Source organism: Silene latifolia, chromosome 6 (assembly GCF_048544455.1).
Source record: "Silene latifolia isolate original U9 population chromosome 6, ASM4854445v1, whole genome shotgun sequence".
NCBI lineage: Eukaryota > Viridiplantae > Streptophyta > Magnoliopsida > Caryophyllales > Caryophyllaceae > Silene > Silene latifolia.
Window position 1 is genome coordinate 2,267,007 of NC_133531.1, and position 70,743 is coordinate 2,337,749.

General features: G+C 40.9%; 5 protein-coding genes across 5 annotated transcripts; 4 read left to right on the plus strand and 1 right to left on the minus strand.

Annotated features, from left to right (window-relative positions):
- Positions 1-2,445: 2,445 nt before the first annotated feature.
- On the plus strand, positions 2,446-12,118 carry LOC141585943 (NAD-dependent malic enzyme, mitochondrial-like). The gene is made up of 19 exons (XM_074407023.1): positions 2,446-2,839; positions 4,599-4,695; positions 5,083-5,201; positions 6,114-6,281; positions 6,617-6,745; positions 7,451-7,511; positions 8,117-8,220; positions 8,324-8,407; positions 8,758-8,864; positions 8,979-9,090; positions 9,306-9,419; positions 9,735-9,800; positions 10,172-10,244; positions 10,388-10,474; positions 10,782-10,836; positions 10,930-11,001; positions 11,243-11,305; positions 11,376-11,490; positions 11,697-12,118. The coding sequence occupies exons 1-19, from the start codon at positions 2,657-2,659 to the stop codon at positions 11,769-11,771; spliced, it is 1,884 nt and encodes a 627-aa protein (XP_074263124.1). The 5' UTR covers positions 2,446-2,656; the 3' UTR covers positions 11,772-12,118.
- Positions 12,119-21,008: 8,890 nt separating this feature from the next.
- On the plus strand, positions 21,009-27,815 carry LOC141585944 (phragmoplastin DRP1E-like). Its single transcript, XM_074407024.1, has 15 exons — positions 21,009-21,321; positions 21,525-21,588; positions 22,271-22,378; positions 23,376-23,477; positions 23,584-23,634; positions 23,733-23,794; positions 23,915-24,005; positions 24,097-24,161; positions 24,357-24,551; positions 24,639-24,758; positions 24,838-24,908; positions 25,069-25,294; positions 25,999-26,049; positions 26,679-27,047; positions 27,412-27,815. The coding sequence occupies exons 1-15, from the start codon at positions 21,181-21,183 to the stop codon at positions 27,538-27,540; spliced, it is 1,845 nt and encodes a 614-aa protein (XP_074263125.1). The 5' UTR covers positions 21,009-21,180; the 3' UTR covers positions 27,541-27,815.
- An 858-nt stretch (positions 27,816-28,673) lies between these two features.
- On the plus strand, positions 28,674-32,271 carry LOC141585945 (signal recognition particle 9 kDa protein-like). Its single transcript, XM_074407025.1, has 4 exons — positions 28,674-28,863; positions 28,995-29,063; positions 31,475-31,568; positions 31,982-32,271. The coding sequence occupies exons 1-4, from the start codon at positions 28,792-28,794 to the stop codon at positions 32,059-32,061; spliced, it is 315 nt and encodes a 104-aa protein (XP_074263126.1). The 5' UTR covers positions 28,674-28,791; the 3' UTR covers positions 32,062-32,271.
- Positions 32,272-32,514: 243 nt separating this feature from the next.
- Positions 32,515-35,209, minus strand: LOC141585946 (uncharacterized). Its single transcript, XM_074407026.1, has 3 exons — positions 35,096-35,209; positions 34,053-34,222; positions 32,515-32,982 (listed from the first exon to the last, which is right to left on the minus strand). The coding sequence occupies exons 2-3, from the start codon at positions 34,206-34,208 to the stop codon at positions 32,584-32,586; spliced, it is 555 nt and encodes a 184-aa protein (XP_074263127.1). The 5' UTR covers positions 34,209-34,222; positions 35,096-35,209; the 3' UTR covers positions 32,515-32,583.
- A 703-nt stretch (positions 35,210-35,912) lies between these two features.
- LOC141585947 (acyl carrier protein 1, mitochondrial) lies at positions 35,913-40,335 on the plus strand. Its single transcript, XM_074407027.1, has 2 exons — positions 35,913-36,252; positions 39,741-40,335. Exons 1-2 carry the CDS (start codon positions 36,034-36,036, stop codon positions 39,915-39,917), a joined length of 396 nt encoding a protein of 131 aa, XP_074263128.1. The 5' UTR covers positions 35,913-36,033; the 3' UTR covers positions 39,918-40,335.
- The last annotated feature ends 30,408 nt before the right edge of the window (positions 40,336-70,743 follow it).

The following is a 70,743-nucleotide window of genomic DNA, read 5'->3' on the forward strand; positions in this document are numbered from 1 at the left end:
CTAGTCAACTGATTTATATTCCGACTGATATGCTTTTTACCTACCGCCTAATCGGTGGGTAACTATATTAATTTACCGACCGCTATAAGTCGGTGGGTAAATTACATTTACCGTCCATATTTACCGACCGATATTTGTCGGCCGTAAATACTCATTAGGCGGTGGGTAATGCTATTTACCGACCGATTAAAAGCTTTTCCGACCGCTTGGAACGGACGGTAAAAGACCTGTTTCTTGTAGTGCGCCGAACATTGGTCTGCTGCACTCACTGTGGTTCGCTATCTAAAAAATTCTCCGGGACAAGGAATTTTACTCCGCTCCGACAGCGATTTGCGCCTCAATGCGTACTGTGACGCCGACTATGACTCGTGTCCTCTGAGTCGCCGCTCTCTTTCTGCCTATATAGTCTTCCTGGGGTCATCACCCATCTCGTGGAAAACGAAAAAAACAGGCCATCGTGTCCAAGTCCTCTGCCGAATCCGAATACAGAGCCATGGCATTTACCGTTTGTGAACTTAAATGGCTTAAAGGACTGCTTCAATCTCTCAGCATTCCTCATCCTCAGGCTATTCAACTCCGCTGTGACAACAAGTCCGCCCTTCACATTGCTAAAAATCCGGTATTTCACGAGCGAACAAAACATATCGAGATCGATTGTCACTTTATCCGCGACGAGATACAAAAAGGAGTTATCGCTCCTAGCTATGTACATACAAAGGCTCAACTCGCGGACATTCTAACCAAAGCTCTCGGCCGCGCTTCGTTTGATGATCTCCTCTCCAAGTTGGGTGTCTCGACCCTCCACACTCCAACTTGCGCGGGGGTAATATAAGGCAACTTAGAGCCGTTGCAGCAAGGCTCCTTCCAACCGTTGGCTATGATCACAGCCAATATCTCCTTTGTTCTACTTTGGCAATTTACCTTATTTGGTTTATTTGTTCCTGTAATTAGCCCATACTTTTATATATATATATTAGCTAGAAGAACATGTAAAGCATACAATTTGGCAATATACAATAATCATTCAAATGCTATCTCAGTCTACGTTTCAATAGTTTGTTTAGATGAAATTTTAACTATACTACTTTTTTATCTTACAACTAAGCATTTTTTGGATTTGAGAAATGAAGAAAATTTTCATAAGGAGATACCTTACGGACAACGTTATGACAATGGATCATCTTCATTACTTATCAATGGATATGATTTAATTTCGAGAAAAAAATAGACGGTCTAGATTAACTTGCAATATGATAAAATTGAGGTGGAGATTAAAATGTCTGGAATGTACTTGATCCCTCCATTTTGACCGCAAACGAAATCCTGACTATTTGTACTTTATAAGGACCGTAACATTGGTGTTAAGATTTGATAAGTAATAAAGAGGGATAGGTAATGGAGAGAATTCTCTAAATAGAAATATTTTGTTATTTTCTAAAATAATAGTCTCACTATAGATGGATATATCCGTTTATAATGAAAGACGGGTCAAATATGCTTAAAGTAGTGACATTTTTAGACCCCACCATGCAACTTATTATGTGTCTTATGCTTAAAGTGAGTGGATATTTATAGACGGATATCTTACATCTATAACGAGAATTTGTGCAAATAAAATGAAAATGGATTGAAGGGGCGTTTGGTTAGAGAAAGGGAAAAAAAATTAGATAGGGTAAGAAGGGGAAAGGTAAGAGATTACCTAAAATATAACTAGTTGTTTGGTTACATCAAGAAAATGAAGTGGGTGGGTTGTGGTTTGTTTTGGTGTGCGGGTGGTGGTTGTGGTGATGGCAGTGGCGGTGGAGTGGTGGTGGTTGTGATTGTGGTGATGGTGGCGTCATGGTGGTTGTGGCGGCGGTGTGGTAGTGGTGGTTTATGTGGGGTGATTGTGGTGGTAGTTTTGGTGGTGGTGGTGGTGGTGGTGGCGGCAATGACGTCTTGATGGTGACTGGTGTGGTGGGAGTTGTAAGCGTGGTGGTAAGTGAATAAGGTAGTTGAAGGGTAACAAAAGAATTGAAATCTCATACCTTGAGGGGGTAAGGAAGAGAATTTCATTCATTCTCTTTGTTTGTATGAAACAAAAACCAACAAAGAAAAATCAATAACTTTGTTTCCTTTTTTCTTTCCTATATACCTCTAACCAAACGTCCATGAGTATTTTCTGAAAAAAAAAAAAAAAAAAAAAAACACAAATTCTCATTGAAAGACATTTACATATCCGTCACATGGTCAAGACGGATACCATTTTTACCTCACAATGTACCCACTTTTTCTCTCTCTGCAACACTATTCATGTGGTCCCCTTTCTCCACTAACCCATTTTGTTACCATTTTATCTCACAAAATATCCGTCACAAATGGTAACCCGTCACAAGGGAGACCAATTGAAAAAAAAAACCACCTAGATGGGGTCCATTTCCAAAACCCATGGACCATTTCTAAATAGATGATCTACTCAAAACAGCCAAATTTCCAAAAACAGGAGGGAAATATTCTTCTCAAACTCCATTGGTTTCTTTTACCCATTCTTCCTCTTATTTCCCTTATTCTTCTCATTCCTTCTTATTCTCTTCACCTCCTTCTTCACAAAAGTCCACTTTACCAAACACTAATCACCGCAACACCGTAATTCAACCGTCAACGTGCACCGATAGTCATGTCGTCGATTTTCTACAATCGGACGAATATACAGTCGCATGTTATCCGACGACTAATGCGTGAGTTTACGGCGTTTTCCGCTGTCGGAAATCGACGAGTTTTTACTACTTCCGAAGGTCATCGTCCTGCTATTGTTAATAAGCGTAGTCTTGATATTCTTCATGATCCTTGGTTTAATAAGGTAGTCTTTTTGTTTGAATTGAAATTGTCGAGTTTTGTTGATTTTGATTTTGAATTAATGTACATTGTTGTTACGGAATCGAATTTTAGGTTTTACTGTATTGTTGAATGTGTTTGTGACGAGTACTGTTCATAATGTTGCCGATTTTCGGTGCGTTTGAGTAATTGAGTTTAATCGGTTTGCCTTATTCTACTGAAGATAGTGTGTTTGGTGAAATTTGCGCCGATTTTGTTTGCTGATTGATTGCGAGTTTGCGACTTAATGTGCATTGTTGTTATTAATCGAATGTTAGGTTTTACTGTAATGTTGAATATATTCCTAACAATTACGATTCATAATGTTATCAGTTTTCGTGTTTAAGTTTTAATTGAAGAAATTGTGTTTAGTGAAATGCATAGTGGTGTTTGATTGTCAGCTTTAGCTTAACCTTGCGATTTGCTTTATTGTTGAGCAATGCGCCAATGCTGATGTTGTAAGGTTGAGAGTGATGTAGTTTTAGAGCTCAAACTTAATTTTTTGAAACTGTCAAGAAAATGAGGGCAGGAGGTAGAAGGTGAGATTGTGGAAGAGCGTATGTAATTAGGAAAATGATGTAATTTGATGTTTGCACGGCTTTATGTGTTATATTGCGCTTTAAAGAGGATTTAGCGCAATGTGACAATATCACAAGGTTGATGGTAGTATACATTTGTGTATTCTATTAGTGTAGTCTAGTTTAGTTTTGCGAGAGGTGAGATCTTAGAGGATTTACGGAAGTGTCTGTTGTAAATAACATTGTTGGTGGTTGATCTGTTTCGTTGTTTGCATTTTCTTGCATTTGTTGTTCTACACAATCAAAGAATAAAGCTAATTTCAAGTTCATAGGGGTATTAAAAGGAATGTGAAATAGTAGATGTTTGAGAATCCACCATGTATGCCTACTTAGGATTTAGGAATCTTAACTTGCACTTCTTGAAGCCTCTGGCTAACGCCATAAGGTTTATCATGTTTTTTGTTTAGTTTGTAGTCTAGTTTAGCTTAGGTAAACGGTGTGACATTTGGAGTTGAAGCAGCGTATACGTTTGATAGTTAGCATGTCCTTACATTGCCCTTTATCTAGAACTAGGCTAATGCCATGAGGTTGATAGTGATTTTCCTGAAGTATTATCTTTACTGCAGCTGAAAAGTGAGATATTTGATAATTACGAATTGTGGTTTGAATTATATTGGCTAATCAATTTTGTGTTTTTTTTCTCCTGAAAAACAAACTACTCCCTCCTATTCTTCTTTTTCTTCCCCTTTGGATGGGGCACAAGATTTAAGGAAGTGAATAAAATATGAATTGTGAATTGGGTGGGGTTTGGTGATAGGAGAGAGGAATGAATAAAATAAGGAATTGTGAGTTGGGTGAGGTTTGGTGATAGGAGAGAGAAATGAATAATTATGAATTAAATAAGAAATTGTGAGTTGGGTGGGGTTTGGTGATAGGAGAGAGGAATGAATAAAATAAGATTAAAAGTTTCCAAAAAAGGAAAGGGGAAGAAAACCTGAATAATCCGTTTTAGGAAATAGGGAAGAAAATAGAGAATAGGAGGGAGTATTTTACATTTCATATGTTTAGGAAATATGTAAGCATCAATTTTGTGTGTGTTTTTTCTCCTGAAAAACAAACTATTTTAAATTTTCAGATGCTTACTCAAACCTGTTATCGATTTTTTTGCAATGTTTTTCTCTGAGCTATTAGTAGAGTTTCGTTTCTGATATGACTGTTTAATAGTAGGGCACAGCATTTACCATCACGGAGCGTGACAGGCTTGATCTTCGTGGACTTCTTCCTCCAAATGTCATGAATAGTGAACAACAGATAGATCGATTCAGTTAGTTTCCTTATCTTCACAATTTTTTCACTTCTGCTCTTGTCCTCCGTTTGTCCACCGTCCACGTTCTTTTCCTTTCTCATTATATTTTGTATCAGTAGCGGAATGAGATGATAAATTTTATCTTTTCTCCACCCTGCTGCGTTTGTCGATCATTATCCTGTTCATTGTGAATCAATTAAGCTTTCCTATTGTTTGTTGTGGTCAAAAGACCAGCATTACACTTGACGATGCCAATATTTGATGATACAAATGATGCAAGTCATGATAGAATCATTCAGGGAATGTTTATTGTAACGAAGATAAACCCCTGTCTGTACTTTGTTTTTTAGTGTCCCAAAAGGGAATTTTTTGTATAGTAACAGTTATAATTTGATTTCTTTATAGTGGCTGATATAACGAGACTAGAAAAGAATGTAAAGGATGGGCCGGCTGATCCATATGGTTTGGCGAAGTGGAGGATACTCAACAGATTGCATGACAGAAATGAGACAATGTATTACAAGGTAAGTTTGGTTTCTGTTTCATGTAGATTAGTTTTTGATTGTACTCTATGGTTCTGAAGTTGTGACAAAGTTTACTATAATACTGTAAGCTGGTGCGTGAGTATGAATGTAAGTAACATAACTTTTACCTGGTTAACTGAGATTCTAAGAGCTATGACTCTATGAGTATATCTGTTAAAATGCTCTTTAGTCTTGCTGTGGAGCTTCTAACATGATAACAATTCACAACCCATCATTCATCTTATGATCTTAAATCTTCCAGCGTAATGTGAGTTATTTACTTGTTTTAAGCTGGCTTATACACTGGAATTACTTGATGCTGTGAAGTGTGAAGTTTATGTACCAATTGCCACAAATCGCTATAAATATCTCTCTACTGTCTACTGACAAGTGACATATAGTATCTACATAGCTTCACTTGTTCCTCATGGCTAGTAGCTGCCGTTTGTTTGGAAGTCGGAGAAAACTGTTTTTAATGCCTAGATAAAGAGATCCAGTTTCCTGTTTGTTCTAGCTGATCCCAGGAACCATGTTTTTTCCCCTTGTGGTGTAGTGGAGGCTGTCTCTATCGGCAGTTTTGTCCTTTTTCTGTAAACAGAACACTTTTAATTGCTATTAAAAGAATATTGAAGCTGTTTGTGTGGAAATATTACTCGCCCACTCGCTCCAAATAAAATTAGAAAAACAAAATGTTGAAACTTGGAAATATAGATTTGTTTCCCATATCCTACTTGGATATCAAAGCTGTGATATTCACATCTCTAATTTTTTTTTTTTGTGTGTGAACATATCTTTACTTTCAACACTGCACGAGCTTGTGAAGCTATCAAGAGCTGTATGAAAATATAAAACCTAAAGGAAGTACAGCTTTGTTTTTTTTTGTCCAGCTTGAAAATGTATTTGTTTATACAGGTATTGATTGCAAATATTGAAGAGTATGCTCCTATTGTGTACACTCCTACAGTTGGTCTTGTTTGCCAGAACTATTGTGGCTTATATAGAAGGCCACGAGGAATGTATTTTTGCTCGGCTGATCGTGGTGAGATGATGTCTATGGTTTATAATTGGCCTGCTGAACAGGTATGTCCTTCCGAGTTAAATTCATTGATGTTCTTAAATTGAGTATTAATGGCGAGCCTTAGTTAGTTTATGTAAGTAAAGGAGTATCATTTTTAGATTAGTTTGAAGTGTATAGATGTAGAATTTTGCATGATGGTTTAAGCAAGATGTTAAAAATCTGAAGTTTTCCGTAGTATATATCAGAATTGAGCAGTGGTAAGATCATTGCAGTATTTTCTTATTCTTCTGGAAGTTTTGCTCATTTCGACTGACATCATACAACTTCCCAAGAAATAGTTTGTTGTTCCTTCCATTGCACTCGTTGTATAATGCTAATAGAACTTCTTCTTTTGTAGGTTGATATGATAGTCGTGACAGATGGTAGTAGAATTTTGGGTCTTGGAGATCAAGGAGTTCAGGGAATAGGTATAGCAATTGGGAAACTCGATATATATGTTGCCGCAGCAGGGATTAATCCACAAAGAGTAAATTCTTGACTTACGATAATTGTATCTCACTAAATGTTTTTCTGTCAATGTGTCTTGCTTGTCACATATATGGAGTTGGTCTTTTGTTTTGCCTTATGTGCCATTGACCCCTCCCGAATATCCATAATAAGAACCTTTATCTGTATTGAGTGGAAATGATACAATTGATACAATTGTATAACACAAAAATATTAGATGGCATATAAGTCATCAGGTTTTGATGCTATTATGCGGGTAAATATCGTATTATTATTGTTTCTGTTGCTGTTTTTTAATTATTTTCCACATCAAAGTCATGGCTCCATATGTCGGTTTAGTAATAGAATGTTTGGGATAGAAGATACTGCGGCAGTTTTTAATGAAGCTTGGTCATTCTGCCAGTTTTTAATTAGCAATTTCAATCTGCAGTGAAGGTAAAACCAAACAAATCACCTTGCTGTATAGAGGATTTTAGTTTTTTTTCCTTGCTCCAAAACAACTGACGAAAATATTAAAAAAATTAACAAACTACTTGTTTCCATTTGCAATGGAGCCGTAGTTTCATTATTTTTGACTCTCAATTATAAATTAATGAATGTATGGTATTACCTGTTTCATCAAAGTTCTACGTGAAAATTGGTACGAAGTATATGGTATACACTATAAAAGTAGTATAAAGAATCTGGCTCCTGACATTGTTAATGCTCTTTCCTTGGCAAACAGATCTTACCTGTAATGATTGATGTTGGAACCAACAATGAAAAGCTTCTTAAGGACCATCTGTGTAAGAATATTCTTCATGTCTAAGAGTTGACTTTGGTTACATCTGGCTTTATTTGCAATTTTAATACGGAGTATTATATTTCGTGTTATTTTATCATGTTGCTTGCTTATAAAAGGTTCTACTATATTTCTTGACACCGGATTTATTATGGCAGCTCATGTGGAGTTATGTTTCTTGATGGAGTTGCTTGCAGTTCCACGTAAACTTGTTTGAATGGATTTACAAATTACAATTAACCTAACCACGTTTGCTTTTTAGATCAGGCATTGTTATTAGTATATGTCACCCAAAACAGGCCTTTTTCTAACTGAAGTTATTTAACTGGAAACCGTAGTGACCTTGGTGGGTTTTGACCTTTTGATACGATAGGTTGGTGAACATTTGTTGCGTAGTAAAATAAGCAGTAGTTACTTATCCATGTTGGCTGATCAACTGAGAAGAATGTTTTTTTACTCTGGATGATAAAAGAAATTGTTGTGCCAAGACAATTTGTTCGTACTTCTAAGTTTGTAAAAGCTCCATTTTTGTATGTGAATGTAACCTTCCTATATTTTAATTTTTAAATTTGTGTTTGAAGTTTTAACCTTTTAATACGTTTATTTCAGATTTGGGATTGCAAGAGCGCCGTCTTGAAGGTGAGGAATATCTTGCAGTTATTGATGAATTTATGGAGGCTGTTTTTACTCGTTGGCCTCATGTAATTGTCCAGGTGGGTCTTGCTTCTTGATGCTACTACTTCGTCTGCTATAGGGCATTAAAAATTTCGTTCTTTTCCTATGACATTTCCAACCCCACATATTTTGTTTACGCAGTTTGAGGATTTCCAAACCAAGTGGGCTTTTACGCTATTGCAGCGCTATAGACATAACTACAGAATGTTCAATGATGATGTGCAGGTATCAGTACATGCTTAACATTTGCTCTGGTGCTGACAAATACTTGTTTCCTTAGATTATAGGAAAAGGCCCCTCTGGGCCTAAGTAAGGACTGTTTAATGTTTATTTATATTTGTTTAAATTCAGTGAAGCCAAAAAGGTATCGGTCAGTTGAATTTGTCGTCTTTCAATCATTGGTGAATGGCTTAAATCACTTAACAATAAGCAACCAACTACACAGTACAGACCTTTTGAAGTATCAGTTTGTGTGAGACTGTGAGACAGCACTAGAATTTTCGACTGCTTGACTTAACATTTTGTTTATTCTTTTTCGTTGAAGTACCTGTTGTTTCTGAATTTGTTTTAAACAGGGAACAGCTGGTGTTGCAATTGCTGGGCTTTTGGGAGCTGTGAGGGCCCAAGGAAGGCCAATGATTGACTTCCCTAAACAGAAGATTGTTGTCGCAGGAGCGGGAAGGTTATTAGTCTTATTTTTATATGAGCTCGTGATAGGTTCTTAGCTGTATATTACAATAAATGGACGCATGAGAATTTTCAGTATCTAATATTTAGGTTATTTTGGATATTACAGTGCAGGAGTAGGTGTTCTTAATGCTGCTCGGAAGACGATGGCAAGGATGCTAGGAAACAATCAATCTGCCTTCGAAAGTGCAAGCCGCCAATTTTGGGTCGTCGATGCCAAGGTGAGAGTAAATTGTGATGTATTCTCCTGGTGTACTCTACCTTTGATAAGACAACTTGAACTTGTTTGACAATTGAATTGGTTGCTTTGCTTTTTGCTGTTTAGATCGTAGCTAAAATTTGGAGCTTTTGGGTTTTATAGCCGTACTACTGTATACCAAAAAGTTCTAGTTTGATAGAATGGTTAGTAAATGAGCCTGTCTACTTCACATTTCAGGGATTGGTTACTGAAGATCGTGAAGATATTGATCCAGAAGTAATACCATTTGCAAGGAAGACGAATGAAATTAATCGCCAAGGGTTAAAGGAAGGGGCAAGCCTGGTGGAGGTGGTAAGTGGCCTACATGTTCAATTTTCAAACTTTGCAGTGCTTCCAAATGATATGGCCCTTACGACTCTTCATTTCATGTCAAACATTCATGTTACCTCTACCCATCATTTAGATTAAATCTGGCCTCTTCATTCCCACTTTTAAGTTAAAGAGCCCTTACAAATTTCAGTTTCTACAATCTTCACAGTGATGACAAGTGACAATCATACAGCACAAGGCTCGGCCTTTCCCTCAGTTCACAGTTTACATGATTAGTTAGATACTCGTATATATATTGATATGCTAATTTTGTCTTTCTGGTTATATGCCATACAGGTTCAGGAAGTAAAGCCTGATGTGCTTCTTGGATTGTCTGCTGTTGGTGGATTGTTCTCGAGAGAGGTTTGTTTAAACTTAGTTCCCTCTAGCAAATTACTCTCGTGTCCTGCCCCTTTCCCCATGGAAAAACTTAGCTGAAAATTTATGTGATGTACTACTATGCTTTGGTATATATAATGATCTATAATGCGACTCTACTCTCTCTGGTTCTTTTTTCATGAAGTAGCAAATGACCACTATAAAATGAAATGCGTACTAAATCCGAAAAAATAACATATGACTAGTTTTTCTCGACTCTTTTTGTCTGGGTTTGCTATTTTTTCTTTTGAAACAATGGTTTTATTAATCATCTTTGTAATGTAGCCTATCAAGTTAGTGTCAACTTTCTGATGGGAACGTTTTTTTTTCCTTTGGTTTTTTTTTACTCTGGTTAGGTTCTAGAAGCTCTCAAAAGCTCAACATCAACAAGACCTGCTATCTTTGCAATGTCAAATCCTACTAAAAATGGTTTACTTTCTCATCCTTCATGCAGTTGTTTATAGACTCTGTGAAATTCCCATACTTAAAGATGATACACTTGCTCACAAACTTCATGTCATTTACGATTTCTGTCAAGTTTGGTCCTTTTATTATTCCGCTCTCTGTGACAGCTGAATGCACCCCTGAGGAAGCGTTCTCCATAGTAGGTGATCACATTATATATGCAAGTGGCAGCCCGTTCAAAAATGTTGATCTTGGTATGTGTTGGCTTATTAGTAATTAAATATTTACTTAGATGGTGAACAAAACATGATTTAAGATTGTGGTGCAATTGTATTCAACTGTACATGTTTACAAACATTGTCCGCGTTGTGTTTGTCTACGTGTGATGATATTTGAGTTTTGATACCTTTAGAAAACGATACCTTTTACATCAACTCATCACATTGACGGATTGACCTGCAATAACTTATAAGTTTGATATCAGTTCATGGGTTTTCCTTAGATTTTCTGAAGCCATATGCTATTATGTATGGCGTTTCTAATATGAACTTTTCGTCACAGGAAATGGTAAAATTGGTCACTGCAACCAAGGAAATAACATGTACCTTTTCCCAGGGTCAGTATGCACTTCAGCTTATAAACCCTATAAAATATCCTGCTAGTTCCCTTTATTTTTCCGGTTGATATTGTAGTTGTGTTGATCATTCAGGATTGGACTTGGTGCTCTTCTCTCTGGCGCTAGGACGATCTCAGATGGCATGTTACAGGCTGCTGCCGAGCGGTAAGATTTAACTCATTCACGAGATCGATAGTGGGAACAAGTACTCCGAGGCATGAATTTTGATTAATCAAATTTTTGTTCATCATATTCACATCTTGATATTCCCTCTTATGTGTTTTTAGCATATTTATCATAATCCATCTAAATCTTACTCCGTAAAATGATAATCATAGAGATTGTATTGATAGGAAATCGCAATGCAATAATATATTTCATTCTGATTTTATTCTTTGGTCTACAGTTTAGCAGGGTACATGACTGAAGATGAAGTACTCCACGGCGTTATCTACCCATCAACATCAAGGTTTTCATTGATTAACTTTCTTTTCAAATTTCATTTTAATATCCTTTTCTGCTAACACTTTATTTTACAGAATACGCGACATCACAAAGCAAATAGCCGTAGCTGTAATCAAAGAAGCATTAGAAGAGGACCTAGCAGAACGCTATCGTGACATGGATCCTAGGGAGCTTCAGAGACTAAACGAGGTAAAAATACCAACTATGTGTTGATTCAGTTTGGCACAAATTCTCATATGAGATGGTCAGACGACAATATTAGGTTGAGATTGAACCATATTTTCAAATATATAAATTAATAATTTTCTCAGGTTGGTGGATAATGAATAGGTCTCGCGTAATATCTGAATGATATCCATCTTTTAGGATTTGAGCTCTTAACATTGACCTTACAGGAGGAACTTCTAAAATACGTTGAGAACAACATGTGGTCTCCGGAATACCCTACATTGGTCTACCGGAAGCATTGAAGCCAAAGCTCGAGAAGGTGAAGAAACAGATATCAACAAGTTCCGCTTTTAGAGGTAAAGAAGCACCCTCTGCATTTTTTTGCTATGTTCTAAGTTGGACCAGCAGCTGAACCGCTGCTTTGGCGGAAAGAAGATGACTGCGGTTTCGAGTGCTTTATTCATTTGTTCCTTTTATTGGTCAAAACATTCAAACAAATTGACAACTACCTCACATTTTAGCTGAGGAATGATTAACCATGGCATTGCTTGTGTACCAACCAATTTGGTCTTGGACTTTTGCACCTATTGTAGTCATGTGAATATATGATTTCCACGGCTTGAACTTCCAAAGTCCCTCAACTATTTGCCATTTTATGATGCTTTTTTTTGTTGTCTAATATAATCCAAAACTTCATCCATAGAAGTTGAGAATTTAGGCTGATTTTAAAAATTATAGAACCACTCGTGCTATATCTTGTTGATTGAATGTATCAACTCAGACGTGCTCAGGAAGCTCTTTTGTAAGCTATGTTATTTGTTGCTGTCAAAAAAAAAAAAAAAACTCGAATTATTATTGACGGAAAAAATTATTATTGACGGAAAATTAATATACTCCATAAAAGAGTACTTAATTCGAGCAACCTTCACTACATAAAAGACGTAATATTTAGATTAGCACAAAATCTCGAATTCAACCCAAAAAATCATATTTATATGTTTTTTTTTTTTTTGCGGGAAAAACGTGGAGCAACTTATATTAAATCCAACTCCGCCAAACAAAGGACGGAGGGAGGAAAATCAACTACATGAACCAGTTCGTCACCCTCAACCGAACAAAGCCTAGCGGTCAAGTGTGCAACTGTATTACCCCCTCGCTTTACGTGACCAACTCCTCGACACTCAAAGGATTTTGCTAACTCACAAATATCCTTAATACATAAATCAAACATACTTCTACCAATACCCTCTTTCCTCACTGCGCGGACCACACTAAGAGCATCTGTTTCCACGACAATACTCGACAATTCCAGCCTCTTTGCGACTTCCAATCCGAAAAGCATAGCCTTCGCCTCAGCCATTTCCACTGTCCACCGTGCTCGACACCGTTTGCTAGCCACCAGCACCACCTCCCCATTCGAATCCCTTCCTACCACGCCCAACCCAACCTCTGTGTCACCGATAATTGCAGCGTCAGAGTTCAGTTTGATCACCCCAACTTCCGGCGGTACCCATACACTCCCTCCAACCACCTCTCCCATCCTGTCTGTTGCAGCAACCAGGCCAGCTTCCACATACCCCTGGTAATCCGACACCAAGCGAGAGAACCCCATCACCACAACTTCAGGGCAAACCCTATCCTCCTCGAAGACGTACGCATTCCTAACGGACCACATGGCCCATAGCAGGGCCAGGAATCTCCCCCACTCCGCCTTGTCCAAATTCTGCAGCGCCCATCTCAGCCACTCGCCAAAAGATACCCATGGCACCTCCACAATCAACTCATCAAAACCACTAGCTTCCCAAAATCTCCTTGTCCATTGGCATTCCAAGAGAGCGTGCATTTCCGTCTCTTCCCCCACCCCACATAACTCACACACCGCATTCCCGCAGCAATGGCGCCTAAACAGGTTTGATTTTACCGCTAGCATTCCGGTGCAAGCCCTCCACACAAAATGGGTGAGTTTAGGCGGCACTTTTAGACCCCATACAACTTTCCACCATCCTTCCCCTGTTCCGTTAGCAGCCTGCTCCTCTCCATTCCCCGACAAACCCATACCCAACCAATACCCCGATCGAACTGTATACTCACCATTCTTCGACGGCCACCAGTACAACAAATCATTAGGCATCCTCTTGCTTAGTGGGATTTTAAGCACCATCCTTACCTCTTCTTCGAGGAGCAGCGAATTGAGGACATCCTCTTTCCACGACCCCCTATCAGCATCAATAAGTTCCATGACCATCATTGCCGGATCCGCTTCGAGGTTTGGTGATGGCACACGTCCCCCTCTCTCCCCTGGTAGCCATAAGTCCTCCCACACCCTTACACATTGGCCGTTCCCAATCCTCCATCTCAATCCCTCCAGAAGCAAAGACTTCGACCCCCATAAGCTTCTCCAAGCAAAGCTTGGATCGTGTCCTCTCCGCGCCTCCAGAATAGAGCTATGCTTGAAGTACCTTGCTTTCAACACTCGTCCAGCCAGAGACCCGAGATTCGTGAGAAGGCGCCACACCTGTTTTGCTAGTAACGCCTGGTTAAAGACCCGCAGATCCCTAAACCCCATCCCTCCCATAGCTTTCGGCTTGCATAGCCGTTCCCATCGCCACCAATGAATTTTCCTCTTGCTCTCCGTTGAACCCCACCAGAACCGTGCCATCATAGCGTGTAACTCATCAATAATCCCATCCGGAATAGCAAAGAGGCTCATCATGTACGTTGGTATGGCCTGCACAACGGCTTTTAATAGGACTTCCTTCCCGGGTTTCGATAGCAGTCTCTCCTTCCACCCCTGTACTTTCTTCCACACCCTTTCCTTGAGGCAAGCAAAGATGTCTTTCTTAGATCGCCCTATGATTGTGGGCAAACCCAAGTATTTCTCGTGTCTTTCGACACTACGGACTCCCAAAGCAGCTATCAAATTTTCCCTCACCGATGGTAATACCTTCTTGCTAAAGACCACCTCCGATTTAGAGTAATTAATTTTCTGTCCAGACGCTCTTTCATATTTACTGATAATATCAGCGATTAACGAGCATTCTCTCATATTTGCCCTAGCAAAAAGGATACTATCGTCAGCAAAGAAAAGGTGTGAAATCCGCGGAGCACCTCTGCATATTCTCGCCCCGTGTAAATTCCCCATCGCCGCTGCCTCCTTTATTTGATACGAGAAAGCATCCGCGCACAAAAGAAACAAGTACGGGGAGATGGGATCTCCCTGCCGGAGCCCTCTGCTCGGTCTCACCACTCCAGTCGGCTTGCCATTAACAAGAAAAGAATGCGCGACCGAGGAGACACACGTCATCACCTTATTCCTCCACCTATCAGAGAACCCCATCTTCCTCATGACCTCCTCCAGAAAAACCCATTCCACCCTGTCATATGCTTTACTCATATCCAACTTCAGCGCAATACTACCACATTTCCCCTCTCCACCCCGTTTCATTGCATGGAAGATTTCGAATGCGATAAGTGCGTTATCCGTGATAAGTCTTCCGGGAGTAAAGGCGCTTTGGTTCTCCGAAATTATCCCATTCAAGAGAGGTTTGAGACGATTTGCCAAGGTCTTAGAAATGAGCTTATACACAACATTGCAAAGGCTAATAGGGCGGTACTCCGTAATTTTCGTAGGTGAGCTGCATTTAGGAATTAATACCACATTTGTCCTATTAATTTGATGAATATCCCCTCCACCATCCCACCAATTTCTGACAAAATTACATAAATCCGTCCCCACAACATCCCAATATTTCTGATAAAATAAAGCATGCATACCGTCAGGTCCCGGCGCTTTATGTGGGTGCATACTGAATAGTGCAGCTCGGATTTCATCGTCTTGGATAGGTCTGTCGAGGGCTTCATTCATCACTTCCGTCACGACCCTCGGCACACTGCTCAACACATCATCAAAATGCGACGGATTACTCGAACAGAATAGCTCATTAAAGTAGCCCTCAATAACCTTCGCAATCTCCTCTTCACCCGTACACCAGTTCCCCCTCTCATCTTCAATCCCCACAATGGTGTTCCTTTTCTTGCGCTGCTTAGCTTTATGATGGAAGTAACTTGTGTTTTTATCCCCGTCGCGCAATTCACATTTACGAGCTCTTGTATACCAATAAGTCTCATTTTGTCGTCTCAACTCATCCACCTCCTTCACAATCTCCCTACACATGCCAAGCATATCAGCTGACGGAGGTTGCCGCTGCCAGAAATCCAGTTCGGCCTCCCTCTCCCTTATCCTTCTCTTCACATCACCAAATCGCCTCTTCGCCCATTCTGCTAACTTCACCGCGCATGTACTCACTTTGGCCGGAACGTCCTCACCAAAACCCTCCTCCCACGCCTCCTTGACGATGTCTCTACACTGTTCATCCGTCACCCAGAAGGGCTCGAATTTAAAACCTCTGCTACCCCGGTTTCTAGTCTGCCCAATCTCTTCCTTTATAATAATAGCAGCGTGATCCGACGAATAGATGGGATAATGCTGCACAAAAGCATTCGGAAAAAGATAACTCCATTCCGTAGAAGCTAACGCTCTGTCCAGTCTCTCCCGCACCATCGTTTCCACCTCCCTTCCCCGCTGCCATGTAAAAATATTTCCCCTAAACCCCAAGTCATGTAGTGCACAATCGTCAATGGCTTCCCTAAAAGCGTCCATTTGCCTCTCGCTCCTAATCGCGCCTCCTTCCTTCTCTTGGGCACTCAAAATTTCATTAAAGTCTCCAAATAAGATAATAGGTACACTGCTCTGATTACATATACTCCTCATAAGGTCCCAAGTTTTGTATTTATTGCTTGTTTCCGGCCATCCATACACCCCCACAGCACGCCACACCGGAGCTTTATTAGCATCAAGGACCTCCACAAGGATGTGATTTTTATTGTACGAAATTAAGTTAACATCCACATCCTTCCACCACAAACCTAAACCCCCCGACCTCCCCCTGCTATTAACACAAATGCCTGAATTAAAGCCACAACTATTCCGAATTCTCTCCAAATCTCTCGCACTAATCATTGTCTCCATGACGAAGACAATGTTTGGGCTCTCCCTCCAACACCAATCCCGGAGGGAGCTCACTGTCAAGGGATTGCCCAACCCTTGACAGTTCCAGCTTAGGATTTTCATTGCTGTTCGCGGTGCTGGTCCTCGCCAGTCACCGCTACTTTCAAATAAACGTCATCGCTTCCCTGTTCCACTCGACACTTCTTCCCCACCCCTCCTCCATCCTCCATCACAGCTTCTGTCTCTTCACCCTGCTCCCAGCTCTTTCTCTTCCCCCCAACATTTCCATTGCTCCTAATAACCTCCTGCTTCCTCCCAGTCTGCCCAACACCTCCCCTTTTAACCCTAATTACTCGCCTAGCTGCATCTCCTCCCCTAGTGGTCTCCTCCCCCTCTTTACCACTCCGAACTACTTGCACCTTTGAGTTACTCGTGCCCGTGGATGAGGTAGAAGATGCATCCCCCTCCTCCTTTCTTCCATTCCCCGAACCCCTCCATTTCTCCATCTTCCTGGCACCATCCTCAGATATATCCACCCCACGAAGAAGTTCAACCATTCTACTCAGCTCTTTATCCTCCAATCCTTCCGCATCCCCGTCTTCAAAGTTTAGTTTTCTGCCCCCCCTTCCTTCACTGTCCTCCTTATCCCACCTCCTAGAAATTCTCCAAGGTGAGGCCTTCAGCCATTCTCCATATCTCCTCCCTGCTCCCACAGGTCCTTGTCTATCCCGACAATCCTTTTCCCCGTGACCAGCTCGTCCACAAACGAAACAAAACAACGGCAGGTTCTCATAGCTCACCCGGACCTTCCACTGTTTACCCCCTTTGAGCTTCATGGTAATGGAATCCACCAATGCTTTGCGAACATCCACCACAACACGAATTCTCATCGATCTATTAATTGAGGGGTTCACTGAGTTATCAACCTCCACAAACGTTCCAATAGCATTCCCAATATTCACCGCATTCTCCATATTCTGCCGCCCTAGAATCGGAAGGTCATAAACCCTAGCCCATAAAGGAGAGAAAAAAAGGGGTACCTCTGATGGAATAGCTTCACCTTGCAATTCTGAAAGAATCAGCAAATGCCTCTCAAAATGCCAAGGTTGTTCTGCCAAAACCCGTTGCTTATCCACTTCACTTTTAAATTCAAACGTGAAAATTTTCTTCTGCTTATCCACCACCTCGCCAATCACCCCCTCCTTCGTTTTCCATGCCGCAGTCATTGTGTCGATCAACGCTTTAAGGTTAATGTGACGTTCCGTCCATAGACGGCCAACCACACACAGGCTAGCGTTGTTCGATTCCTCCTCCCCTCCAATATCCCATTCAACCTCTACCACCGCATTTGCCTCAGTATCATCAACCTCCGTATTCTCGTGCATACTATTCAGATCGATGCTTGGACGTGTTTCACGAGACCCCATTTTCTCTACCACCACGGAACCCTAGCCTTGTGAAAAGTAACAGAAAGAGAACGAGCGCGAAAAACGAAGCAAAATAAAGAAACAAGGAAAAAGATTCTTGCAGAAAGCAAGGTTTTGATCCTAGGTAAAACCCTAGGGGCGCACACCCTCCCAAGAGAAAAACCCTAGAGGGGCTTTATCATATTTATATGTTGCTACTTGTATATCTACCATATTCAATTTGTGTCAACATGGGTTGACCCTAATGGTAAAGAGTCCACTTTCTAACCATGAAGCCAGAGGTTTGATTCCTGTTGAGTTAAAAAATAGCTTTGTTGATAGGTGATCTGTAAACACCACTTTAAACCCTCTAAGAGACCGGTAATCTGCCTTGACCTTAAAATGGGTATGGCCTACCGCCTACCCTTAACCTAAATTTTTACTTACAAAGAAAAAACAATATTCAATTTGTCAAAGGGGTTAGCAAATACCCAAAAATGAGAGAAAATTTACTCCGTAAAAACAAAGAGGTTAACCAAAGTGGCTTGAGTGTAGTGGAGCGCGGGAGTGCCTTAAAACGTTACAAATTGGCAACGAATTGAGAGGTCCCGGGTTCAACTCCCTGCGGTTATCTGTCATCCTAAAGGATGTCTTACCTGACACACGTGATTTGCAGGGTATTGCATGTGCTCGAGGGGATTATAATTTATAACCCTCGTCATCAAAAAAAAAATGTTCTCTAATATGTGTAATTGTGCATTTTTAGGGCACATGTTAATTAATTAATAAAGTAACTAAAGAAAGATTGTTGTGAATATACGATCATAATACACCTGGTGGATTTGGTCCTGTTCTTTTGAACTTAATTTTAATTCATTTCAGTTCAGTTCACTTCGGTTTCATTTAGTTCAATTCAGCTCATTTCCTTACAAATTAGCTCTTACTCCGTTTCAGTCCAGTTAAGCTCAATTCAGTTCTGTTCAATTCACCTCCACTCCATTAAATCTTTTTCAGCTATTTTCAGTCCCAAAAAAAAAAAAACAGAATCTAAAAATAAAACACACTTGTTCAATAAAATAAAATGCAGTCCGTCTCATTAAAGACGGTCATTATCCGTCACAAGCTGAAAACGGAGAGTGACCCTCACACAAAATGCAAGTGGAGTACCAAGTTGAGGTATCCATTCCCCCCTCCCCCCAACTTTCACAATCCATTTACATTTGTGAGAGAGATACTATCCGTCTTCAGCTTGTGACGGATAGTATCCGTCTTCAATAAGAATTTGTGAATAAATCCTTCCCAGCGGTCTCCTAATTTGGTTGGTTGGCATAAAGTTTGTTTACCAAAGTCGGTTGGTGGTTTAGGAATTAAATCTTCTGAAGCAGCTAATAAAACTCTTCAAATGAAACTTTTATGGAAAATTCTTATGGATAAGGAAAATATATGGGTCAAAGTGGTATCGAAAAAATACTTGAGAAATTGTTCACTCTTTGATCATAAGCCTAATTCAGCCTCTTCTTGGCAATGGCGTAAATTAATGAGTCTTCGGAATCTTTTTAGAAAAGGACTGAGATGGCAGGTAGGTAATGGTAGCAACATTAAGTTTTGGTCTGATAATTGGGTTTTTTCACACGCACTTACAAGCAGTATGGTTGATGATGATAGTAACCGTGATCTTAATCTTTTGGTTAAAGATTTCATAACCTCGGACAAGCAATGAGATGTTTGTAAATTATCCAATTTAGTGAATAGCGATATTGTTAATCAGATTACTAACATTCCAGTGCCACATAATGATATTCCAGATACCCTCATTTGGGGGTTGTCCGTAGATGGAGATTTCTCTACCAAAACAGCAACTTGGTTAGCGCAAGGTTTGTTCGATCAAGCTTTTGACAAATGTGAATTTCAGTGGATTTGGAAATTGAATATTCCTCCTAAGTTGAAATTTTTTCTTTGGAAAGCCTGTGTTGACGGCCTTCCAACGAAAAGTAGACTTCTCAAGAGTCATATTGATGTCTCACCTCATTGTGTTCTGTGCAACAATCCTATTGAAAACAAAGATCATTTCTTTTACGAATGTCCCTTGATTGGGTCTGTCATCCAAGACCTGAACATTATTAGTTTCAACGAGTTTTTGTCAAATTATGATAATATTACAAGTCAAAGTTTTTTAACGAAACTTAATTATCTCAAGGATTTAATTCCAAAAGATGACTTTATAAAGATTATTTTTATTTGGTGGAATGCATGGTTCCATAGAAATGATATTATCTTTAATAATGTTAATTTAAGCACCAGCAAACTTATTACTTTATGTAATAATAGCACTAAGACATGGAATGTGACTAGATTTAATGATCTCAACAATCCCGAGGTAGAAGAGTTAGCTAGAAAGAATTCTAGTAAGGAAGAGATTTGGTGGGAAAAACCTACAAACGGTTTCTTAAAGCTAAATTTTGATGGATCGAGAATAGAAGGTAATAAAGCTGCTTTAGGATATTCTATAAGAGATCACAATGGTAAAATCGTTTTGTTGGGAGCAAAAAAGTGCGGATCCAATAGTATCCTTGTTGCGGAAGCACTTGCTTTAAAAGAAGGTATTTTAGCAGCTAAATACTTAGGAATCTCAAAGTTAATTGTGGAGGGTGATAACTTATGTGTTATTAATTCGATTCGAGGTACTTGGCAAATTCCGTGGGAAATTTCTAGTATTATCAAGGATGTGAAATTAGACCTTCATTTTTTCGATGAAGTGATAATTAAACATTGCTTTCGTAAAGCCAACAAGGTTGCTGACTTCATGGCTTCAGTTGGATATTCATGTTCAACTCTTTCGAGGTGGTTTGATAGCCGGTGGCTTCAACTTACCTCCCCCATTCGAAATGATGAGATAGGTTGGTCCTATCCTAGAGGATCAACCTAGTTTTCTTACCTAATCAAAAAAAAAAAAAAAAATAATAAAAAAAAAAAATAAATAAGAATTTGTGAATAAAATGAGCTAGGAAATCCTTACCACAATATCATCCCCAACGGTAACCAAAATCGAGCGAACCCAATTCCTTCCACACGCACACACAAATTCCAACGTTCAAAATTCAAACCCCCTTGGAAAACACTACTTCACTTGACATTTGACAATAAACTGACCCATAAAACACAGCACTCAAAATTTCCTTACATTCCCCTGATTTTCTCCTCAATATTTTCCACATTTGTACTACACCCAACGCTCTCCTCATTTATCACCCACCATTTTCCTTATTATTAATTCATTCCCTTTCACAGTTTCAAAAAATGGCGATGATGGGGAGTTTTATAGGTTTAAACAACAGAATTCAGAGAGTTTGTACTCTCCTCGGCGACCACAACGCTGCCAATTCCGCTTTCAATTCTCTTTGGGAAGCTCTTCCCTCTGTCGCCGTTGTTGGCGGTCAGGTAACCGTCTTCCGATTTTATTACTTATGTCCTCTTTTTTAAAAACAAAACGTAAAATATCGTCTTACCGTGTGATACGACCTTCAACCAATAAAAGGATGGTCACATACTTAAAAAATAAAATAAAAAGACGGTATTATTCTATAATTTGTGTAGTTATTTTACGAGATAATTTTGTTGTGTTTTTGTGTGGAAATTTGCAGAGTTCTGGAAAATCGTCGGTCCTTGAAAGTATTGTTGGTCGTGATTTCCTTCCTAGAGGATTTGGTAAGTGTACAATTTTGTCTGCTACTTTATTTTTCTGTTGTACTCCCTCCGTCCGTCCGATTATTTGTTGTCCTATTCCATTTTGTGTCTCGGCCAATTGTTGTCATTTCTATTTTAAAAATGCATTTGATGAGCAATTTGATCATTCACACTCAATTTGTTCCACTTGTCATCTAATAATTTTGTCCGCAACTTTATTTTTCTGTTGTACTCCCTCCGTCGATCATTTGTTGTCCTATTTCATTTTGGGTGTTTCAGTCAATTGTTACCCTTTTTATTTTAAAAATGAACTTGAGCAATTTAATCATTCACACTCAATTTGGTCCACTTGCCATTTACTAATTGACCCTCTCCTCCTTCCTTGGTTTCTGTGCCAAAACCAAAGGACAACAATTGACGGGGACTGAGGGAGTAACTTGTAACTATTTGTTTTAGTCTGAATTCTAGCCGAATAGGACCATTTAGGCATTAAAGCTCCCCCTCGTGAGTTTTAACACTGCTACAAACTCGAGACCTCTAATTAAGCTAGAAGAACCCCTTTAATTGCCACTAGTAAAGTGGAATTGTATGTAGAGAGTGGAATTAGCTCAAACTAGAGATAAAGTATACTTGGTTTAATTTTGAAAGAGCAATCAATTGCCATGTTTGTTGTTGAAATTCTGTTTGCTTTAAATTGTTGCAGGGATTGTGACGAGAAGGCCGTTGGTATTGCAGTTGCATAAAACAGTGGAAGGATCACAGGAGTATGCTGAGTTCCTTCACTTGCCTAAGCGCCGTTTCACTGATTTTTGTATGTTTTTTTTGGCGAATTTATTGATTTTAGGTAGTTAGATGTAGTTGATTCTAGTTGCTTAGTGGGTACGTGAAATGACGAAAAAAGGTACAATGGTTAGACCTTGCAAGTTTCGAGATGAAGCTCTAAAATTGCAATGGTTAATGCTTGATGACTCTTCAATTGTGCGCGCTTATGTACAATGGTCTTCTCTAAAACTGCGGTGGTTAATTAGTCAATTGTGCGCTTATGTACTATGGTCTTATGGTTATACCTGATAGATGAACCATCTCAATCAGAACCTTAAGGTGATTGTTGAGGTCCAACTATTATAATTATTCCTATTACGCTCCCTCACTCAAATGCTCATTGGGCTTGAGGTTGCCAGGATTCGAACCCGTGACCAAAGGTCACGATGACTCTGATACCATGATAGATGAACCATCTCAACCAAAACCTTAAGGTGATGGTTGAGGCCCAACTATTATAATTATTCCTATTAATACCTTGTAAGTTTTGAGATGAACCTCTAAAACTGCGGTGGTTAATTAGTCAATTGTGCGCTTATGTACTATGATCTTATGGTTATACCTTGTAAGTTTTCAGATGAAGCTCTAAAACTGCAGTGGTTAATTAGTCAATTGTGCGCTTATGTACTATGGTCTTATGGGTTATACCTTGTAAGTTTTGAGATGAAGCTCTAAAACTACAGTGGTTAATTAGTCAATTGGCTTATGTACTATGGTCTTGTGGTTATACCTTGCAAGTTTTGAGTTGAAGCTCTACACTGCAATGGTTAACTCTTGATGACTCTTCAATTGTGCGATTAATGATTAAGGTGGGATAGCCATCATACATGACTTCGAAGGATTGTTGAGGGTGGAGATGCACTTAACTCGTCTGTTTAGCTGTTGTATAACATATAGTCGTATACTATCTTTTTTTACTTTGTTCAAGTACTATTGTTGTTTGGCTATTGATCCCTTCTCCACCTTGACTTTGTTACTGGTTTTAGCCCTTGTTCGTAAGGAGATTCAAGATGAAACCGATAGAGTGACAGGAAAGACGAAACAAATTTCGCCGGTTCCTATTCATCTCAGCATTTACTCACCAAATGGTAAATGATCTTTGATTCTGTTACTTGACAAAGTATTGTTTATCTCAGTTTTTGCTTTGTTGTTCAAGTTCATGTGCTGAATTGATCATGTAATTGCTTTGGCCAGTTGTCAACTTGACCCTTATTGATTTGCCGGGTTTGACAAAGGTTGCTGTGGGTGAGTTCTCGTCTTGTTACTGGATTTCTATAGGATTAAGAGTTGCCTTTTGGCTAATCATTAAACTGACCTCGGTTGTTACTTCATGTTGAATTCAGACGGACAGCCTGAAAGTGTTGTCCAAGATATCGAAGACATGGTTCGTTCATATGTTGATAAGGTAATCGTCCAATTCAGGAGTGTCATATCTTTCTCTCGTTGAATTTCACTGTTAGCTGCTTTAGAATCGATGAATTATATAGTGTGGCTTTGTTCTCATGCTAAGCTCTTGTTTTGCCAGCCCAACTCCATTATACTGGCAATATCGCCTGCTAACCAGGATATTGCAACATCAGATGCCATAAAACTTGCCAGGGAAGTGGACCCCAGTGGTAGGTTTCCGTTCACTCCATTCAGATACACATCATCTTAAACGTCTGTTATATTTTTGCACTAATGTAATCATGGACATAAACATTGCAGGAGACAGGACCTTCGGTGTCTTAACGAAACTGGATCTGATGGACAAGGGGACTGATGCTTTGGATGTATGTTCCATTTAAGCCTTCAAGACCATTTTCTTGCCTTTCCCAAAATTTAATGCCATCGTTAAAAGGATCGATGCTTTTGTTTTTCTGGTGTTCTTCTTAACAGTTAATCACATGCGTACATCAAAACTTGTAAACCTTTTTACCATTTCTCATCTTTGTACACTTTTGTGCTCACTCTCCTTTCTATGCTAGGTTCTCGAAGGAAGATCTTACAGGCTTCAACACCCCTGGGTGGGGATAGTGAATCGCTCACAAGCAGATATCAACAGGAATGTTGATATGATAGCTGCAAGACGCAAGGAGCGCGAGTACTTTGCAACAAGCCGTGATTATTCACACTTAGCTAGTAGGATGGGATCAGAATATCTTGCAGAGCTGCTATCGAAGGTACAACTCTCATTATTGTTCTTTGGTATGGCAGAATAGTTTGTTTGAGTTTTCTATATATTTTATTCCCGTTTGTCCATGCTACAGCATTTGGAGTCTGTAATTAGGGCCCGTATCCCAAGTATTACAAGACTGATAAACAAGACCATTGAGGAGCTAGAAGCAGAACTGGATCGACTTGGCAGGCCTGTCGGCATTGATGCTGGGGTAAGTTGGGTTCCTTAAATGTTATGGGCACGATCCTTTATAATGACGTACTCTTCCAATAACTCGTGTTATATCTCAGGCACAATTATACACAATTCTGGAACTTTGCCGCGCATTCGATAAAGTATTTAAGGAACATCTTGATGGAGGGTAATTCTTTAGCCTATTTGGCTCCAACAACTGCACTCTATATGATTAACTTTACGAGTTTCAAGGAGTCCCTCCCTCATCTTCTCTTATTTTTGATATTCTAGCACGCATCTTACCTATATCCCAAACTCATTATCCTTGTCTGACTTTTCACTTTCAGACGTCCTGGAGGTAGTCGAATATACGGAGTTTTTGACCACCAGCTTCCTGCGGCTATGAAAAAGCTTCCGTTTGATCGGTACCTTTCCCTGCAAAATGTTAGGAAGGTAGTTTCCCAGTCTGATGGTTATCAGCCACATCTTATAGCCCCTGAACAAGGTTACCGGCGCCTAATTGAAGGTGCATTAAATTATTTCAGAGGTCCTGCTGAAGCGTCTGTTGATGCTGTAAGTGCTGCTTCTTTTTTACTCAGAATCTTAACATGTCAAAGGTCTTCTGCTGAATATCTCTAGCCTGAGGTCTCAACTATGAGGCTCGTAAATACACACACATGGCATAAAATCCTCCTGATACGTTGGGGAATTTTAGGCAGCTTTTATACAACACAGGATGTAGAATTGCTCCCATTACACAAAGCCCCATAAGGAACACTAATATTTTAACCGCATCAGCGAATATTTCTGAGCCTCATACATGAGGGTCAGTACAATGGACACATGGTACTGAGATGCTACATTAAGCAATACGAGGCTGCCCGTGACTCCGTCATAGGAAAGAAAATAGACTACAAACATTGAAACATGGAATATCAACTCAGATTTAAATTTTATAAAATTTTACTTATCTGTGACCTTCTCATGGATGGTTCGAAAGGATGATTCATGTTAGCCGACCCCAAATCATTTTGGGATTAAGGCTCTGATGTTGTTGTTGTTGTGTGACCTTCTCAGTAACATATGCCAGTCCACATCTGGTTATAACTTCGCACCCAAAAAAAAAACATCTGGTTATAACTTGTCACCGACAAAGAAAAGTTAATGCAATGAAAAATCAAAACAAGATACCAAAGGAAAGCTCAATAGTGTTTAATACTTCAATTCTCCTTGGCTTTTTGGTGTTCATTTTCATTTTTGAAAATTTTGTCATTCAGGTTCACTTCGTGCTGAAGGAGCTTGTCAGAAAATCAATTGCAGAAACTCAGGTGAAGTTCGTGTGGGTAGCAATGTATCTAACGCAAGATATGTCGCATTTTTTTTAATGTGAGAACAAAGAGTTGATGACTTGTAAAATATTCAAAAGGCTAACCAAAAGAATTGCACATTTCATAAAACTATCTTTAAACCTGAATGCATTACCACCACAGGTCCACAGCTTCCAAAGATTCATTCTCTTTTTTTTTTTTTTTGAGGGAAATAGATTCAATCTATTTCATCAAAACACAATGTTGTATTTCTTTGCCGTTGGGTTGAAAAGCTTCAAGCAACCCAAGAAGCGGCGTGGCAAAACCACAACATATTTGATGCTATCAAAGGTTCTACTTGCCACATTACCAAAGTTTTAATGATCTCATTTTTAGTTTTTTTTTTTTTTTTTAAAGATGGTGTCCTGAGACTAACACCTTTGTTTATCCGCGATAATGGGTGAAACTTATCATCCGCCATCCATCCTCTAAAGTAACAGTAGCTTCACTACATGGAAAAACAAGGTGTTAGTGTCAGGACACCATTAACTTGGGTAAAGGCAATACTAAACCGATATATAAAAACCCGTCACTATGCATTCCTTCATCTTTTCATGGCATAGATGATAATTCATACTAATCATGCACAGGAGCTCAAGCGCTTCCCGTCTTTGCAAACTGAGATAGCTGGAGCTACTATTGAAGCCTTGGAGAGGTTCCGAAATGAAAGCAGGAAAACAGTTATCAGGCTAGTGGAAATGGAAGCTTCATACCTCACTGTTGATTTCTTCCGGAAGCTTCCTCAAGAGATTGAGAAGAGTGCAAGTCCAGCTGCTTCAAATATGGACCAATACTCAGAGGCACATTTTCGAAGAATAGCATTAAATGTTTCCTCTTATATACATATGGTTGCTGATACACTCAAAAATACCATTCCCAAGGCAGCTGTTCATTGCCAAGTCAAGGAGGCGAAGCACTCCCTGCTCAATCTTTTCTACTCGCAAATTGGCAAATTAGAGGTAACTTTCACTTATATATTCAAACTACGGAGTACTATGCATCCTTTCAGAAGCAAGTTCTGTTTTCTGAACTTAAACATCTGGCATGGCTTTTGTAAGAAATATCACTACTGCACTTGCTTTACTATGGGATTACTGGATTGTGAGTGCTCGAAACTTTGTTTGGACACAAAAATGGTAGGGAAGGGGGAACGGGGAGAATTGGTGTTTTCCGTCCTAATACAGCGTATGGTAGGGAAGGAAGGAGGAGCAGTAAGTGTCCAAGAAATAATAACACTCATTAAAAACATGTATTCAGATTTTTACTCCATGGCTTCTTCTTAACATTTTGAGAGTGATGCTGAATTTCGAGTTTTGCGTTCAGGCGAAACAGCAAGGAATGTTGCTGGATGAAGACCCTGTGCTGATGGAGAGAAGGCAACAATGTGCTAAACAGCTTGAACTATATAAGGCAGCCAGAGACGAGATTGAGTCTGTATCGTGGGCCCGGTGAGGCGATGATGTGTTAAGTCAAGCAAGTGACTGGTTTTGTTGTACCATAGTCATATAGCCTGTGGCTCATATTAGATCTGTTCTGGTATGTCGCGGCCGGTCATGAAGCCTTGTAATTAAAGTGTTCCTTGTCACATATGCAGTTGTTTGCGTATGCCTTGCCTGAACAAATGTTTTGGACAAAGTTCAACTTTGCATGATTGCTCAATTATTTATATATATTTTTTGAAATAATTATTTATATATATTGATTAATGGATAAAAGTACTTTTCCAACACCATTTTTTCAAAATTATATTTAATACTGTAGAAATTACCAACTTTTTCACTGATTAATTTGTTTTATTTTTGACAAAACTATCATTAGTATGAAATTTGACAAAGATATTCATTAGTCAGGAGTTTTGAAAAAGTATAGTGCCAAATTACTCGTATAGACGTAATCCAAAATTTCGTGTTATTGTAAATAAAATTACATCACGTATATTGTAAATATATGTAATCGATATTTATGTATTTAGAATGTATACAACTATACACCAAACCACTTTAGCAACGTGTCGTTTTTTCTTTTGTGTTGACCAGAAGTATCACTTACCGACAGTTAGGACAATCCCAACTTAATGAGTTAGGAATCAAACCCTGACCACTTATTTAAGAAATGAAGGCTTTTACCACTCACACCAGCCAACTTTAGTACTTTATCATTGTGTCGTGAGTTAGAATCTTCGAACATGTGTTGTAAAACTTGTAATCTAACCATTCGAACATCATGGTGCAACTGCTTAATAATTTTTTTTTTTCTTGGTGTAAACCATCCGGTTTAATCCGGGTAGGACCACTAGAGTGGTAAAGCTCTCCCTCATGAGTTTTAACACTGCTGCGTTCCCAGGGCTCTGGTTAAGCTAGAACAACCCTTTGCCAATTGATCTAACTGTTTATGGGTTAGAAATAAAAATTTTAGGGTAACGAATTTTCCTTATGTTGTTTTATAATTATGTTAAGGTCTCATATACAAGAAACTTCGGGATAACAAAAAGTCGATAATCTCAACCATTTTTTAGAAATTTGGGATAGCGAGTGCTAATTTTGCTACTACTAGGTTGCTTGACCTGCTAGCAAACCGCTCCTACTAAATACATTGGAATTTCCATTAGCAAACAAACACAAATGCTCGCAACACAAAAACGCATAAACCCAAATTGCTCTCATACAAAAACACACATAAATTGGGTCTCCGCATAAACTCAATATGGTTTACGTTGATTCTTGGGATGAATTTGTTGATCGTTCTGTTAATCTCTTTCGTGCAGATCCTGAATCCGTAATTCTCTCACCCTTTTACCCAATTATTTAATTTAATTTTTTCATGTGTTATAATTATAACTCAATTTATATGTTTTCGTAATTGTTTAATGAAAATTTGTATATTTATGGGTTTTAATTGCAATGCAGACACGTTATTTGATGAAATATAGACACTGTGATGGGAAATTGGTCCTCAAAGTTACTGATAACAAAGTGGTATGTGTTTATTTTACTGTTACTGTTATTGTTCTTGTTTTTGTTTTAATTTTTTGTGTTTTTGATGTTGTATTTTAAGATGTTTTAGTGTTTCTGATAATGGGATTTGTGATTTGCATATAGTTTTGATCTTGGTAAGATCCCTTGGAAGATTTGTGATTTTAATGTAGGGTTTTGTGAAGTTGAATGATCTTAGATGAGAAATTGAGAACCAATGTGTATTCGTAAGCGATTCGATATGTTAATAGTGGAGGAAAATTAGACAATTGGGATGATGAGTTTGTGCCTGAGCACCAATGTTTATTCAAAACCGATTCGCTATGTCTCTCATTATGTTGTTATCTGAGGATGTTGTGGAATGTGGAAATTTTTCGGATTTGATGTTTTGAGAACTTTTATGATGGGATTAAGTCTCAATGAGGCTACTAGAGCTGCTTAAAACTTAGATCATGTTGGAATTATGAGTTTGTGTGTGAGCACCATTGCACCAATGTTTATTCAAAAGCGATTTGTTGTGTCATTATGTAGTGAACTGGTGATTTGACAGACAATAATACTTCATAGTTTTCTGAGGATGTTGATGAATGTGGAGATTTTCTGGATTTTGATGATTGATGATTTATCCAAGTCAAGCTATGATGTTTTGAGAATTTTTACAATGGGATTAATTTGAATATGCTGCTAAAGTTGCTTTTAACTTGGATCATGTTCGAATAGATTGAGTCTTCAATATCATTAAGGCTGTGTTTGGATTGAGGGATTTGGAGGGAAAAGAAAGGGAGGGGGAGTAGGGGATTTAAAATCCCTTGTTTGGATATCAAATGAGGGTGGAGGGAAATGGAGGGGGAGAGATTTGGAGGGATCCAATTTCCCTCCTCCAAGCCTAAACAAAATCTCTCCATAATAGGCAAGATTTGGAGGAAAATTGTATCCAAACACCCACACTTCATTCCCCCTCCCCTTCCCTTCTCTCCCTTTCCCTTCCCTCCTTCCCCCTTCCCTTCTTTTCCCTCCATTTTTGCTATCCAAACACACCCTAAGGGTGCTTTTGGATTGAAGGAATTGGAGGGAAAGGGAGGGAAGGGATTTGAAGGGATGAAAAATCCATTGTTTGGTTAGCAAAACGGAGGTGGAGGGATTTATAGGGGAGGGAAAATGGATCCCTCCATTTCCTTCCTCCAAGCCAAATTATTTTCTCTCCAACAAAGACAAGAATTGGAGGAAAAATCACCTCCTCCATTCTCCCTCCCCTCCCCTTCCCTTTCCTTTCCCTCCTTCCCCCTTCCCTCCGTTTCCCTCTTTTTTTGTTATCCAAACACACCCTTAGGCCTTGTTTGGATAGGAAAAAAGGAGGGAAAGGAAGCGGAGGGGGAAGGAGGGAAGAGAAAAGAAGGGAAGGGAGAATGGAGGAGATGATTTTCCCTCCAAATCTTGCCTATGTTGGTGGGGAAATAATTTGCCTTGTAGGAGGGAAATGGAGGGATCCATTTTCCCTCCCCTCCAAATCCCTCTACCTTCATTTTGCTAACCAAACAATGGATTTCTCATCCTTCCAATTCCCTCCCCTCCCTTTCTCTCCAAATCCCTCAATCCAAACACACCCTAAAGGATTAGCAATGAACCTCAAGAAGATTGTTATCGGCAAATGACAATGTCTTTTGTATTTGGGATCCTGAACAATTGGGTTTGGACAATAAGTATGATAGGTACTAGGTAACATGGCAGCAAAATAACAAGATTACCCTAGTGCCACGATGACTCCCGCCAATGGCGAGGTGAGGAGGTCGGATGAACAAGCTTACGCCCTTGCCTATGTGTTAAACAAAGAAAGCTGTTTTGAAATGACTCCTTATGAAAGTTATGGTGGGAAGTCCATCAAGTGATGCACTGATGCCTAACAATTTTCATAGAGTCATTTTGCCTTTTTCCATCAAAAAAAGACGGTTCACTTTAAATTCATTTGTGTAGCTGTTTTTCAAGACAGACTTGTAGACTACTTTCTGCAAAAGTATGTGAACTGGTGCCCTTTGGTAAGACTTGATAAATTTGGATAGGTCCATTAAGGGCTTACCTCGACGCATATCATGCATCTGAGGCTTGAGATTATACGTGTACTACTGTACTCTTATGATTACTGGTCAAAATGTGGAAAGAGGTTGGTTTCGAAAACCCATGAGAAAAAAAGTCGGACAAAGTCAAGACGAATAGTGCAAGGAGAACAACTATAATAATAGCGGTACGTTACATGTAGTGGCGCAAAAGATGACTGTTTACTTATAAATTGCCTAGTTTGACAGCATGCTGTCACCACAGAGATTATTTTGGTAGAATTTGGTGCTTAGCTGGTTATATTTATTTGTCGTGTCCTTGAGGTAATCCTTACAGGCTCATTTTATCTCTTACATATGCAGTGCTTAAAGTTTAAGACCAACCAAGCTCAAGATGCAAAGAAGATGGAGAAGCTTAACAATATATTCTTTGCTTTGATGGCCAGAGGTCCTGAAGGTACTAACCATTTGCCATTCGTTTTCCAAAACATGATAAACACAGCCGTCTATTGTTTAATGTCATTGATTATTGATGTGATGCCCCTACAACACTTTCCTTCCTGATAAGATATAGAGTTTTTCCTTTGCATCAAGTCCTTGTTTTGTGGGTTAGAGCTTCCGAAACTAAAATTTTGCAATGATTTTAAAGAGCTGGTGTTTACTTTTTTCATTTCCTTTATTTGTTTCCTGCTTGTGGGGGTCCGGGGATTGGGGAGGAAGAGCCTGGTAACGGGTGAGTGAGATTAGCAGCATTCATCACAGATTCTTTCTCGGTCTTATGGCCTAACAGAAGTGTATGAGTTGCTCGCTTTTTAGGGATTGGCAAATTTTGTTGACTGATGTTAAGTTTCAATTGTTCTGTTTCCACAGTCGATATTGCAGAAGTCACAGGCAAAGAACAGATGGAGACTCAACAACCAGCTAAGAAAGGAAGGGGAAGAAAACAATGATTGGAAGCTCAACTGTTTTTGTTAGATACTCGGAACTATTAGGGTTATTCACTTCTTGTGGTTTAATCATGAGACCGTCACTGGGAGCACTAGATACACAGTGCAGATTTTTCATTGCTTAATGTATCTTAAGTAATGATGTCAATATTGTTGAACCAAGAGCCGCGGATATGAGAAATTTGTGCCAAAATCAACTGAACATTTGCCGCCTGGCCGCTGATTCTTTTACAGCTTATATACATGTCATGTTTTTTATTTGACATTCCAACCAGGATGTCAATTTCACCCGCACCCGATCAAAATCCGATCTACCCGATTTTAAAAGATGGAAGAAAACCCAACTTAAATGGATGATGGATGGATGACGGATGAAACGGATGACGGATGGGTTGGATGAAGAAATTTCACCTGCCATCCATCCATACTGCTCAATTTGTGAGGTTAATGCGCTTGTATACTAACATACTGCTCATTAAAATTTGGAATAACGGTTTTACAAAAGTATTTGGGAAAGAATTACATTCAGTCTACAAATATGATACCGTTTTGTTGGATGGTATCGAGTACAATCCCCAGTTTTCCTTCAATACGCTCGCCTTTCCTAGGCTCATAGGCCACAGCATATACGTCAGCTTCTTTTGATCGCTCTGCAATTAGCCTTCCTATCTCTCTACATGCATTATTATCAGTCAGAGACGGCAATGTAGTTCTCAAATCTTTCGCATTTGTGGTAGCAACCGATATGACTTTGCTTGTTCCACGATGCATCACTTTGGCATGAATGAACTTTTTTGAGAAGAATACGTTCAGAAGAAACGGTCTCATGAACATGTCTGTTCGCTGTTTCCATGATTTCCTGCTCGGTCTTTTTGCAGCTTCTCCCCTAGATCTTCGAGTCCATGCCGCTTGAACAACAAAGTCCTAACATCACATTAAAACATCTGAGTAGTACAGACTACAGATAGAATAAACCTGTTTCTCGGAACGGGGAATTCAAATCAGTGTATCGAATCCCTTCACTTGGTATACCACCACTTCGATTTATTTCTTTACCTCACCATATTATTAAACCATAAAAGTGACACATCCCAAGTTTTGTGTCATCTAATCGTATCTCCAAATATATATGATGGCACAAACAATCACAAAATTACTCCTTATGTCCTCGTGCCCTCGTAAACAAACTATGTTAGCTTGACTTGGAAGTCAAGGTACAATTGTCAAGGTAAATACCCAAGTGGCAAACTCGTCATAAACTTCAAACTTTCATAGACAGGGACACTGTTCCAAAGTATCCCGGTATTAGTACACGACTCTCAACTCTCAAGACAAATATATGATTAGACGTACGAAATACCTAAAATTTTAAAAGTGAAATAGAGATGGTAGGACATAAGCTTTAAAATCATCATATGCTTCATATAACAATCCCTCCCTCCCTTTTGACTCCGCTAGGATACATCTCTTGGTCAGTGTTGGGCATGGAAATACAGATTCCATTCATAAGACCGCAAAAGCACGAATCCAATTAACATAGTATTGCTTCACCAATTTTAAAGTGCCGGAGCTATTTTATGAACATAAATCATGCTCTTAGCTTTAAATGATGCACCCACATGCGCATAAGTTTAGTATTCATTCAATACTACTACAGGAGTTAAAATTAACAGTCTGGAAAGACGGGATATCCTAGTAAAGGTCTTACAATATAATGTGCCTCTTGCGAATGAACCACGAGTTTGGTTATTTTTAACTGTACCATGAGCACATTCCAGAAGCTGAACAACAAATAGAGTATAAGCGAGCAGAATACATAGATAGCACAGCGACTACCACACAAGAGTTTGGTTATTTCAACTGTACCAATGAGCACAGACTAGAACCCAAACAACAAAGGAGTAAAAGCCAGCAGAATACACAGATAACACCAATGACACCGTAAAACATATAAATATGCCATAGATATGGGAATGTCTTGAGGGAAATAATACCTGTTTCAATGTGCGGCTCGGCAAATTTGTTCTTGAACCAAGAGAGAGGTTCAAGTGGGGCAAGGAAGACGACCATGACAATGTTGTCGGTTTGTTTAATCGAGGTTGAAACAAATCCGAAGGTAGAAGAAAAGAAGAGGATGACATACACGCCATATTCTACAATATGCCTACACATTTCAACAGAGAAACTGATCAATTCTTTCTACAAACAGCTTGCTTTCCAGTTTCCAACCTCTCAAAGCTGGGCTTCAGCCATCAGATACCATGATAGATGAACCATTTCAACCAAAACCTTAAGGTGATGGTTGAAGCCCAACTATTATAAATATTCCTATTACGCTCCCTCACTCAAATGCCCATTGGGCTTGAAGAGTGGTTGGTTGTGCAACGGTTCCCCCGTACCGTGTGCTGAGTTTCCACTTCGAGTTTTTGAGGGGTTTTGAGGTTGCCAGGATTTCACTGGCTCTGATACCATGATAGATGAACCATTTCAACCAAAACATTAAGGTGATGGTTGAAGCCCAACTATTATAAATATTCCTATTACTATGGACAGTCTCTTTCGTTCTTCATCAATTTTCTCCTCACACAAATCGATAAAATAATACTCCCTCTGTCTCAATCATTTGTTTACTTTTTTTATTCATTATGATTTATGAGAGATATTTTAACCAAATGCAAACAGATGATTAGGACGGAAGGAGTACTCCGTATATGGTAGCACCTAGCAAGTTGCATTTGTCTAACCAAAATAAAATTACACATTCACATTTGACAAAATCAAGTAAAATTCATACTGATTTGTCACTAATTAGAGAAACCCAACAATTACAGTAACTAGACATTTCAATCAATCAACCATTTCTTATAAAATTCGAATTTTTTCAAATGAAAAAACAGTAACTTCAGATGAATTACAGAAACATTATAATAACAAATAAACAACTGAAAAATTGGCAAATACTATCAATTAAATAAAACCCAGAAACTAAAATTATGACAGTAATGGTAAGGAAGAAGGAAATACAGAGAAAACTAACCAGAAATCAAATGGATAAAAGGAAGAAACACAGGAATTAAGGTAGGAGATGAAGTGGACTGTCGAGGGGGTTTTAATGTACAGGATAACAGATTAGCAATAGAGTTACTGTGTTAGAGGGAGAGGTTAAAGTTGCAACTAATAAATATGGGTGCCAAAATAGAATAACAAGCTCCTATCGACCCGAATGACCCAGCCATTATAGCCCGATCCGACCTTAAATAGAGGACTCGAATTTGATCAGAAACCGAATTGACCCGTTTCTATCCAACCCGAACCGAATATTTATTATCGCATATTACCCATTTAACCCCAATTAACTTGATAATAACCCACTGGATATGACCTGAACCCCAAACGACTCAACCGACCCGATCCGCGCGTTGAAGTTTTACAAATTCGAAATGGCCTAATACGATAACCCGACCTTTATAACCCGACACGGCGCTGAATAGAGGACTCAAATTAACCCAATTATTCAACCCAAAATCGGATATTTATTATCGCATATTACCTATTTAACCACAATTAACTTGATAATTACTCACCCGAAAATTACTTGAACCCGAAATGACTCGACCCAACATTGATCTGCCCCGAATTTTACACACAAAATAAACAATTTGATTAACTAGTTTGACAGGTCTACTTGTAAATTTGTAATCCAACTCATAAAATATCTGCCATCTAAACCACAACAAAATTCATATAATCGTTACTGCACCAACTTAACCTATTCTCAACCCGACTCGTTATATCCGAACATGAACCGAACCCGTTCATGACTCCGAGTGTCCAACGGGTCTAATTAGAATAGACTCAAAACTCAAAGGACTCCCCTTAAAACTTGGTAAACTAACCCAAATCTCTATTCAACCTTTACAAGTGTGAACAACTACTCCTCCTAAAACCCTTGAACTTGACCATCTCAGCGCAACAATGGCGATGATTGGAGCATTGAAGAAAGCTGTTCTCAACCATGTCAAGATTCAAGTTTCCCCAAATGCACTCGCCGTTACCGGATCTAAATCGTTCGATTTCCAAACCCTAATTGTCCGCCATTTTTCGGGTCATGGTGATGCGCATCTTACTAAAGATGAAGTTACCGAGCGAATCCTTGCTGTTGTTAAAGATTATCCCAAAATTGATCCTTCTAAGGTTTAATTTCTTTCCTTTGATCTTGTTTTTGTTCAATTAATTTTAGTAATTTGTGCGTTGAATTTAGGGTTTTTTTATTAGATCTGTGTTGCGGTCTAATTTACCTTATTGCATTACTAGTTCGCTCTCCCTGAAATCTTTAAACCCGAAAACATATGTCCTGGTTCCGTAATAGTGAAGTAGATACCTTGAAATGGAATCAATGAATCAAAGTGAGACCTAAAAATGAGGCTTAATTAAGGTACAGATGAAGAAATGATGCAATAATAATGCTGAGTTTGTCAAAATGGCAAATTGTCGTCTGTGTTGATTGTCGCGAAAATGAACAATGTGTTTTGAGAGAGGTTGAACCGTTTGGATTCACGAGTTTTTTTAATGTGAATGGATAGAATGTAGTGCGTTCACCCATGGACAGTTCTAAAGGATGATTCATATCAGCCGACCCCAAGTCATTTTGGGATTAAGGCTTTGATGTTGTTGTTGTTGTTGGATAGAATGTAGTGCATTTTGCCTATCAAGTACAACTAAAGGGCTTTGAAGGAAACGTGGATTAGAATGTTGTTGGTGGATGACTGGTGAAACTAGCCGGTGTTTTCCGTGGCTTGCATTTTGCGATCTTTTTTAAGAAACCTTTGTTTGTCAAGGTACTAGTTTATCATTAGTGGGCCAAAGTTATTGACTTTCCTTTGGATGGAGTCGTTGGTTCGTTGCTGGTAAAGCAAACTCTTTTATCTGATTGGCAAGAGAGGCCGTAGAATATTTTATGTTCCTTTGGACATATGGAAACCATAAGATCGGCACGTGAAAGCTTTGTGAGGTTTGCCAAATAAAGGCAATTGTCTTCCCTCATTTCCCATCCCTTTTCCTCCAATTTAGATATTGGAAGAAGCTAAAAATTGGGTTCTCAAGGAAAATCTATATATAGCATATTAGGTCGTGAATCATTCGATTCTGAGTGCCTACTTGTCGATTCACTCAACCCATAATATATATATGGGTTCATACAACAATGAGGGATTTTCTCCAGTCCCAAGGAATTAGTGTGCATTAATTTTTTTATGATATACTTATGGACTTGTGGTTGTAGAAGATTTAAGCAGATAATTTAGGAGGATTTTGTGATGGTTCTATACCTCTATGTGGAGTCGGACACTTCGGCTGTCATTCGATTTGTTCTTTTCTTGTATATCGTATTCCATTAGCTAACCTTGAGCTCTTAAAGGGAAAACCACCTTGAGACTGAATCATCTCGTTGCGGTGAAGGCTGAATAATGTTTTATCCAACTTGTTATGAAGTATTTTTTCTCTTGCCCGGATCTCACTCATTTAAATCCACTGCTAATGGCTCGCTTGGGATGGGAATTGTTACTAGGGCAATAGAGCCTAAATGAACTAAAAAATGGAGGAAAGTGTTGATGGTTATAGAAATGGGGGAAGATAGTGTAATAGTCCCTCCATTAAGGAGTAATAGTATCCCCCCCAAGTAATGTATTGCCTTCATATGGAGTTAATAATTCCTCCCTCGCCTCCTCTTTCCACCCTCCATAACACCAATCCCCTCCCATTCTCCTTGTTTTATCCTCCATTCCTCCGGCAAAGGCGGTAATAGTTACCCCCATCCCAAATGAGCCCTAAGGAGTGTAACTCAATTTTAAGTGTTGTGAAAGAGGTTGGGATGTTGAATCTACCTTCTGCTTATCTCGTTTTAAAGATTTTCTGATCTCATATATTTCCTTTTGCATCTATTGAGAAAATTGTATTCTTCAACAACACTACCGAAATGCCTCAAGGGCTATTGCAAATTGAGTTACACTCCTTAGGGCCCTGTTCATTTCAATGGCCAAGATGATGTTTGTACATATATTGAAGGGTCCAAATTTAAGAACTAAAGATAATCGAAAAGGATTGTTCAGATCTTACAACCGTGACCACCATGACTACCATCCCAATCTTCATATACGCCCAAAATGCCACTATTTTTATGATCCTTTTGGCAGCCATGTCCAACCATCAAGATTTCGGTGATAAAGATGGACACTTTGGAGATAAAATGTTGGAGATGAATCAAAACAGCACGACTTTTTGGTCTTGTTCAAGGAATATGGTTAGCTGTTAAGATAGATGAAGTGGAAATAGGAGAGTGAAGGTTGAATTGCGGAGATGCAGAGCTATAGGTTTGCTTAGGAACAGACGAAGAGAAAGGGATGATATTCAGAAAAACCAATCCAGGCCTTTCATTTTACTCGACGCCACGTGTTTTGATCGGACACCAATTTCTTTTGAGAGGATCCACAGTCAGATGTTTGATTTTGATCGTCTCAAACTGCTTGATGTACTACTTAAATCACCCATGATTCAATTAACATCAGGACACTTTTTACAGTGTACACTACGACACTTGGCTTTTATTGAATGGCTTTAGTGTCGCTATTGGCTTTACATTCGTTTAAAGTTTTATGTACCCATCATACTCAATCTTAGGCCATGTATTGAAGTATGATGGTAGGAAACACATAAGCATTATGTTTGGGGATTTTCAAAAAAAAAGGGTTCTGGTAAGGATGCATAATAGAGTATATTCTTAGTTCTTATTGCCATCCTCTGCATTTTCCACGGAGTTATGAAGGACCTGTTCTCGTGTTATAATGTGAGTTTGGGAACTTTCAGCTACACCAAAGATTATTACTGTAGGTTTGGGCCTTGAGGTCTTGTCAAGTTTAATGGCGTTATGTCTCTTTGTTTTCAAAGATGAACTGTATAAGGTACACAGTTCACTCATCCCAGTGATATGGAAATGCCGAAAATTATTTTCTTCATTTCCAGCTTGAAGGCATATAGGATTTCTACCTTCATACGGAGTAGATGCTACCATAAGTTGTCTTGTGATGTATTTCAGGACCATCACAGGACAAGGTTGTATAAATTTCATTAACAATGTCTTTTTCATAGAACACACTGCGAACTGGTTTCTGTTGCCTAGCCTGTCATTCTGTGACGCATGCTGACTTGCATCTAATGGTAGCTTGTTCAATTTTGATATACTTTAAAGCAGTAGAACTCCTTGTGGTTTCTGATTTGATTTCGTTCAACTTTCAGCCTTCAAAGTGGTATTTGTCTGAACTAGACTTCCATGAGTTCCATCTAATTATGCAGAAACTAAATATTTCTTGGTCCTGTTGTCTGCTCGGTTATGAGTTTTAGATTTTCCCTAACTGAAGTTTCAACTACTCCCTCTGTCCCAGTCAATTGTTGACCAAGGAAAGTGGAGGGAGCCAATTATTAGATGATTAGTGGACCAAATTGTGTCTGAATGATCAAATTGCTCATCAAATGCATTACTAGAATAGAAAGGACAACAATTGACTGAGACACCCCAAAATGAAATAGGACAACAAATGACCGGGACGGAGGGAGTAATTAATTATTTGCTGCTATATGTTGAAAGTTGAAACTAAGAATTGTTTTGTTTCTGTTGTCATCAATTACAGGTGACACCTGAAGTACATTTTCAAAGAGATCTGGGTTTAGATAGCTTGGACAACGTGGAACTTGTGATGGCGATAGAAGAGGAATTCAAGCTGGAGATTCCAGATCTTGAGGCCGATAGGATTGATTCTTGTAAGAATGCCATTGAGTATGTTTACAACCACCCACTGTCTAGTTAAACCAACCAGCTACGATTTTTCTGGGAACTTGCTATTTTGTGAGGAACTGCATGTTTTTGCTTTGTTGAAGTTCTAAACCGAATGTGTTAGATCGATCCTCCTAGCCAAGGATGGCAAATAATCTGTATTGTTGCCAGGAGTTTGCGACAACTTTCTGCAATCCTACTCGTTCATCCTCTGATTCTCGTTGTCCAGGTTTACCATCTTTATCTTCTGATATATTGTATTTCAATGTATGGTTCCTTTTCAAAAGGGGTATGATGAAATGAAACTAAAGGACTCTTTAAATTGATTGTGCTTCTTTCTATCGCTAAAACGAGTCATTCATTGCAATGGCGCAATCTTGATTATGGTTCATCCTTAGAACCGATCTTGATCATGAGTAATCGAAAAGGAAGTTTGTGTTTAATGTTGCAAATGTTTGATCCTTCTTTCTCCACCATTCGGAGAGACCTTGACTCTTGAGTCTTAATGCACCAATGTTAGATTTTGTTAACGTGGATTGAAAATACAAACAATATCGCTCGTCTTTTACAATTATTATAGATTTTTTTGCCAAAACCTTGTTAGTAATACCAATATAGTGAATATACCTTAAAATGACTATTGGGTGTTTCGAACCTTCTAAAACAACTGTATACAACTTATTCCTATTTTTCAACACTACTCGAAAAATACAGGTCATTAGGTCTGTGCCTTACGATGGATGTTGGGCGTTTTAAAATCTTTGAAACAACTTAGAACGGTGTATTGTTTTATTTCCGACACGGCTTGAAAAGTATTCTTAAAAATTACTCTGTGTCTCTACTTCAAATCATATCCCCTTATGTCTCCCGATAGAGATGTCAGTGGGGCAGGTTTTAGCGGGTCTCGCCCCTTAGTCGGATGTTTAATTTTCCGGATTTTAGGGTAGCGGAATAAAAATTTCCGTAAATCACACAGATGGTTCCTTAGGTTAGATAAAGCAGCCATAAAAATTTTCAAAAACAACATAGGATATTTGTGGGTGCCGCGACAAACCGGGTAGAAATCAAGTACAAGTTAAGATGCATTAAAACATGTTGTTTGGGGCTGAAATCGTATATGGTAACTCCTAATGCGACCCTAAACACGTGGTAGAAAAACCGAGAGAAAAAGAAACATGACCCGATACAACCTCCCGAACAGCTCAAAGCGAAGTGTATAATACACAAATTTCAAGATTTTAGGGTACCTGAACAAAAATGTCCGTAAATCACACAGATGGTTCCTTAGGTCGGATATAGCGCCAATAAAAAATTTCAAAAACAACAAAGGATATTTGAGGGTGCCGATGTGCGATAAACTAGTATAGGGTAGAAATCAAGTCCAAGTTAAAATGGATTAAAACATGTTGTTTGAGGCTGAAATCGTACAGGGTAACTCCTGAAACGGCCCCTGACACGTGGTAGGAGAACCGAGAGAAAAAGAAACATGACCCGTTCTGACCACACGAACGGCTCAAATTGAAGTGTATAATACACGATTTTCAGGATTTTAGGGTCCTAGAAAAAAATGCCCGTAAATCACAGATATGGTTTCTGAGGTCGGATAAAGTGACCACAAAATTTTCAGAAGCAACAGAGGACATTTGAGGGTGCGCGATAAACTAGTATTAGTTAGAAATCAAGTAAAAGTTAAAATGGATTAAAACATGATGTTTGGGGCTGCAATAGTATTAGGTAACTCTTGACGCGACCCTGAAAATGTGGTAGAAAAACCGAGAGAAAAAGAAAGATGATCCGTTACGGCCTCCCGAACGGCTGAAATTGAAGTGTATAATACACGGTTTCCGGGATTTTAGAGTCCCGGAAAAAAATGTCCGTAAATCACATGGATGGTTCATGAGGTCGGATAAAGCGGCCACACAAATTTTCAGAAGCAACAAAGGACATTTGAGGATACCGGTGTGCGATAAACCAGTATCTCGTAGAAATCAAATACAAGTTAAACAGGATTAAAACATGATGTTTAGGGCTGTAATAGTATAAGCTAACTCCTTACGCGACCCAGAACACGTCGTATAAAAACCTAGAGAAAAAAGAAACATGACCCGATACGACCTCTCAAACGACTCAAATCGAAGTGTAAATTTACAGTTTTCAGGATTTTAAGGTACCGGATAAAAATGTCTTTATATCACACGGACCGTTCCTTCGGCCAGATAAAACGGCCATAAAAAATTTCAAAAAAAACAGAAGACATTTAGAGTTCCGGTGTGCGATAAACCAGAGTATCGTGCAGAAATCAAGTCCAAGTTAGAATGGATTAAAACAAGTTGTTTGAGGCTGAAATCGTATAGGATAACTCCTGAAGAAACTCCTGACACTTGGTAGGAGAACCGAAAGAAAAAGAAACATGACTCGTTATGACCACCCGAACGACTCAAATCGAAGTTTATAATACACGATTTTTAGGATTTTAGAGCCTCGGAACAAAAATGCCTGTAAATCACAGAGATGGTTTCTGAGTTCGGATAAAGCGACCACACAAATTTTCAGAAGCAACAGAGGGCATTTGAGGGTGCCGGTGTGCGATAAACTAGTATTAGTCAGAAATCAAGTACAAGTTAAAATGGATTAAAACATGATGTTTGGGGCTGCAATAGTTTATGGTAACTCTTGACGCGACTCTCAACATGTGGTAAAAAAACCGAGAAAAAAAAAATATGACCCGATATGATCTCCCGAACAGCTCAAATCGAAGTGTCTCTAATACACGAATTTCAAGATTTTAGGGTACCTGAACAACAATGTTCGTAAATCTTACAGACGGTTCATTGGGTCGCATATAGCGCCAATAAAAAATTTCATAAACAACAAAGGATATTTGAGGGCGCCGATGTGCGATAAACTAGTAGTATCGGGTAGAAATCAAGTCCAAGTTAAAGTGGATTAAAACATGTTTGGGGCTGCAAACGTATAGAGTAACTCTTGAAGCGGCCCCTGACACATGGTAGGAGAACCGAGAGAAAAAAAAAAACATGATCCGTTATGACCACCCGAACGGCTCAAATCGAAGTGTATAATACACGGTTTTCAGGATTTTAGGGCCCCAGAACAAAAATGCCTCTAAATCACAGAGATAGTTTCTCTGGTCGGATAAAGCGACCACACAAATTTTCAGAAGCAACAGAGGACATTTGAGGGTGCTAGTGTACGATAAACTAGTATCAGTCAAAAATAAAGTACAAGTTAAAAAGGATTAAAACATGATGTTTGGGGTTGTAATAGTATAAGCTAACTCCTTACGCGACCCATAACACGTGGTATACCGTATAAAAACCGAGAGAAAAAGAAACATGACCCGTTACGACCTCCCGAACGACTTAAATCAAAGTGCATAATACGCGGTTTTCAGGGTTTTAGGGTCCCGGTAAAAAAATGTTCGTAAATCACATGGACATTTCCTCGAGCCGGATAAAGCGACCACACAAATTTTCAAAAGTAAAAGAGGAGATTTGAAGGTGCTGGTGTGCGATAAACCAGTATCGGACAGAAATCAAGTACAAGTTAAAATGGATTAAAACGTGATGTTTCGAGCTACAATAGTATAGGTAAATCCTGACGCGACCTTGAACACGTGGTAGAAAAACCGGAAGAAAAAGAAATATCACCCGATACGGCCTCTCAAACGGCTCAAATCGAAGTGTTATAATACACGGTTTTTGGGATTTTAGGGTACGAGAATTAAAATGTCCATAAATCACAACGATTGTTCCTTGAGTCGGATAAAGCGGGCATAAATTTTTTTGAAACAATAGAGGATATTTGACGGTGTGCAATAAATCAGTCTCGGGTAGAAATCAAGTCCAAGTTAAATTGGATTAAAACGTGTTGTTTGAGGATGAAATCATATAGGGTGACTCCCATAGCGACCCCTGATACTTGGTAGGGGAATTGAGAGAAAAAGAAACATGTCCCGTTATGATCACCAAAACGGCTCAAATCGAAGTGTATAATACACGGTTTTCGGGATTTTAGAGTTTCGGAAAAAGTAAATCACATGGGTAGTTTCTCGGGTTGGATAAAGCGACCGCACAAATTTTCAGAAGCAATAGAGAATATTTTAGGGTGCCCGTGTGCGATAAACTAGTATTGGTCAGAAATGAAGTACAAGTTAAAATGGATTAAAACATAATGTTTTGGGCTGCAATAGTATAGGGTAATTTTTGACGCGACCCTGAACACGTGGTAGAAAAACAGGGAGAAAAAGAAACATCACCGAATACGGCCTCCCGAACGGCTCAAATCGAAGTGTATAATGCATGGTTTTCAGGATTTTAGGGTACCAGAATAAAAATGTCCGTAAATCACACAGATGGTTGCTTAGGTCAGATAAAGCGGCCATATAAAAATTCAAAAACAACATAGGATATTTGAGGGTGCCGTTGTGCGATAAACCGGGTAGAAATCAAGTACAAGTTAAGGTGGATTAAAACATGTTGTTTGGGGCTGAAATTGTATATGGTAACTCCTAACGCTACCCTAAACACGTGGTTGAAAAAACGAGAGAAACGGAAACCTGACCGATACGACCTCCCGAACAGCTCAAAGCTAAGCGTATAATACACGACTTTCAAGATTTTAGGGTACCTGAACAAAAAGTCCGTAAATCACACAAACGGTTCCTTAGGTCGGATATAGCGCCAATAAAAAATTTCAGAAAAAACAAAGGATATTCAAGGGTGCCGATGTGCGATAAACCAGTATCGAGTAGAAATCAAGTCAAAGTTAAAATGGATTAAACCATGTTGTTTGGGGCTGAAATCGTACAGGGTAACTCCTGAATCGGCCCCTGACACGTGGCAGAAGAACCGAGAGAAAAAGAAACATGACTCGTTATGACCACCCAAACGGCTCAAATTGAAGTGTATAATACACGATATTCACGATTCTAGGGTCGAGGAACAAAAATGCCCGTAAATCACAGAGATGGTTTATGAGGTCGGATAAAGCGACCACAAAATTTTCAAAAGCAACAGAGGACATTTGAGGGTGCCGCTGTGCGATAAACTAGTATTAGTTAGAAATCAAGTACAAGTTAAAATGGATTAAAACATGATGTTTGGGGCTGCAATAGTATTAGGTAACTCTTGACGCGACCCTGAAAATGTGGTAGAAAAACCGAGAGAAAAAGAAACATGACCCGATATGACCTCCCGAACAGCTCAAATCGAAGTATATAATACACGAATTTCAAGATTTTAGGGTACCTTAACCAAAATGTCCCATTTTGAAGCGGCCCCTGACATGTGGTAGGAGAACCGAGAGAAAAAGAAACATGACCCATTTTGAACATCCGAACGGCTCAAATCGAAGTGTATAATACACGGTTTTCAGGATTTTAGGGTCCCGGAAAAAAACTGCCTTTAAATGGTAGAAAAACCGAGAGAAAAAGAAACATGACCCGATATGACCTCCCGAACAGCTCAAATCGAAGTATATAATACACGAATTTCAAGATTTTAGGGTACCTTAACCAAAATGTCCCATTTTGAAGCGGCCCCTGACATGTGGTAGGAGAACCGAGAGAAAAAGAAACATGACCCATTTTGAACATCCGAACGGCTCAAATCGAAGTGTATAATACACGGTTTTCAGGATTTTAGGGTCCCGGAAAAAAACTGCCTTTAAATCGCAGAGATGGTTTCTCAAGTCGGATAAAGCGACTACATAAATTTTCGAAAGCAACAGAGGACATTTGAGGGTGCTAGTGTGTGATAAACCAGTATCGGGCAAAAATCAAGTACAAGTTAAAATGGATTAAAACATGATGTTTCGGGCTGCAATAGCATAGGGTAACTCTTGACGCAACCCTGAACACGTGGTAGAAAAACTGTGGGAAAAAGAAACATCACCCAATACGGCCTCCCGAACGTTGCAAATCGAAGTGTATACACTTCAATTTCAGCCGTTCGAAAGGTCGTACCGGACCCTGTTTCTTTTTCTCCCTGTTTTTCAATCACGCGTCCGAGCTCATTTCAGAAATCAACCTATTCGATTTCAGCCTCAAATAACGAGCTTTAACACATTTTTCACGATAATCCGAGTTTGGCGAATCTTTGGTTTTCAGGCACACCGGCACCCCAAATGTCTTCCGTTGGTGCTCAAACTTTGCGTGGCCACTTTATCTGACCCGAGTAACTTTCTATGTGATTTTCGGAGAATTTTTTTTCCGGGACCCCGGAATCCCGAAAAACCGTGTACTATACACTTCAATTTCAGCCGTTCGGAAGGTCGTACCGGACCCTGTTTATTTTTCTCCCTGTTTTTCAATCACGCGTCCGAGCTCATTTTAGGAATCAACCTGCTCGATTTCAGCCTCAAATAACGAGCTTTAACACATTTTTCACGATAATTCGAGTTTGGCGAATCTTTGGTTTTCGGCACACCTAAGCACTCCCAAATGTCTTCCGTTGGTGCTCAAACTTTACGTGGCTGCTTTATCTGACCCGAGAAACTTTCTATGTGATTTTCAGAGAATTTTGTTTTGGGACCCCGGAATCCCGAAAAACCGTGTATTTATACACTTCAATTTCAGCCGTTCGGAAGGTCGAACCGGACCCTGTTTCTTTTTCTCCATGTTTTTCAAACACGCGTCCGAGCTCATTTCAGGAATCAACCTGTTCGATTTCAGCCTCAAATAATGAGTTTTGACACATTTTTCACGATAATCCGAGTTTCGGCGAATGCTGGTTTGTGGCACACCGGCACCCCCAAATGTCTTCCGTTGGTGCTCAAACTTTGCAAGGCCGCTTTATTTGACCCGAGAAACTTTCTATGTGATTTCCGTAAAATTTTGTTCCGGGACCCCAGAATCCCGAAAAACCGTGTATTATACACTTCAATTTCAGCCGTTCGGAAGGTCGAACCGGACCCTGTTTCTTTTTCTCCCTGTTTTTCAATCACGCGTCCGAGCTCATTTCAGGAATCAACTTGTTCTATTTCAGCCTCAAATAACGAGCTTTAACACATTTTTTCACGATAATCCGAGTTTCGGCGAATGCTGGTTTGTGGCACACCGGCACCCCCAAATGTCTTCCGTTGGTGCTCGAACTTTGCGTGGCCGCTTTATCTGACCCGAGAAACTTTCTATGTGATTTTCGGTGAATTTTGTTTTGGGACCCCGGAATCTCGAAAAACCGTGTATTATACACTTCAATTTCAGCCATTCGGAAGGTCGTACCGGACCCTGTTTTTCAATCACGCGTTCGAACTCATTTCAGGAATCAACCTATTCGATTTCAGCCTCAAATAACGAGCTTTAACACATTTATCACGATAATCCGAGTTTCGGCGAATGCTGGTTTGTGCACACCGGCACCCCCAAATGTCTTCCGTTAGTGCTCAAACTTTGCGTGGCCGCTTTATCTGACCCGAGAAACTTTCTATGTGATTTCCGGAGAATTTTATTCCGGGACCCCGGAATCCCGAAAAACCGTGTATTACACTTCAATTTCATCCGTTCGGAAGGTCGTACCGGGCTCTGTTTCTTTTTCTCCCTGTTTTTCAATCAAGCGTCCGAGCTCATTTCAGGAATAAACCTGTTCGATTTCAGCCTCAACTAACGAGCTTTAACACATTTTTCACGATAATCCGAGTTTCGACGAATGCTGGTTTGTGGAACACCGGCACCCCCAAATGTCTTCTGTTGGTGCTTAAACTTTGCGTGGCCGCTTTATCTGATCCGAGGAACTTTCTATGTGATTTCCGGATAATTTTGTTTCGGGAACCCGGAATCCCGAAAAACCATGTATTATACACTTCAATTTCAGCCGTTCGGAAGGTCGTACCGGACCCTGTTTCTTTTTCTCCCTGCTTTTCAATCGCGCGTCCGAGCTCATTTCAGGAATCAACATGTTCGATTTTAGCCTCAAATAACGAGCTTTAACACATTTTTCACGATAATCCGAGTTTCGGCGAATGCTGGTTTGTGGCACACCGGTACCCCCAAATGTCTTCCGTTGGTGCTCAAACTTTGCGTGGCCGCTTTATCTGACCCGAGGAACTTTCTATGTGATTTCCGGATAATTTTGTTTCGGGACCCCGGAATCCCGAAAATCCGTGTATTATACACTTCAATTTCAGCCGTTCGGAAGGTAAATCGACCTCGTTTCTTTTTCTCCTCGCTTTTCAATCACGCGTTCGAGCTCCTTTCAGGAATCAACCTATTCGATTTCAGCCTTAAATAACAAGCTTTAACACATTTTTCACGATAATCCGAGTTTCGGCGAATGCTGGTTTGTGGACCACCGGCACCCCCAAATGTCTTCCGTTGGTGCTCAAACTTTGCGAGGCCGCTTTATCTGATCCGAGGAACTTTCTATGTGATTTCCGGATAATTTTGTTTCGGGACCCCGAAATCCCGAAAAACCGTGTATTATACACTTCAATTTCAGCCGTTCGGAAGGTCGTACCGGACCCTATTTTTTTTTCTCCCTATTTTTCAATCACGCGTCCGAGCTCATTTCAGAAATCAACCTTTTCGATTTCAGCCTCAAATAACGAGCTTTAACACATTTTTCACGATAATCCGAGCTTCGGCGAATGCTAGTTTGTGGCACACCGGCACTCACAAATGTCTTCCGTTGGTGCTCAAACTTTGCGTGGCAGCTTTATCTGACCCGAGGAACTTTTTATGTGATTTTCAGAGAATTTTGTTTTGGGACCCCGGAATCCCGAAAAACCGTGTATTTATACACTTCAATTTCAGCCGTTCGGAAGGTCGAGCCGGACCCTGTTTCTTTTTCTCCATGTTTTTCAAACACGCGTCCGAGCTCATTTCAGGAATCAACCTGTTCGATTTCAGCCTCAAATAATGAGTTTTGACACATTTTTCACGATAATCCGAGTTTCGGCGAATGCTGGTTTGTGGCACACCGGCACCCCCAAATGTCTTCCGTTGGTGCTCAAACTTTGCAAGGCCGCTTTATTTGACCCGAGAAACTTTCTATGTGATTTCCGTAAAATTTTGTTCCGGGACCCCAGAATCCCGAAAAACCGTGTATTATACACTTCAATTTCAGCCGTTCGGAAGGTCGAACAGGACTGTTTCTTTTTCTCCCCGTTTTTCAATCACGCGTCCGAGCTCATTTCAGAATCAACGTGTTCTATTTTGCCTCAAATAACGAGCTTTAACATTTTTTCACGATAATCCGAGTTTCGGCGAATGCTGGTTTGTGGCACACCGGCACCCCCAAATGTCTTCCGTTGGTGCTCGAACTTTGCGTGGCCGCTTTATCTGACCCGAGAAACTTTCTATGTGATTTTCGGTGAATTTTGTTTTGGGACCCCGGAATCTCGAAAAACCGTGTATTATACACTTCAATTTCAGCCGTTCGGAAGGTCGTACCGGACCCTGTTTCTTTTTCTCCCTGTTTTTCAATCACGCGTCCGAGCTCATTTCAGGAATCAACCTGTTCGATTTCAGCCTCAAATAACGAGCTTTAACACATTTTTCACGATAATCCGAGTTTTGCGAATCGGTTTGTGGCACACCGGCACCCCCAAATGTCTTCCATTGGTGCTCAAACTTTGCGTGGCCGCTTTATCTGACCCGACTAACTTTCTATGTGATTTTCGGAGAATTTTGTTCCCGGACCCTGGAATCCCGAAAAACCGTGTATTATACACTTCAATTTCAGCCGTTCGGAAGGTCGTACCGGACCCTGTTTCTTTTTCTCCCTGTTTTTCAATCACGCGTCCGAGCTCATTTCAGAATCAACTGTTCGATTTGGCCTCAAATAACGAGCTTTAACACGTTTTTCACGATAATCCGAATTTCGGCGAATGCTGGTTTGTGGCACACCGGAACCCCCAAATGTTTTCCGTTGGTGCTCAAACATTGCGTGGCCGCTTTATCTGATCCGAGGAACTTTCTATTTGATTTCCGAATAATTTTGTTTCGGGACCCCCGAATCCCGAAAAACCGTGTATTATACACTTCAATTTCAGCCGTTCGGAAGGTCGTACCGGACCCTGTTTCTTTTTCTCCCTCTTTTTCAATCATGCGTCCGAGCTCATATCAGGAATCAACCTGTTCAATTTCAGCCTCAAATAACGAGCTTTAACACATTTTTCACGATAATCCGAGTTTTGCGAATCTTTGGTTTCAGGTACACCAAGCACCCCCAAATGTCTTACGTTGGTGCTCAAACATTGCGTGGCCGCTTTATCTGATCCGAGGAACTTTCTATGTGTTTCCGGTTAATTTTGTTTCGGGACCCGGAATCCCGAAAAACCGTGTATTATACACTTCAATGTCAGCTGTTCGGAAGGTCGTACCGGACCCTGTTTTTTTTTCTCCCTGTTTTTCAATCACACGTCCGAGCTCATTTCAGGAATAAACCTGTTCGATTTTAGCCTCAAATAACGAGCTTTAACAAATTTTTCACGATAGTCCGATTTTCGGCGAATGCTGGTTTGTGGCACACCGGTACCCCCAAATGTCTTCCGTTGGTGCTCAAACTTTGTGTGGCCGCTTTATCTGACCTCAGGAACTTTCTATGTGATTTCCGGATAATTTTGTTCCGGGCCCGAAAAACCGTGTATTATACACTTCAATTTCAAACCGTTCGGAAGGTAAATGGGACCTGTTTCTTTTTCTCCCCTTTTCAATCACGCGTTCGAACTCATTTCAAGAATCAACTGTTCGATTTCACCTTAAATAACAAGCTTTAACACATTTTTCACGATAATCCGAGTTTCGGCGAATGTTTGGTTTAGGCACACACCGGCACCCCCAAATGTCTTCCGTTGGTGCTCAAACTTTGGGTGGCCGCTTTATCTGATCCGAGGAACATTCTATGTGATTTCCGAATAATTTTGTTTCGGGACCCCGGAATCCCGAAAAACCGTGTATTATACACTTCAATTTCAAATTGTTCGGAAGGTCGTATCGGACCCTGTTTCTTTTTCTCCCTGTTTTTCAATCACGCGTCCGAGCTCATTTCAGGAATCAACCTGTTCGATTTCAGCCTCAAATAACGAGCTTTAACACATTTTTCACGATAATCCGAGTTTCGTCGAATGCTGGTTTGTGGCACACCGGCACCCCCAAATTTCTTCCGTTGGTGCTCGAACTTTGCGTGGCCGCTTTATCTGACCCGAGAAACTTTATATGTGATTTCTGTGGAATTTGTTCCGGGACCCCGACATCCTGAAAAACCGTCTATATTATATACTTCAATTTCAGCCGTTCGGAAGGTCGTACCGGACCCTGTTTCTTTTTTTCCATGTTTTTCAATCACGTGTCCGAGCTCATTTCAGGAATCAACCTATTCGATTTTAGCCTCAAATAACGAGCTTTAACACATTTTTCATAATAATCCGAGTTTCGGCGAATGCACGTTTGTGGCACACCGGCACCCCTAAATGTCTTCCGTTGGTACTGAAAATTTGCGTGGCCGCTTTATCTAACCCGAGGAACTTTCTATGTGATTTCCGGATAATTTTGTCCCGGGACCCCGGAATCCCGAAAAACCGTGTATTATACACTTCAATGTCAGCCGTTCGGAAGGTCGTACCGGACCCTGTTTCTTTTTCTCCCTCCTTTTCAATCACGCGTTCGAACTCATTTCAGAAATCAACCTGTTCGATTTCAGCCTTAAATAAGAAGCTTTAACACATTTTTCACGATAATACGAGTTTCGGCGAATGCTGGTTTGTGGCACACCGGGACCCTAAAATGTCTTCCGTTGGTGCTCAAACTTTGCGTGGCCGCTTTATCTGATCCGAGGAACTTTCTATGTGATTTCCGGATAATTTTGTTTCGGGACCCCGGAATCCCGAAAATCCGATTTCAGCCGTTCGGAAGGTCGTACCGGACCCTATTTATTTTTCTCCCTGTTTTTCAATCACGCGTCCGAGCTCATTTCAGGAATCAACTTTGTTCGATTTCAGGAATCAAATAACGAGCTTTAACACATTTTTCACGATAATTCGAGTTTCTTTGCGAATCTTTGGTTTCAGGGCACACCGGCACCCCCAAATGTCTTCCGTTGGTGCTCAAACTTTGCGTGGCCGCTTTATCTGACCCGAGAAACTTTCTATGTGATTTTCAGAGAATTTTGTTTTCGGACCCCGGAATCCCGAAAAACCGTGTATTATACACTTCTATTTCAGCCGTTCGGAAGGTCGTACCAGACCCTGTTTCTTTTTCTCCCTGTTTTTCAATCACGCGTTCGAGCTCATTTCAGAATCAACTGTCTCGATTTCAAAGCATCAAATAACGAGCTTTAAGACATTTTTCATGATAATCCGAGTTTTCGGCGAATTGGTTTTTGGCACACCGCACCCCCAAATGTCTTCCGTTGGTGCTCAAACTTTGCGTGGCCGCTTTATCTGACCCGAGAAACTTTCTATGTGATTTCCGGAGAATCTTGTTTCGGGACCCCGGAATCCCGAAAAACCGTGTATTATACACTTCAATTTCAGGCGTTCGGAAGGTCGTACCGGACACTGTTTCTTTTTCTCCCTGTTTTTCAATCACGCGTTCGAGCTCATTTCAGGAATCAACCTGTTCGATTTCAGCCTCAAATAACGAGCTTTAACACGTTTTTCACGATAATCCGAATTTCGGCGAATACTGGTTTGTGGCACACCGGCACCCCCAAATGTTTTCCGTTGGTGCTCAAACATTGCGTGGCCGCTTTATCTGATCCGAGAAACTTTCTATTTGATTTCCGAATAATTTTGTTTCGGGACCTCCGAATCCCGAAAAACCGTGTATTATAAACTTCAATTTCAGCCGTTCAGAAGGTCGTACCGGACCCTGTTTCTTTTTCTCCCTCTTTTTCAATCATGCGTCCGAGCTCATATCAGGAATCAACCTGTTCAATTTCAGCCTCAAATAACGAGCTTTAACACATTTTTCACGATAATCCGAGTTTCTGAATCTTTGGTTTGGGTACACCAAGCACCCCCAAATGTCTTACGTTGGTGCTCAAACTTTGCGTGGCCGCTTTATCTGACCTCAGAAACTTTCTATGTGATTTCCGGAGAATTTTGTTCCGGAACCCCGGAATCCCGAAAAACCGTGTATTATACACTTCAATTTCAGCCGTTCGGAAGGTCGTACAGGATCCTGTTTCTTTTTCTCCTTGTTTTTCAATCACGCGTTCGAGCTCATTTCAGGAATCAACCTGTTCGATTTCAGCCTTAAATAACGAGCTTTAACACATTTTTCACGATAATCCGAGTTTCGACGAATGCTGGTTTGTGGCACACGGGCACCCCCAAATGTCTTCCGTTGGTGCTCAAACATTTCGTGGCCGCTTTATCTGATCCGAGGAACTTTCTATGTGTTTCCGGTTAATTTTGTTTCGGGACCCGGAATCCCGAAAAACCGTGTATTATACACTTCAATGTGAGCCGTTCGGAAGGTCGAGGACCGTTTTTTTTCCTGTTTTTCAATCACACGTCCGAGCTCATTTCAGGAATCAACCTGTTCGATTTTAGCCTCAAATAACGAGCTTTAACAAATTTTTCACGATAATCCGATTTTCGGCGAATGCTGGTTTGTGGCACACCGGCACCCCCAAATGTCTTCCGTTGGTGCTCAAACTTTGTGTGGCCGCTTTATCTGACCTGAGGAACTTTCTATGTGATTTCCGGATAATTTTGTTCCGGGAACCCGGAATCCCGAAAAACCGTGTATTATACACTTCAATTTCAGCCGTTCGGAAGGTCGTACCGGACCCTGTTTCTTTTTCTCCCTGCTTTTCAATCACGCGTTCGAACTCATTTCAGAATCAACTGTTCGATTTCAGCCTTAAATAACAAGCTTTAACACATTTTTCACGATAATCCGAGTTTCGGCGAATGCTGGTTTGTGGCACACCGGCACCCCCAAATGTCTTCCGTTGGTGCTCGAACTTTGCGTGGCCGCTTTATCTGACCCGAGAAACTTTATATGTGATTTCCGTGGAATTTGTTCCGGGACCCCGAAATCATGAAAAACCGTCTATTATACACTTCAATTTCAGCCGTTCGGAAGGTCGTACCGGACCCTGTTTCTTTTTCTCCCTGCTTTTCAATCACGCGTTCGAACTCATTTCAGGAATCAACCTGTTCGATTTCAGCCTTAAATAACAAGCTTTAACACATTTTTCACGATAATCCGAGTTTCGACGAATGCTGGTTTGTGGCACACGGGCACCCCCAAATGTCTTCCGTTGGTGCTCAAACATTGCGTGGCCGCTTTATCTGATCCGAGGAACTTTTTATGTGTTTCCGGTTAATTTTGTTTCGGGACCCGGAATCCCGAAAAACCGTGTATTATACACTTCAATGTCAGCCGTTCGGAAGGTCGTACCGGACCCTGTTTTTTTTTCTCCCTGTTTTTCAATCACACGTCCGAGCTCATTTCAGAAATCAACCTGTTCGATTTTAGCCTCAAATAACGAGCTTTAACAAATTTTTCACGATAATCCGAGTTTCGGCGAATGCTGGTTTGTGGCACACCGGCACCCCCAAATGTCTTCCGTTGGTGCTCAAACTTTGCGTGGCCGCTTTATCTGACCCGAGAAACTTTCTATGTGATTTTCGGAGAATTTTGTTCCGGGACCCCGAATCCCGAAAAACAGTGTACTATACACTTCAATTTGAGCCGTTCGGAAAGTCGTACCGGACCCTGTTTCTTTTTCTCCCTGTTTTTCAATCACGCGTTCGAGCTCCTTTCAGGAATCAACCTATTCGATTTCAGCCTTAAATAACAAGCTTTAACACATTTTTCACGATAATCCGAGTTTCGCGAATCTTTGGTTTGTGGACCACCGGCACCCCCAAATGTCTTCCGTTGGTGCTCAAACTTTGCGAGGCCGCTTTATCTGATCCGAGGAACTTTCTATGTGATTGCCGGATAATTTTGTTTCGGGACCCCGAAATCCCGAAAAACCGTGTATTATACACTTCAATTTCAGCCGTTCGGAAGGTCGCACGGATTTTTTTTTTTCTCGCTGTTTTTCAATCACGCGTCCGAGCTCATTTCAGGAATCAACCTGTTCGATTTCAGCCTCAAATAACGAGCTTTAACACATTTTTCACGATAATCCGAGTTTCGGCGAATGCTAGTTTGTGGCACACCGGCACCCACAAATGTCTTCCGTTGGTGCTCAAACTTTGCGTGGCCGCTTTATCTGACCCGAGTAACTTTCTATGAGATTTCCGGATAATTTTGTTCCGGGACCCCGGAATCCGAAAACCGTGTATTATACACTTCAATTTCAAGTTCGGAAGGTCGACCAGGACCTGTTTCTTTTTCTCCCTGTTTTTCAATCACGCGTCCGAGCTTATTTCAGGAATCAACCTGTTCGATTTCAGCCTCAAATAACGAGCTTTAACACATTTTTCACGATAATCCGAGTTTCGGCGAATACTGGTTTGTGGCACACCGGCACCCCCAAATGTCTTCCATTGGTGCTCAAACTTTGCGTGGCCGCTTTATCTGACCCGACTAACTTTCTATGTGATTTTCGGAGAATTTTATTCCGGACACGGAATCCGAAAAACCGTGTATTATACACTTCAATTTCAACCGTTCGGAAGGTCGTCTGGGACCGTTTCTTTTTCTCCTGTTTTTCAATCACGCGTCCGAGCTCATTTCGGGAATCAACCTGTTCGATTTCAGCCTCAAATAACGAGCTTTAACACGTTTTTCACGATAATCCGAATTTCGGCGAATGCTGGTTTGTGGCACACCGGAACCCCCAAATGTTTTCCGTTGGTGCTCAAACATTGCGTGGCCGCTTTATCTGATCCGAGGAACTTTCTATTTGATTTCCGAATAATTTTGTTTGGGACCCCGAATCCGAAAAACCGTGTATTATACACTTCAATTTCAGCTGTTCGGAAGGGTCGAGGACCCTGTTTCTTTTTCTCCTCTTTTTCAATCATGCGTCCGAGCTCATATCAGAATCAACTGTTCAATTTCAGCCTCAAATAACGAGCTTTAACACATTTTTCACGATAATCCGAGTTTGGCGAATCTTTGGTTTGTGGTACACCGGCACCCCCAAATGTCTTACGTTGGTGCTCAAACTTTGCGTGGCCGCTTTATCGACTCCGAGAAACTTTCTATGTGATTTCCGGAGAATTTTGTTCGAATCCGAAAAACCGTGTATTATACACTTCAATTTCAGCCGTTCGGAAGGTCGTACAGATCTGTTTCTTTTTCTCCTTGTTTTTCAATCACGCGTTCGAGCTCATTTCAGGAATCAACCTGTTCGATTTCAAGCCTTAAATAACGAGCTTTAACACATTTTTCACGATAATCCGAGTTTCGACGAATCTTTGGTTTCAGGCACACGGGCACCCCAAATGTCTTCCGTTGGTGCTCAAACATTGCGTGGCCGCTTTATCCGATCCGAGGAACTTTCTATGTGTTTTAGGTTAATTTTGTTTCGGGACCGGAATCCGGAAAAACCGTGTATTATACACTTCAATGTCGCCGTTCGGAAGGTAAACTAGGACCTGTTTTTTTTTCTCCTGTTTTTCAATCACACGTCCGAGCTCATTTCGGGAATAAACTGTTCGATTTTAGCCTCAAATAACGAGCTTTAACAAATTTTTCACGATAATCCGAGTTTGGCGAATCTTTGGTTTGTGGCACACCGGTACCCCCAAATGTCTTCCGTTGGTGCTCAAACTTTGTGTGGCCGCTTTATCGACTCCGAGGAACTTTCTATGTGATTTCCGGATAATTTTGTTCCGGGACCGGAATCCCGAAAAAACCGTGTATTATACACTTCAATTTCAGCCGTTCGGAAGGTCGTAGGACCTGTTTCTTTTTCTCCCACGCTTTTCAATCACGCGTTCGAACTCATTTCGGAATCAACTTTGTTCGATTTCACCTTAAATAACAAGCTTTAACACATTTTTCACGATAATCCGAGTTTCGCGAATCTTTGGTTTTAGGCACACCGGCACCCCCAAATGTCTTCCGTTGGTGCTCAAACTTTGGGTGGCCGCTTTATCTGATCCGCGGAACATTCTATGTGATTTCCGAATAATTTTGTTTCGGGACCGGAATCCGAAAACCGTGTATTATACACTTCAATTTCAGCCGTTCGGAAGGTCGTATCGGACCCTGTTTCTTTTTCTCCCTGTTTTTCAATCACGCGTCCGAGCTCATTTCAGGAATCAACCTGTTCGATTTCAGCCTCAAATAACGAGCTTTAACACATTTTTCACGATAATCCGAGTTTCGTCGAATGCTGGTTTGTGGCACACCGGCACCCCCAAATGTCTTCCGTTGGTGCTCGAATTTTGCGTGGCCGCTTTATCTGACCCGAGAAACTTTATATGTGATTTCCGTGGAATTTGTTCCGGGACCCCGAAATCCTGAAAACCGTCTATATTATATACTTCAATTTCAGCCGTTCGGAAGGTCGTTCCGGACCCTGTTTCTTTTTTTCCATGTTTTTCAATCACGTGTCCGAGCTCATTTCAGGAATCAACCTGTTCGATTTTAGCCTCAAATAACGAGCTTTAACACATTTTTCATGATAATCCGAGTTTCGGCGAATGCACGTTTGTGGCACACCGGCACCCCCAAATGTCTTCCGTTGGTACTGAAAATTTGCGTGGCCGCTTTATCTAACCCGAGGAACTTTCTATGTGATTTCCGGATAATTTTGTCCCGGGACCCCGGAATCCCGAAAAACCGTGTATTATAAACTTCAATGTCAGCCGTTCGGAAGGTCGTACCGGACCCTGTTTCTTTTTCTCCCTCCTTTTCAATCACGCGTTCGAACTCATTTCAGAAGTCAACCTGTTCGATTTCAGCCTTAAATAAGAAGCTTTAACACATTTTTCACGATAAACCGAGTTTCGCGAATCTTTGGTTTTCAGGGCACACCTAAGCACCCCTAATGTCTTCCGCTGGTGCTCAAACTTTGCGTGGCCGCTTTATAAGATCCGAGGAAATTTCTATGTGATTTACGGATAATTTTGTTCCGGGTCCCCGGAATCCTGAAAAACCGTGTATTATACACTTCAATTTTGTGCGTACGGAAGGTAAATCGGACCTGTTTCTTTTTCTCCCTGTTTTTCAATCACTCGTCCGAGCTCATATGAGGAATCAACCTGTTCGATCTCAGCCTCAAATAACGAGCTTTAACACATTTTTCACGATAATACGAGTTTCGGCGAATGCTGGTTTGTGGCACACCGGGACCCTAAAATGTCTTCCGTTGGTGCTCAAACTTTGCGTGGCCGCTTTATCTGATCCGAGGAACTTTCTATGTGATTTCCGGATAATTTTGTTTCGGGACCCCGGAATCCCGAAAATCCGATTTCAGCCGTTCGGAAGTTCGTACCGGACCCTATTTATTTTTCTCCCTGTTTTTCAATCACGCGTCCGAGCTCATTTCAGGAATCAACCTGTTCGATTTCAGCCTCAAATAACGAGCTTTAACACATTTTTCACGATAATCCGAGTTTCGGCGAATACTGGTTTGTGGCACACCGGCACCCCCAAATGTCTTCCATTGGTGCTCAAACTTTGCGTGGCCGCTTTATCTGACCCGACTAACTTTCTATGTGATTTTCGGAGAATTTTATTCCCGGACCCTGGAATCCCGAAAAACCGTGTATTATACACTTCAATTTCAGCCGTTCGGAAGGTCGTACCGGACCCTGTTTCTTTTTCTCCCTGTTTTTCAATCACGCGTTCGAGCTCATTTCAGGAATCAACCTGTTCGATTTCAGCCTCAAATAACGAGCTTTAACACGTTTTTCACGATAATCCGAATTTCGGCGAATGCTGGTTTGTGGCACACCGGAACCCCCAAATGTTTTCCGTTGGTGCTCAAACATTGCGTGGCCGCTTTATCTGATCCGAGGAACTTTCTATTTGATTTCCGAATAATTTTGTTTCGGGACCCCCGAATCCCGAAAAACCGTGTATTATACACTTCAATTTCAGCCGTTCGGAAGGTCGTACCGGACCCTGTTTTTTTTTCTCCCTGTTTTTCAATCACACGTCCGAGCTCATTTCAGGAATCAACCTGTTCGATTTTAGCCTCAAATAACGAGCTTTAACAAATTTTTCACGATAATCCGATTTTCGGCGAATGCTGGTTTGTGGCACATCGGCACCCCCAAATGTCTTCCGTTGGTGCTCAAACTTTGTGTGGCCGCTTTATCTGACCTGAGGAACTTTCTATGTGATTTCCGGATAATTTTGTTCCGGGAACCCGGAATCCCGAAAAACCGTGTATTATACACTTCAATTTCAGCCGTTCGGAAGGTCGTACCGGACCCTTTTTCTTTTTCTCCCTGCTTTTCAATCACGCGTTCGAACTCATTTCAGGAATCAACCTGTTCGATTTCAGCCTTAAATAACAAGCTTTAACACATTTTTCACGATAATCCGAAGTTTCGCGAATCTTTGGTTTTCAGGTACACCGGCACCCCCAAATGTCTTCCGTTGGTGCTCGAACTTTGCGTGGCCGCTTTATCTGACCCGAGAAACTTTATATGTGATTTCCGTGGAATTTGTTCCGGGACCCCGAAATCATGAAAAACCGTCTATTATACACTTCAATTTCAGCCGTTCGGAAGGTCGTACCGGACCCTGTTTCTTTTTCTCCCTGCTTTTCAATCACGCGTTCGAACTCATTTCAGGAATCAACCTGTTCGATTTCAGCCTTAAATAACAAGCTTTAACACATTTTTCACGATAATCCGAGTTTCGACGAATGCTGGTTTGTGGCACACGGGCACCCCCAAATGTCTTCCGTTGGTGCTCAAACATTGCGTGGCCGCTTTATCTGATCCGAGGAACTTTTATGTGTTTCGGTTAATTTTGTTTCGGGACCGGAATCCCGAAAACCGTGTATTATACACTTCAATGTCAGCCGTTCGGAAGGTCGACGGACCGTTTTTTTTCTCCTGTTTTTCAATCACACGTCCGAGCTCATTTGTAAATCAACCTGTTCGATTTTAGCCTCAAATAACGAGCTTTAACAAATTTTTCACGATAATCCGAGTTTCGGCGAATCTTTGGTTTTGGCACACCGGCACCCCAAATGTCTTCCGTTGGTGCTCAAACTTTGCGTGGCCGCTTTATCTGACCCGAGAAACTTTCTATGTGATTTTCGGAGAATTTTGTTCCGGGACCCCGAATCCCGAAAAACAGTGTACTATACACTTCAATTTGAGCCGTTCGGAAAGTCGTACCGGACCCTGTTTCTTTTTCTCCCTGTTTTTCAATCACGCGTTCGAGCTCCTTTCAGGAATCAACCTATTCGATTTCAGCCTTAAATAACAAGCTTTAACACATTTTTCACGATAATCCGAGTTTCGGCGAATGCTGGTTTGTGGACCACCGGCACCCCCAAATGTCTTCCGTTGGTGCTCAAACTTTGCGAGGCCGCTTTATCTGATCCGAGGAACTTTCTATGTGATTGCCGGATAATTTTGTTTCGGGACCCCGAAATCCCGAAAAACCGTGTATTATACACTTCAATTTCAGCCGTTCGGAAGGTAAACGGACCGTTTTTTTTCTCCTGTTTTTCAATCACGCGTCCGAGCTCATTTCAGGAATCAACTGTTCGATTTCAACCTCAAATAACGAGCTTTAACACATTTTTCACGATAATCCGAGTTTTGCGAATGCTAGTTCAGGCACACCGGCACCCACAAATGTCTTCCGTTGGTGCTCAAACTTTGCGTGGCCGCTTTATCGGACCCGAGTAACTTTCTATGAGATTTTCGGATAATTTTGTTCGGGACCGGAATCCGGAAAACCGTGTATTATACACTTCAATTTCGGCCGTTCGGAAGGTCAAACTTAGGACCTGTTTCTTTTTCTCCTGTTTTTCAATCACGCGTCCGAGCTCATTTCAGGAATCAACTGTTCGATTTCAGCCTAAATAACGAGCTTTAACACATTTTTCACGATAATCCGAGTTTTGGCGAATCCTGGTTTGTGGCACACCGGCACCCCCAAATGTCTTCCGTTGGTGCTCAAACTTTGCGTGGCGCTTTATCGACCCGACTAACTTTCTATGTGATTTTCGGAGAATTTTATTCCGGACCCCGGAATCTCGAAAAACCGTGTATTATACACTTCAATTTCAAACGTTCGGAAGGTCGTCAGGACCCTGTTTCTTTTTCTCCCTGTTTTTTCAATCACGCGTCCGAGCTCATTTCAGGAATCAACCTGTTCGATTTCAGCCTCAAATAACGAGCTTTAACACGTTTTTCACGATAATCCGAATTTCGGCGAATGCTGGTTTGTGGCACACCGGAACCCCCAAATGTTTTCCGTTGGTGCTCAAACATTGCGTGGCCGCTTTATCTGATCCGAGGAACTTTCTATTTGATTTCCGAATAATTTTGTTTCGGGACCCCGAATCCGAAAAAACCGTGTATTATACACTTCAATTTCAAATTGTTCGGAAGGTCGTACCGGACCCTGTTTCTTTTTCTCCCTCTTTTTCAATCATGCGTCCGAGCTCATATCAGGAATCAACCTGTTCAATTTCAGCCTCAAATAACGAGCTTTAACACATTTTTCACGATAATCCGAGTTTCGGCGAATGCTGGTTTGTGGTACACCGGCACCCCCAAATGTCTTACGTTGGTGCTCAAACTTTGCGTGGCCGCTTTATCTGACCTGAGAAACTTTCTATGTGATTTCCGGAGAATTTTGTTCCGGAACCCCGGAATCCCGAAAAACCGTGTATTATACACTTCAATTTCAGCCGTTCGGAAGGTCGTACAGGATCCTGTTTCTTTTTCTCCTTGTTTTTCAATCACGCGTTCGAGCTCATTTCAGGAATCAACCTGTTCGATTTCAGCCTTAAATAACGAGCTTTAACACATTTTTCACGATAATCCGAGTTTCGACGAATGCTGGTTTGTGGCACACGGGCACCCCCAAATGTCTTCCGTTGGTGCTCAAACATTGCGTGGCCGCTTTATCTGATCCGAGGAACTTTCTATGTGTTTCCGGTTAATTTTGTTTCGGGACCCGGAATCCCGAAAAACCGTGTATTATACACTTCAATGTCAGCCGTTCGGAAGGTCGTACCGGACCCTGTTTTTTTTTCTCCCTGTTTTTCAATCACACGTCCGAGCTCATTTCAGGAATAAACCTGTTCGATTTTAGCCTCAAATAACGAGCTTTAACAAATTTTTCACGATAATCCGAGTTTCGGCGAATGCTGGTTTGTGGCACACCGGTACCCCCAAATGTCTTCCGTTGGTGCTCAAACTTTGTGTGGCCGCTTTATCTGACCTGAGGAACTTTCTATGTGATTTCCGGATAATTTTGTTCCGGGACCCCGGAATCCCGAAAAACCGTGTATTATACACTTCAATTTCAGCCGTTCGGAAGGTCGTACCGGACCCTGTTTCTTTTTCTCCCTGCTTTTCAATCACGCGTTCGAACTCATTTCAGGAATCAACCTGTTCGATTTCAGCCTTAAATAACAAGCTTTAACACATTTTTCACGATAATCCGAGTTTCGGCGAATGCTGGTTTGTGGCACACCGGCACCCACAAATGTCTTCCGTTGGTGCTCAAACTTTGGGTGGCCGCTTTATCTGATCCGCGGAACATTCTATGTGATTTCCGAATAATTTTGTTTCGGGACCCCGGAATCCCGAAAAACCGTGTATTATACACTTCAATTTCAGCCGTTCGGAAGGTCGTACCGGACCCTGTTTCTTTTTCTCCCTGTTTTTCAATCACGCGTCCGAGCTCATTTCAGGAATCAACCTGTTCGATTTCGGCCTCAAATAACGAGCTTTAACACATTTTTCACGATAATCCGAGTTTCGTCGAATGCTGGTTTGTGGCACACCGGCACCCCCAAATGTCTTCCGTTGGTGCTCGAATTTTGCGTGGCCGCTTTATCTGACCCGAGAAACTTTATATGTGATTTCCGTGGAATTTGTTCCGGGACCCCGAAATCCTGAAAACCGTCTATATTATATACTTCAATTTCAGCCGTTCGGAAGGTCGTTCCGGACCCTGTTTCTTTTTTTCCATGTTTTTCAATCACGTGTCCGAGCTCATTTCAGGAATCAACCTGTTCGATTTTAGCCTCAAATAATGAGCTTTAACACATTTTTCATGATAATCCGAGTTTCGGCGAATGCACGTTTGCACACCGCACCCCCAAATGTCTTCCGTTGGTACTGAAAATTTGCGTGGCCGCTTTATCTAACCCGAGGAACTTTCTATGTGATTTCCGGATAATTTTGTCCCGGGACCCCGGAATCCCGAAAAACCGTGTATTATAAACTTCAATGTCAGCCGTTCGGAAGGTCGTACCGGACCCTGTTTCTTTTTCTCCCTCCTTTTCAATCACGCGTTCGAACTCATTTCAGAAGTCAACCTGTTCGATTTCAGCCTTAAATAAGAAGCTTTAACACATTTTTCACGATAAACCGAGTTTTGCGAATCTTTGGTTTGGGTACACCGCACCCCCTAATGTCTTCCGCTGATGCTCAAACTTTGCGTGGCCGCTTTATAAGATCCGAGGAAATTTCTATGTGATTTACGGATAATTTTGTTCCGGGTCCCCGGAATCCTGAAAAACCGTGTATTATACACTTCAATTTCAGCCGTACGGAAGGTCGTACCGGACCCTGTTTCTTTTTCTCCCTGTTTTTCAATCACTCGTCCGAGCTCATATGAGGAATCAACCTGTTCGATCTCAGCCTCAAATAACGAGCTTTAACACATTTTTCACGATAATACGAGTTTCGGCGAATGCTGGTTTGTGGCACACCGGGACCCTAAAATGTCTTCCGTTGGTGCTCAAACTTTGCGTGGCCGCTTTATCTGATCCGAGGAACTTTCTATGTGATTTCCGGATAATTTTGTTTCGGGACCCCGGAATCCCGAAAATCCGATTTCAGCCGTTCGGAAGTTCGTACCGGACCCTATTTATTTTTCTCCCTGTTTTTCAATCACGCGTCCGAGCTCATTTCAGGAATCAACCTGTTCGATTTCAGCCTCAAATAACGAGCTTTAACACATTTTTCACGATAATCCGAGTTTGGCGAATCGGTTTGTGGCACACCAAGCACCCCCAAATGTCTTCCATTGGTGCTCAAACTTTGCGTGGCCGCTTTATCTCGACCCGACTAACTTTCTATGTGATTTTCGGAGAATTTTATTCCGGGAACCCGGAATCCCGAAAAACCGTGTATTATACACTTCAATTTCACCTGTTCGGAAGGTCGACAGGACCCTGTTTCTTTTTCTCCGTTTTTCAATCACGCGTCCGAGCTCATTTCAGGAATCAACTGTTCGATTTCAGCCTCAAATAACGAGCTTTAACACATTTTTCACGATAATCCAATTTCTTGAATCTTTGGTTTGTGGCACACCGGAACCCCCAAATGTTTTCCGTTGGTGCTCAAACATTGCGTGGCCGCTTTATCTGATCCGAGGAACTTTCTATTTGATTTCCGAATAATTTTGTTTCGGGACCCCCGAATCCCGAAAAACCGTGTATTATACACTTCAATTTCAGCCGTTCGGAAGGTCGTACCGGACCCTGTTTCTTTTTCTCCCTCTTTTTCAATCATGCGTCCGAGCTCATATCAGGAATCAACCTGTTCAATTTCAGCCTCAAATAACGAGCTTTAACACATTTTTCACGATAATCCGAGTTTCGGCGAATGCTGGTTTGTGGTACACCGGCACCCCCAAATGTCTTACGTTGGTGCTCAAACTTTGCGTGGCCGCTTTATCTGACCTGAGAAACTTTCTATGTGATTTCCGGAGAATTTTGTTCCGGAACCCCGGAATCCCGAAAAACCGTGTATTATACACTTCAATTTCAGCCGTTCGGAAGGTCGTACAAGATCCTGTTTCTTTTTCTCCTTGTTTTTCAATCACGCGTTCGAGCTCATTTCAGGAATCAACCTGTTCGATTTCAGCCTTAAATAACGAGCTTTAACACATTTTTCACGATAATCCGAGTTTCGACGAATGCTGGTTTGTGGCACACGGGCACCCCCAAATGTCTTCCGTTGGTGCTCAAACATTGCGTGGCCGCTTTATCTGATCCGAGGAACTTTCTATGTGTTTCCGGTTAATTTTGTTTCGGGACCCGGAATCCCGAAAAACCGTGTATTATACACTTCAATGTCAGCCGTTCGGAAGGTCGTACCGGACCCTGTTTTTTTTTCTCCCTGTTTTTCAATCACACGTCCGAGCTCATTTCAGGAATAAACCTGTTCGATTTTAGCCTCAAATAACGAGCTTTAACAAATTTTTCACGATAATCCGAGTTTCGCGAATCTTTGGTTTCAGGCACACCGGCACCCCAAATGTCTTCCGTTGGTGCTCAAACTTTGCGTGGCCGCTTTATCAGACCCGAGGAACTTTCTATGTGATTTTCGGAGAATTTTGTTCAGGGACCCCGAATCCGAAAAAATGTACTATACACTTCAATTTGAGCCGTTCGGAAAGTAAATCTAGGACCCTGTTTCTTTTTCTCCTGTTTTTCAATCACGCGTTCGAGCTCCTTTCAGAATCAACCTATTCGATTTCAAACCTTAAATAACAAGCTTTAACACATTTTTCACGATAATCCGAGTTTCGGCGAATGCTGGTTTGTGGACCACCGGCACCCCCAAATGTCTTCCGTTGGTGCTCAAACTTTGCGAGGCCGCTTTATCTGATCCGAGGAACTTTCTATGTGATTGCTTAGGATAATTTTGTTTGGGACCCCGAAATCCCGAAAAACCGTGTATTATACACTTCAATTTCAGCCGTTCGGAAGGTCGCACAGGACCGTTTTTTTCTCCTGTTTTTCAATCACGCGTCCGAGCTCATTTCGTGAATCAACTTTGTTCGATTTGACCTCAAATAACGAGCTTTAACACATTTTTCACGATAATCCGAGTTTTGGCGAATGCTAGTTTGTGGCACACCGGCACCCACAAATGTCTTCCGTTGGTGCTCAAACTTTGCGTGGCCGCTTTATCTGACCCGAGGAACTTTCTATGTGATTTCCGGAGAATTTTGTTCCGGGACCCCGGAATCCCGAAAAACCGTGTATTATACACTTCAATTTCAGCAGTTCGGAAGGTCGTACCGGACCCTGTTTCTTTTTCTCCCTGTTTTTCAATCACGCGTCCGAGCTCATTTCAGGAATCAACCTGTTCGATTTCAGCCTCAAATAACGAGCTTTAACACATTTTTCACGATAATCCGAGTTTCGGCGAATACTGGTTTGTGGCACACCGGCACCACCAAATGTCTTCCATTGGTGCTCAAACTTTGCGTGGCCGCTTTATCTGACCCGACTAACTTTCTATGTGATTTTCGGAGAATTTTATTCCCGGACCCTGGAATCCCGAAAAACCGTGTATTATACACTTCAATTTTGGCCGTTCGGAAGGTAAACCGGACCTGTTTCTTTTTTCTCCTGTTTTTCAATCACGCGTTCGAGCTCATTTCAGGAATCAACTTGTTCGATTTCAACCTCAAATAACGAGCTTTAACACATTTTTCACGATAATCCGAATTTTCGGTGAATCTTTGGTTTGTGGCACACCGGAACCCCCAAATGTTTTCCGTTGGTGCTCAAACATTGCGTGGCCGCTTTATCTGATCCGAGGAACTTTCTATTTGATTTCCGAATAATTTTGTTTCGGGACCCCCGAATCCCGAAAAACCGTGTATTATACACTTCAATTTCAGCCGTTCGGAAGGTCGTACCGGACCCTGTTTCTTTTTCTCCCTCTTTTTCAATCATGCGTCCGAGCTCATATCAGGAATCAACCTGTTCAATTTCAGCCTCAAATAACGAGCTTTAACACATTTTTCACGATAATCCGAGTTTCGGCGAATGCTGGTTTGTGGTACACCGGCACCCCCAAATGTCTTACGTTGGTGCTCAAACTTTGCGTGGCCGCTTTATCTGACCTGAGAAACTTTCTATGTGATTTCCGGAGAATTTTGTTCAGGAACCCCGTAATCCCGAAAAACCGTGTATTATACACTTCAATTTCAACTGTTCGGAAGGTAAACAGATCCTGTTTCTTTTTCTCCTTGTTTTTCAATCACGCGTTCGAGCTCATTTCAGAATCAACTGTTCGATTTCAGCCTTAAATAACGAGCTTTAACACATTTTTCACGATAATCCGAGTTTCGACGAATGCTGGTTTGTGGCACACGGGCACCCCCAAATGTCTTCCGTTGGTGCTCAAACATTGCGTGGCCGCTTTATCTGATCCGAGGAACTTTCTATGTGTTTCGGTTAATTTTGTTTCGGGACCCGGAATCCCGAAAAACCGTGTATTATACACTTCAATGTCGTAGTTCGGAAGGTCGTCATGACGGACCCTGTTTTTTTTTCTCCCTGTTTTTCAATCACACGTCCGAGCTCATTTCAGGAATAAACCTGTTCGATTTTAGCCTCAAATAACGAGCTTTAACAAATTTTTCACGATAATCCGAGTTTCGGCGAATGCTGGTTTGTGGCACACCGGTACCCCCAAATGTCTTCCGTTGGTGCTCAAACTTTGTGTGGCCGCTTTATCTGACCCGAGGAACTTTCTATGTGATTTCCGGATAATTTTGTTCCGGGACCCCGGAATCCCGAAAAACCGTGTATTATACACTTCAATTTCAGCCGTTCGGAAGGTCGTACCGGACCTGTTTCTTTTTCCCTCCGCTTTTCAATCACGCGTTCGAACTCATTTCGGGAATCAACCTGTTCGATTTCAGACCTTAAATAACAAGCTTTAACACATTTTTCACGATAATCCCGGTTTGGCGAATCTTTGGTTTTAGGCACACCGGCACCCACAAATGTCTTCCGTTGGTGCTCAAACTTTGGGTGGCCGCTTTATCTGATCCGCGGAACATTCTATGTGATTTCCGAATAATTTTGTTTCGGGACCCCGGAATCCCGAAAAACCGTGTATTATACACTTCAATTTCAGCCGTTCGGAAGGTCGTACCGGACCCTGTTTCTTTTTCTCCCTGTTTTTCAATCACGCGTCCGAGCTCATTTCAGGAATCAACCTGTTCGATTTTCCTCAAATAACGAGCTTTAACACATTTTTCACGATAATCCGAGTTTCGTCGAATCTTTGGTTTGTCAGGCACACCGCACCCCCAAATGTCTTCCGTTGGTGCTCGAATTTTGCGTGGCCGCTTTATCTGACCCGAGAAACTTTATATGTGATTTCCGTGGAATTTGTTCAGGGACCCCGAAATCCTGAAAACCGTCTATATTATATACTTCAATTTCAGCCGTTCGGAAGGTCGTTAGGACCTGTTTCTTTTTTCCATGTTTTTCAATCACGTGTCCGAGCTCATTTCAGGAATCAACCTGTTCGATTTTAGCCTCAAATAATGAGCTTTAACACATTTTTCATGATAATCCGAGTTTCGGCGAATGCACGTTTGTGGCACACCGGCACCCCCAAATGTCTTCCGTTGGTACTGAAAATTTGCGTGGCCGCTTTATCTAACCCGAGGAACTTTCTATGTGATTTAGGATAATTTTGTCCGGGACCCCGGAATCCGAAAAACCGTGTATTATAAACTTCAATTTCAGCCGTTCGGAAGGTCGCACCGGACCCTGTTTCTTTTCTCCTCCTTTTCAATCACGCGTTCGAACTCATTTAAGTCAACCTGTTCGATTTCAGCCTTAAATAAGAAGCTTTAACACATTTTTCACGATAAACCGAGTTTCGGCGAATCTTTGGTTTTGGCACACCGCACCCCTAATGTCTTCCATTGGTGCTCAAACTTTGCGTGGCCGCTTTATAAGATCCGAGGAAATTTCTATGTGATTTACGGATAATTTTGTTCCGGTCCCGGAATCTGAAAAAAAACCGTGTATTATACACTTCAATTTCAGCCGTACGGAAGGTCGTCTAGGACCGACTGTTTCTTTTTCTCCTGTTTTTCAATCACTCGTCCGAGCTCATATGAGGAATCAACTGTTCGATCTCGGCCTCAAATAACGAGCTTTAACACATTTTTCACGATAATACGAGTTTCGGCGAATGCTGGTTTGTGGCACACCGGGACCCTAAAATGTCTTCCGTTGGTGCTCAAACTTTGCGTGGCCGCTTTATCTGATCCGAGGAACTTTCTATGTGATTTTCGGAGAATTTTGTTTCGGGACCCCGGAATCCCGAAAATCCGATTTCAGCCTAGTTCGGAAGTTCGCACAGGACCCTATTTATTTTTCTCCCCGTTTTTCAATCACGCGTCCGAGCTCATTTCAGAAATTAACCTGTTCGATTTGAGCCTCAAATAACGAGCTTTAACACATTTTTCACGATAATCCGAGTTTTGCGAATCTTGGTTTGTGGCACACCAAGCACCCCAAATGTCTTCCATTGGTGCTCAAACTTTGCGTGGCCGCTTTATCTGACCCGACTAACTTTCTATGTGATTTTCGGAGAATTTTATTCCCGGACCCTGGAATCCCGAAAAACCGTGTATTATACACTTCAATTTCAACCGTTCGGAAGGTCGCACGGACCTGTTTCTTTTTCTCCTGTTTTTCAATCACGCGTTCGAGCTCATTTCAGGAATCAACCTGTTCGATTTCAGCCTCAAATAACGAGCTTTAACACATTTTTCACGATAATCCGAATTTCGGCGAATGCTGGTTTGTGGCACACCGGAACCCCCAAATGTTTTCCGTTGGTGCTCAAACATTGCGTGGCCGCTTTATCTGATCCGAGGAACTTTCTATTTGATTTCCGAATAATTTTGTTTCGGGACCCCCGAATCCCGAAAAACCGTGTATTATACACTTCAATTTCAGCCGTTCGGAAGGTCGTACCGGACCCTGTTTCTTTTTCTCCCTCTTTTTCAATCATGCGTCCGAGCTCATATCAGAATCAACCTTTGTTCAATTTCAGACCTCAAATAACAAGTTAACACATTTTTCACGATAATCCGAGTTTCGGCGAATCTTGGTTTGTGGTACACCAAGCACCCCAAATGTCTTACGTTGGTGCTCAAACTTTGCGTGGCCGCTTTATCTGACCTGAGAAACTTTCTATGTGATTTCCGGAGAATTTTGTTCCGGAACCCCGGAATCCCGAAAAACCGTGTATTATACACTTCAATTTCAGCCGTTCGGAAGGTCGTACAAGATCCTGTTTCTTTTTCTCCTTGTTTTTCAATCACGCGTTCGAGCTCATTTCAGGAATCAACTTCGATTTCGATTTCACCTTAAATAACGAGCTTTAACACATTTTTCACGATAATCCGAGTTTCGACGAATCTTTGGTTTCAGGCACACGGGCACCCCCAAATGTCTTCCGTTGGTGCTCAAACATTGCGTGGCCGCTTTATCTGATCCGAGGAACTTTCTATGTGTTTAGGTTAATTTTGTTTCGGGACCCGGAATCCCGAAAAACCGTGTATTATACACTTCAATGTCGGCCGTTCGGAAGGTCGTCTAGGACCTGTTTTTTTTCTCCTGTTTTTCAATCACACGTCCGAGCTCATTTCAGAATAAACCGTTCGATTTTAGCCTCAAATAACGAGCTTTAACAAATTTTTCACGATAATCCGAGTTTCGGCGAATCTTTGGTTTGTGGTACACCGGTACCCCCAAATGTCTTCCGTTGGTGCTCAAACTTTGCGTGGCCGCTTTATCCGACTTTGAGGAACTTTCTATGTGATTTCGGATAATTTTGTTCCGGGACCCCGGAATCCCGAAAAACCGTGTATTATACACTTCAATTTCAGCCGTTCGGAAGGTCGTACCGGACCCTGTTTCTTTTTCTCCCTGCTTTTCAATCACGCGTTCGAACTCATTTCAGAATCAACCTGTTCGATTTTCAGCCTT

What these genes read in the sequence shown, in the direction of transcription:
- LOC141585945 (XM_074407025.1), top strand. Translation starts at nt 28,792, where the DNA reads ATGGTTTACGTTGATTCTTGGGATGAATTTGTTGATCGTTCTGTTAAT. An exon ending in TTCGTGCAGATCCTGAATCC is followed by an intron (nt 28,864 to 28,994) that starts GTAATTCTCTCA and finishes ATTGCAATGCAG; the next exon opens with ACACGTTATTTGATGAAATA. An exon ending in AAGTTACTGATAACAAAGTG is followed by an intron (nt 29,064 to 31,474) that starts GTATGTGTTTAT and finishes TTACATATGCAG; the next exon opens with TGCTTAAAGTTTAAGACCAA.
- LOC141585943 (XM_074407023.1), top strand. Translation starts at nt 2,657, where the DNA reads ATGTCGTCGATTTTCTACAATCGGACGAATATACAGTCGCATGTTATC. An exon ending in ATGAGACAATGTATTACAAG is followed by an intron (nt 5,202 to 6,113) that starts GTAAGTTTGGTT and finishes TTGTTTATACAG; the next exon opens with GTATTGATTGCAAATATTGA. An exon ending in AACATGTACCTTTTCCCAGG is followed by an intron (nt 10,837 to 10,929) that starts GTCAGTATGCAC and finishes TTGATCATTCAG; the next exon opens with GATTGGACTTGGTGCTCTTC.
- LOC141585944 (XM_074407024.1), top strand. Translation starts at nt 21,181, where the DNA reads ATGGCGATGATGGGGAGTTTTATAGGTTTAAACAACAGAATTCAGAGA. An exon ending in CAGGGAAGTGGACCCCAGTG is followed by an intron (nt 24,006 to 24,096) that starts GTAGGTTTCCGT and finishes TAAACATTGCAG; the next exon opens with GAGACAGGACCTTCGGTGTC. An exon ending in AGGGGACTGATGCTTTGGAT is followed by an intron (nt 24,162 to 24,356) that starts GTATGTTCCATT and finishes TTTCTATGCTAG; the next exon opens with GTTCTCGAAGGAAGATCTTA.
- LOC141585946 (XM_074407026.1), bottom strand. Translation starts at nt 34,208, where the DNA reads ATGGCGTGTATGTCATCCTCTTCTTTTCTTCTACCTTCGGATTTGTTT. An exon ending in CGAGCCGCACATTGAAACAG is followed by an intron (nt 32,983 to 34,052) that starts GTATTATTTCCC and finishes ATGTGATGTTAG; the next exon opens with GACTTTGTTGTTCAAGCGGC.
- LOC141585947 (XM_074407027.1), top strand. Translation starts at nt 36,034, where the DNA reads ATGGCGATGATTGGAGCATTGAAGAAAGCTGTTCTCAACCATGTCAAG. An exon ending in CCAAAATTGATCCTTCTAAG is followed by an intron (nt 36,253 to 39,740) that starts GTTTAATTTCTT and finishes CATCAATTACAG; the next exon opens with GTGACACCTGAAGTACATTT.